The 72089-nt window shown below is 40.2% G+C and overlaps 1 protein-coding gene and 1 pseudogene across 1 annotated transcript; one reads left to right on the forward strand and one right to left on the reverse strand.

Annotated features, from left to right (window-relative positions):
• Positions 1 to 7801: 7801 nt before the first annotated feature.
• On the forward strand, positions 7802 to 9740 carry LOC102174013 (putative germ cell-less protein-like 1-like). Its single transcript, XM_005701458.3, has one exon. It carries the CDS (start codon positions 7844 to 7846, stop codon positions 9338 to 9340), a length of 1497 nt encoding a protein of 498 aa, XP_005701515.2. The 5' UTR covers positions 7802 to 7843; the 3' UTR covers positions 9341 to 9740.
• Positions 9741 to 27350: 17610 nt separating this feature from the next.
• On the reverse strand, positions 27351 to 32992 carry LOC102190594 (annotated as a pseudogene).
• Between the last annotated feature and the right edge of the window lie 39097 nt (positions 32993 to 72089).

Raw genomic sequence — 72089 nt, forward strand, 5'->3', positions numbered from 1 at the left:
TATATTTTACATAATTAGTATATACTATATAAAGTTATATATGTAATATTATGTTTTACTGTTATAAATATATACATGTATGCGTGCATGCTTAGTTGCTTCAGTTGTGTCAGACCCTTTGTGATGCTATGGACTGTAGCCTGCCAGGCTCCTCTGTCCATGGAATTCTCCAGGAAAGAATACTGGAGTGTATTGCCATGCCCTGCTACAGGGGATCTTCCCAATCCAGGAATCAAATCCACATCTCTCATAACTCCTGCAGTGGCAGGTGAGTTCTTTACTAGAACCACCTGAGAAGCCTATATATAGCTATAAAACTATGTTATCAGCCCTGATTTTGTAAATATATACTGTTAGCATTTTCAGTGACTTATTATTGAACACTTTTTGCCCTTCTGTATGCTCTCATTCTTTACTCTCATAAGATTATCTCCTGCCTCCCTCTCTCCAACTCCTATCAATATCAAACTCACTTTTCAAACTCTTAAGTTCTACCTCCTTTTCAAGGTTTCTCTCAGTACCCCAGCTTTCACAAATTATCCCTTTCTCTTAACACTCCTTTACCAGGGCTTCCCTGATAGCTCAGTTGATATAGAATCCACCTGCAATGCTGGAGACTCCAGTTCAATTCCTGAGTCAGGAAGACCTACTGGAGAAGGGATGGGCTACCCACTCCAGTATTCTGGGGCTTCCCTTGTGGCTCAGCTGGTAAAGAATCTGACTGCAATGTGGGAGACCTGCGTTCGATCCCTGGGTTGGGAAGATTCCCCTGGAGAAGGGAAAGGCTACCCGCTCCAGTATTCCAGCCTGGAGAATTCCATGAACTGTATAGCCCATGGGGTCACAAAGAGTCAGATGTGACTGAGCAACTTTCACTTCACTTCTTCAAGCACTATCAAAATTTAAGCCATCATGGGTACAGATTGGAGGGAAAAGACCTGAAACAAGAATCATTACAGAAACAGATGACTCTCCATGAGGAAAACTTGGTAGTAGCCTACAATGCTGCTCTGAACTAAGGCTAATATTAACACTGTGGGAAATATTAACATGGCCCATGTAAGACTGGCCACCTGATGCAAAGAGCTGACTCATTAGAAAAGACCTTGATGCTAGGAAAGATTGAGGGCAGGAGGAGAAGGGGATGACAGAGGATGAGATGGTTGGATGGCATCACCAACTCACTGGACATGAGTTAAAGAAAGCTCTAGAAGATGGTGAAGAACACGGAATCCTGGCATGCTGCAGTCCATGGAGTTGCAAAGAGTCTGACATGACTGAGCAACTGTACAGCAACATGTAAGATTACATGTAGCGAATTTTTCACTCTACTCACAGAATATTTCTATCATCAGAAATTAGAAAGGCAGGCCTACATCAAAGCAAGGCTACTTCAGTTCAGTTCAGTTCAGTTCAGTCGCTCAGTCGTGTCCGGCTCTTTGCGACCCCAAGAATTGCAGCACGCCAGGCCTCCCTGTCCATCACCAACTCCTGGAGTTTACCCAAACTCATGTCCATCGAATCGGTGATGTCACCCAGCCATCTCATTCTCTGTCATCCCCTTCTCCTCCTAACCCCAATCCCTCCCAGCATCAGGGTCTTTTCCAATGAGTCAACTCTTTGCATGAGGTGGCCAAAGTATTGGAGTTTCAGCTTCAGCATCAGTCCTTCCAATGAACACCCAGGACTGATCTCCTTTAGGATGGACTGGTTGGATCTCCTTGCAGTCCAAGGGACTCTCAAGAGTCTTCTCCAACACCACAGTTCAAAAGCATCAATTCTTCCGCACTCAGCTTTCTTCACAGTCCAACTCTCACATCCATACATGACCACAGGAAAAACCATAGCCTTGACTAGACAGACCTTTGTTGGCAAAGTATTGTCTCTGTTTTTTAATATGCTGTCTAGGTTGGTCATAGCTTTCCTTCCAAGGAGTAAGCGTCTTTTAATTTCATGGCTGCAATCACCATCTGCAGTGATTTTGGAGCCCCCCAAAATAAAGTCTGCCACTGTTTCCACTGTTTCCCCATCTATTTCCCATGAAGTGATGGGACTGGATGCCATGATCTTCATTTTCTGAATGTTGAGCTTTAAGCCAACTTTTTCACTCTCCTCTTTTACTTTCATCAAGAGGCTTTTTAGTTCCTCTTCACTTTCTGCCATAAGGGTGGTGTCATCTGCACATCTGAGTTTATTGATATTTCTCCCAGCAATCTTGATTATAGCTTCTGCTTCTTCCAGCCCAGCGTTTTTCATGATGTACTCTGCATACAAGTTAAATAAGCAGGGTGACAATATACAGCCTTGACATATTCCTTTTCCTATTTGGAACCAATCTGTTGTTCCATGTCCAGTTCTAACTGTTGCTTCCTGACCTGCATATACTACTTAGGTGCAGCCAAAATCAGAGGGATAGGAGAGATGGCTGAGAAGAACCAAGAAAGTGAATAATGCAAATTTGTAGACAAAGTTAAGAAATAACTAGCCTCTGAGCACATCTATAAAGAATTCATGAGTTACATAGGCAATTGACATGCAACTGTGGAGAAGCAACGTATCTCAGATGAAAGGAACCCCTTAAAGACAGTTTTGAAGATGTTCAGAGACTAAAATGTCTTTACTAACTTTGAAAATCAAGGATTATTTCATATAAGCTGGCATAACTAGATTTGTAATAAAAAAGATATCAAAATAAATCATTCACTCAATAACTGTTGCAAAGTATATGTTCATTGTTTCAATAAATATTTAATAAACATCTAGCATACCCTCTTCTAGTTGCTGTAGTTTTGACAGTGAATGAAGCAAACAAATATTGTTCTGTAAAAACAATCTTAGATGCCATTTCATTGTTTTTGTCCCTGCATATTACTCCTACTCTTAGAAACTGAGAGGCATTGTCCTGCTTTGTGAAGAGGAAAAGGAGCTTGTGCTGGATTAAGAAAAAGCAAAACCCACACAAACTACAGCTAAGAAGGATGGAGAACACCATGTAACCAACCACTCACTCTTTATAGGCCCCACTGTACCTGTTGCCTGGGCTTAGTTAAGATACTATCCATAATATCAATATCCAAAGACAACCTGTGGTAGAATAGTGTCTATTACTTTTCGTATTATGCATTCAAAATACATGTGTATTTTTTGTTTGTAAAAATCTGGCTTATAATATATGTACTCTTTTGCATAATGCTTCTGTCACTTCAAATCATGACAATTTAGAAATGCATTAAAATTTTAACATTTAGATGTTAAATAAGAGTTAACACAATGAATATTTAGCTAGAAAATATAGAAGAATATTTATCCAATTTCAGATAAGGTAAGACTTTCTAAGCAGCGAGGCCAAAATCAATATTTGGAAAATCTAATTTGGCTTCTTATGAATTAAAATATCTTTACAACAAAAAATCACATAAAATTTTATTATATATAAATATATAATTTTTTTTTGTCTTTTCATTATATTCATGGGGTTCTGAAGGTAAGAATGCTGTAGTTGTTTGCCATTCCCTTCTCCAGTGGACCACATTTTATCAGAACTCTCCATCATGACCTGTCCATCTTGGGTGGCCCTACATGGCATGGCTTGTAGTATCACTGAGTTAGACAACATTGTGATCCATGGGATAAGTTTGTTTAGTTTTCTGTGGTTGTGGTTTTCATTCTGTCTGCCCCCTGATGGACGAGGATAAGAGACTTAAGGAAGCTTCCCGGTGAAGGGAGGGTAAAACTGGGTCTTGCTCTTGTGGGCAGGGCCATGCTCATTAAATCTTTAATCCAATTTTCTCCTGAGGCTGTGTACCCTCTCTGTAGTTTGGCCTGAGTCCAAACTATAATAGAGTTAATGGCACTAATGGTGACCTCCTACAAAAGAACTCATGCCAGGATGCCACAGCTCTCAGGACTGTTGTAGTCATTGGCCCTGACCCCACAGCAGGCCACTGTCGACCCACACCTCCACTGGAGACTCCTGGACACTCACAGGCAAGTCTGGCTCAGTCACTTGCAGAGTCACTGCTCCTTTCTCCTGGTGTGCACAAGGTTTTGTTGTGCCCTTCAAAAGTCTGTTTCCCTAATGGTTCTCAGTCCTTTTGCTGGATTCCCAGGTTGGGAAATCTGTTGTGGGCCCTAGAACTTTTGAAACAGTGAAAGAACTTTTTTGGCATAATTGTTCTCCAGTTTGTGGGTCATCAGCTTTGTGGTTCTATAGTGGGGTAAATGACAACCTCCTCAAAGAAGATTATGCCACACACTGCGCCTCTCAAGTCTGCTGCAACCAGAATCCCTGCCCCCAGGGCAGGTCACTGCTAACCCGTGCCTCCACAGGAGACACTCAGTCAAATGCAGGTCTGGCTCAGTCTCTTGTGGGTGTCATTGCTCCTTTCCCTCAGTCCTGGTGTGCACAAGGTTTTGTTTGCGCCCTCCGAGCATCTCTACTGGGCCTGAGGTTTAATTTTAAAGGCAACTGTGTCCCTCCTACTGTTTTGTTGGGGATTCTCCTCTGCTGTTGGATCCAGGTATCTTTTTTTGGTGGGATTCAACATTTTCTTGTTGATGGTTATTCAGAAGCTAGTTGCCATTTTGGTGTTCTTACAGGAGAAGAAGAACACATGTCCTTCTACTCCACCATCTTACATTGTTAGTGGTAACATCAAATGGTAAAGGCACTTTGGAAAACAGTCTGACAGTTTCTTATAAACTGAACATAAAGCCCAGAAAAGGGGGCAGTGGGAGGAGTTTTACATTTCATGCAAAGATGGGCACAATAAAGGACAGAAATAGCATGAACCTAAAAGAACCAGAAGATGTAAAGAGGTGGCAAGAAATAAACAGAACTATACAAAAAGATCTTAATAACCCAGATAAACATGATGCTGTGATCACTCACCTACAGCCAGACATCTTGGAGTGTGAAGTCAAGTGGGCCATAGGAAGCATCACTGCTAGCAAAGCTAGTGGAGGTGATGGAATTACACCTCAGCTATTTCAAATCCTGAAAGATAATGCTGTTAACATCCTGCCTTCAGTATGCCAGCAAATATGGAAAATTAAGCAGTGACCACAGTACTGGAAAAAAATCAGCTTTCATTCCAATCCTAAAGAAGGGGAATGCCAAAGAATGTTCAAACTACTGCACAATTGCACTCATCTCACACGCTAGCAAAGTAATGCTCAAAATTCTCCAAGCCAGGCTTCAACAGTACATGAACTGAGAACTTCCAGATGTTCAAGCTGAATTTAGAAAAGGCAGAGGGGCCAGGGGTCAAATTGGCAACATCCACTGGATCACAGTAAAAGAAAGAATTCAAAAAAAATCTACTTCTGCTTCATTGACTTCATTGATGCTTCCTAAGGCTTTGACTGTGTGGATCACAACAAACTGTGGAAAATTCTTCAAGAGATGGGAATATCTGACCACATTACAGTACCTACCTTCTGAGAAAATTGTATGCAGATCAAGAAGCAAGAGTTAAAACCAGATATTGAACAATGGACTGGTTCCAAATTGGGAAAGGAGTATGTCAAGGCTGTATATTGTCACCCTGATTATTTAACTTATATCTAGAGTACATCATGCAAAATTCTGGGCTGCATGAAGCATAAGCTGAAATCAAGATTGCTGAGAGAAATATCAATAGTCTCAGACATGCAGATGACACCATCCTTATGGCAGAAAGTGAAGAGGAACTATAGAGCCTCTTGGTGGAGGTGAAAAAGGAGAGTGAAAAAGCTGGCTTAAAACTCAATATTAAAAAAAACTAAAATCATGGCATCCAGTCCATCGCTTCATGACAAATAGACAGGGAAACAATGGAAACAGTGACAGACTTTATTTTCTTGGGCTCCAAAATCACTGCAGATGGTGACTGTAGCCGTGAAATTAAAAGACGCTTGCTCCTTGGAAGGAAAGTTATGACAAACTTAGACAGCATATTAAAAAGCAGAGATATTACTTTGCTGACAAAGTTCTATATAGTAAAAGCTATGATTTTTCCAGTAGTTATGTATGGATGTGAGAATTGGACCATAAAGAAGGCTGAATGCCGAAAAGTTGATGTTTTTGAACTGTGGTGTTGAAGAAGACTCTTGAGAGTCCTTCAGACAGCAAGGAGATCAAATCAGTCAATCCTAAAGGAAATCAATCCTGAATATTCCTTGGAAGGACTAATGCTGAAACTGAAGCTCTAATACTTTGGCCACCTGATGTGAACAGCCAGCTAATTAGAAAAGACCCTGATGCTGGGAAAGATTGAAGGCAGGAGGAGAAGGGGACGGCAGAGGATGTGATGGTTAAATGACATCTCTGATTCAATGGGCATGAGTTTGAGCAAGTTCCAGAGATGGTGAAAGACAGGAAAGCCTGGTGTGCTGTAGGCTACAGGGTCACAAAAAGTTGGACATGACTGAGTGACTGAAAAACAACAAAATATAACCATTTAACAATTTTCATTTTTATATGTATATATGCATATATATGGGCTTCCCAGGTGGCACTAGTAGTAAAGAACCCACCTGCCAATTCAGAAGAGGTAAGAGATGCAGGTTTGATACCTGAATCAGACAGATGCCCTGGAGGAAGTCATGGCAACCCACTCTAGTATTCTTGCCTAGAGAATCCCCATGGACAGAGGAGCCTGGTGTGCTACAGTCCAAAGGGTCATAAAGAGTGGGACATGACTGAAGGTGACTTAGCATGCATGCACACCATACATTTGTGTAGTCTTACATTATAAGAAGCTAATAAGCTTTTGACAATCACTAAGGAGAAAATATATATTAATCTATACAGAAATAAACATTTCCCTGGTAGCTCAAATGATAAAGAATCTGCCTGCAGTGCAGGAGAGCCCTGCGTCAGGAATTTCTCTGGAGAAGGAAATGGCAACCCACTCCAGTTTTCTTGCCTGGAGATTTTCATGGACAGAGGACTCTGGCAGGTTGCAGTCCATGAGGTCACAAAGAGTTGGACATGACCAAGCAACTAATGCTTTCTTTTGGGGCTTCCTTGGTGGCTCAGACAGTAAAGAAACTGCCCACAGTGTGGGAGACCAGGGTTCGATTCCTGGTTCAGGAAGATCCCCTGGGGAAGGAAATGGCTACCCACTCCAGTATTCTTCCCTGAGAATCCCATGGACAGAAGAGCCTGGCAGGCTACAGTCCATAGGCTTTCAAAAAGTTAGATACGGCTTAGTGACTAACACTTTTCATACAGAAATAAGCAAAGAATATGAAAATGTACCTTATCAGAAAATTTTGAAATATCTCTTTCTCTCTACTGATATTTCAAACTTATACATATGTAATTTTGTATATATGTATAATTTTGCACATATATACGCATATACACACGTACATCAAATAAAAGTTTGCCTTCTCTATAATTAAAGAGGAATAATAAGATAAAGGTATACCACTGTTCATCTTTTTAAAATTACTAAAAGTTGAAGGTAGATGATTATATTCAATACTGCTGACAGCTGAGAAAAGAATTCTCCCACTTGCAGTAGAAATGTGAATATGTACACTCTTTAACACTGATCCAAAAGCTTTTGATTCAGTCATTTCCCTTATAGGAAAGTATTTTCAAGGAAAAACCTGAAGGCAGGGGCCCTGAACAATAGGCTAGACTGAATGGAAGACTGGAGGCAGTGGGCGGGGCCACAGGGAGGGAGGGGCTGGAGCAGCGAATGAAGAATGCAGAGCCTCCACTGTGACGTTTGGGAGTGTGCTAAAATGTCCAAGTGAGACTAGGACCTAAGCGGAAGCGGCACGCCACAGCAATGCTGTGGCAGAGAAGTCTCTGCAGCAGTCTCTTTAGGGGCTCTAAAAGCCTTTATCTATGGGGCCCTTGAACAGTCGGATTCTGCGATGCAGGGAATCTGGCACAGGGGAACTGCAGCAGCCAGAAACCCAGGCAGGCCCCAGTTATGTGTCTGGCAGCCGTAAACGGAAACAGAGCACCGGTCCCAGCTTGGGACCAGAGTCTGAGAAGAGCCACAACCAGGAGGAGGATCTACAGCAAGTCGCCTGTACAAGCCAGGGTAAAAAAGTTAAGATCAAATCTGAGTATGCTTACCAAACTTTATTTTTAAATGGGGAAAACAGTGACATTAAAATCCATGCTCTGGGACATGTGTGGTGTTTACACAGAATGTTTTTATGTCAGTCGGACTACTTTGCTACAATGCTTAGAGATTCTTGGAAAGAATGTCACAAAGATATTATTGACTTGGAGATTAATGACCAGAATATAAATGTAGAATCACTGCATTTTGTTTTAGGCTCGCTGTATAGGAATGAATATGTCTTAATTAAGCCCTTTCAAGTTCCAGGAGTTTTGGCAACCGCGTGCCTGCTTCAAGTAGAAGACTTAATTCAGCAGTGTGATAAGACCATGAAGGAAACTATTAATGTGAAAACTGTATGTAGCTTCTATGTGGCAGCAGAGACCTACGGGTTACATTCTGTGAAGACAGGGTGCTTTGAATGGCTTCTCCACAATCTGATGACTCATCCAAGTGTTGAACTTTACAAAGAACTCAGTACAGATCTTATGAATCTTGTCATTTCTTCTTCTAATCTATTAGTAATGCAAAAGGAAATCGATATATATACTACACTTAAACAATGGATGTTCCTCCGCCTTAACCCAGGTTGGAAAGGCAGAATGAAACAGCTTTTAGTTAGTGCAAACAACTGGTTTTCCAGGCACAGGGAACATGGTGGTAGCATTTCCTTTCTTGAAACTAAACAAGGCGTAGTATTTCAACCAGTATTTAAAAATTTGAGGTTTCAGCATATCATTTGTGACCTGGCCGCCACAAGAGTTATTGAACAAGATGCTCTAATACCTTCAGAATGGTTATCTTGTGTTTATAAACAACAATGGTTTACTTTGCTTAGAGCACAACAATACAGGGAAATTGGTCCTAGAGACATCAATGAAACTGAACTTGAAGAATATAGCATGAGATGTGGCAAAAAGATTGTCAGAGATGGAAAATACTCCTGGAAGTGGTCTGGTTACAATTTCGGTGTTCACTTGTATGTCATTTTCACCAGCCATTACATCATTTTCAAACGAAATGCTTTCGGTCAGCCATCTGATGGCTCCATCTGTTTACAACATCAAAGAAATATTGCATTCAGATTAACCTTGGTATATTTTGATTCTAGTGGAAGACTGAGCTTCAGGAAAACAACTGGTTATAAAATCCTTACCTTTGAAAAGGATGAGGAACAAATGGTAATGAAACTGGATAGCATAGCTTTGAGCTTCCCTTTATATATATTCTGCAATTTCCTGTTTACATCATTAGAAAATCCAGGAAATTGATGATATTGTCAATTAGGCTAGTTTAGTGTTTTGAAAATTTCTGATGTCTCATTTCATTTAATGGCCCTACTGTTAAACACAATAAAGGTGGACAATAGCAAAAGAAAATAATCTTTTGAATGCAGAAAGTATCATAAATTACTGTCTTCATTTTATTTCTATGTATCTGTGAAGAAAAAGTTCAATTCCAAGAAAATATCTGTGAAACCAAATAGTCAGTGATGAAACCAAAAAGACATCTTTTGCTTTTCATTTACTATCAACAGGCATGCTCCAAATGGAAATAATAGATTATATTTCCAAGTATCCAAAAAGAAATTAACTTGCTGGATAAATTTTACCCTAACCAATATTGAGACAGAATAAAGAATTCTCTTCCTTGCTGAAATGATTGTGCAAATGTGGCTTTATTTGAAGCACTATATTATAGGAGAAAATAAATCATGAAGTAAAACCTGAGATTAGAGATTCTTTTTTGGTTTCTGTAATATAGAGTTACAAATTATCAGACAATGTCAGGTTTTACAATGTGACATACTATATATGTATCATATGTTAATATAATAATACATACTATATATCATTATATATTAATTATATAATATAAATATGTAGTACTATTCCATATAATTTTTTATAATTTTTTATATTATATTAAATACATACAAATAACATTATATATGTATATATACATATATGCACATATATATTTATAAGTTTGTAAAGACCAAAGAGAAATAATTTTTGAAATGGCTAACAAGGCACTATAGACTAAAATGGATTTCCACAAACATCATTTATTCCTATGAATATGTAGATATCAGTAATCTCAAAGTATCTTCTTCATTCTTTCTGTTTGTTTATATTTGACATACTTCTCATTTTTGCCAGAATTCATTCTTTGCAGGATATTTGAGCTTCCCTGATAGCTCAGTTGGTAAAGAATCTGTCTGCAATGCAGGATACCTGGGTTCGATCCCTGGGTCGGGAAGATGCCCTGGAGAAAGGCAAGGTTACCCATTTCAGGCCAGGATATTTAATGTAACATTTATTTCAAAATAGAAGCCAATAGCATAAAAAATTATTTCATTATAAATATGTTTCTAAACAGTTCCTGAGCTATGAAGAGAAGGCCCAGTCTGTCCAGCTGACTAGTGAAAAATTCAAATATTTATTTAATACTTGAATGTCAAATGTTAATATTTGAATATAGAATATTTATTTAATATTTGAATATTTATCCAAATGTTTTTATATTGCTTTTAATATAACTGCCTTTTTCTATGAATACACATATTGATTATATCTCTTCTTGAGTACCAAGCATGCAATTGAGAGTAATTTTCTTTAATGTGCTTTTACAGCTCTTTTTTAACTTTTATTTACAAGGCCTTCATATTCTCACAAGGCATATAAACCTTGAAGTTAATTATATCATGATTATTAATGACAAATATTTGAAGTTTATTTAGAATGAGAAAGTGAATTGACAGTAATCCGATTAATCAGTATTTGCATAATACTTTCAGGTTACCATTTTCTTGGGTATTTTTCTCATTCCACTGAGGGCAAAGTGAAGTTCTTCATATCCCTAAAAGTTCCTTCTAGCAAACATTTTATATAATTTGTCTTCTCCTCACATTTCTTTTTTTCAATTTTTAATATTTTTTTAAATTGTAATATAAGAGCTTTACAATTTTGTGTTAGTTTCTTCTGTACACCGATGTGAATCAGCTATGTGTGCAAATATGTGCCTTCCCTCCTTGAACCTCACTCCCACCCACTCCATCCTATGCCTCTTGGTCATCAAAGAGCACTGAGCTGAGCTCCCTGTGCTACACAGTAGCTTCCCAATAGCTATCTATTTTACACATGGTAGTGTATATATGTAAATCTTAATCTCCTAGTTTGTCTCACCTTCCCCTTTCCTGCCTTTGTCCACATGTCATTCTCTAGGTCTGCATCTCTATTCCTGCCCTGCAAATAGTTTCATCTGTAACATTTTTCTATATTCTAGAAAAATTACATTTTCTAATGTAGAAGATGGATAAAAAAATAACATTTTCTAGCTAAAAGCATTAAAATATTATATTTGTTTTTCTTTCTCTGACTTAGTTTACTCTTTGTGACAGACTCTAGATTCATCCACATCACTGTAAATGACTCAATTTTGTTCGTTTTATGGCTGAGCAACATTCCATTCCATCTAAGTTGCTTCCATGTCCTGACTATTATAAATAGTGCTGCAATTAACACTGGGGTACATGTGTATTTTTGAATTACAGCTTTCTCAGGCTAATGGAATTGCTGGGTCATATGGTAGTTTTATTGCTAGTTTTATAAGAAACCTCCATACTGTTCTCCATAGTGTTTGTATCAATTTACATCAACAATGAAAGAGGCTTCCCTTTTCTCCATATCCTCTCTAGCACTTATTGTTTGTAGATATTTTGATGATGGCCATTCTGACCTATGTGAAATGATACCTCATTGGAGTTTTAACTTACATTTCTCTAATAATGATAAATGTTGAGCATCTTTTCATGTGTTGGCAATCTGTATGCCTTCTTTAGAGAAGTGTCTGTTGATGGCTTCTGATCAGTTTTGATTAGATTTTTAGTGTTTTTTATATTGAGCTGCATGAGCTGCTTGTATATATTATTAGATTAATCCTTTGTTAGTTTCTTCATTTGCAATTATTTTTCTCCCATTCTGAGGGCTGTTTTTTCACCTTGTTTATAGTTTCCTTTGCTCTAAAAGGCTTTTATATTTTATTAGCTTCAAATTTATTTTTTATTTTAATTACTGTTAGAGGAGGGTCACACAGGATCTTGCTGCCATTTATGTCAAAGAGTGTGCTACTTATGTTTTCTTCTAAAAGTTTTATAATATTTGGCCTTACATTTCAGTCTTTAATCCATTTTGACTTATTTTTGTGTATGGTGTTAGGAAGTGTTCTAATTTAATTCTTTGACATGCATCTGTACACATAGGAACCTGGAATGTTAGCTCCATGAATCAAAGCAAGTTGGAAGTAGTCAAATAGGAGATGGCAAGAGTGAACATCAACATTTTAGGAATCAGCAAAATAAAATGGACAGGAATGGGTGAATTTAACTCACATCACCATTATGTCTACTACTGTGGGCAAGAATCCCTTAGAAGAAATGGAGTAGCCATCCACATCACCATTATATCTACTACTGTTGGCAAGAATCCCTTGGAAGAAATGGAGTAGCCACTATACTCAACAAAAGAGTCCAAAATGCAGTAAATGGATGCAATCTTAAAAACGACAGAATGATCTCTGTCCGTTTCCAAGGCAAACCATTCAATAGCATGGTAATCCAAGTCTATGCCCTGACCAGTAATGCTGAAGAAGCTGAAGTTGAACGGTTCTATGAAGACCTACAAGACCTTTTAGGACTAACACCCCCAACCCCTGAAAAAAAATGTCCTTCTCAACATAGGGGACTGGAATACAAAAGTAGGAAGTCAAGAAACACCTGGAGTTAACAGGCAAATTTGGCCTTGGAGTACAGAATGAAGCAGGGCAAAGGCTAATAGAGTTTTGCCAAGAGAACGCACTGGTCATAGCAAACACCCTCTTCCAACAACACAAGGGAACACTCTACACATGGACATCACCAGATGGCCAACACCAAAATTAGATTGATTATATTCTTTGCAGCCAAAAATGGAGAAGCTCTATACAGTCAGCAAAAACAAGACCGGGAGCTGACTGTGGCTTAGATCATGAACTCCTTATTGCCAAATTCAGACTTAAATCGAAGAAATTGGCTTAAATTGAAATTCAGACTTAAATTGAAGAAAGTAGGGAAAAACACTAGACCATTCAGGTATGACCTAAGTCAAATCCCTTACAATTATACAGTGGAAATAGAGAAATAGATTTCAGGGACTAAATTGAGTGCCAGATGAACTATGGACAGAGGTTCGTGACACTGTACAGGAGACAGGGATCAAGACCATCCTCAAGAAAAAGAAATGCAAAAAATCAAAATGGCTGTCTGAGGAGGCGTTACAAATAGCTGTGAAAAGAAGAGAAGCCAAAAGCAATGAAAAAAGGAAAGATATACCCACTTGAATACTGAGTTCCAAAGAATAGCAAGGAGAGATAAGAAAGCCTTCCCCAGTGATCAGTGCAAAGAAATAGAGGAAAACAATGGAATGGGAAAGACTAGAGATCTCTTCAAGAAAATTAGAGATACTAAGGGAACATTTCATGCAAAGATGGGCTCAATAAAGGACAGAAATGGTATGGACCTAACAGAAGCAGAAGATATTAGGAAGAGGTGGCAACAATACACAGAAGAACTATGTAAAAAAAGATCTTCATGACCCCGATGTTCACAATGGCGTGATCACTCACCTAGAGCCAGACATCCTGGAATGTGAAGTCAAGTGGGCCTTAGGAAGCATCAGTATGAAGGAATTGGAGGTGACAAAATTTCAGGTGAGCTATTTCAAATCCTGAAAGATGATGCTGTGAAAGTGCTGCACTCAATATGCCAGCCAATCTGGAAAACTCAGCAGTGGCTACAGGACTGGAAAAGGTCAGTTTTCATTCCAATCCCAAAAAAAAGGCAATGCCAAAGAAAGTTCAAACTACCACACAATTGCACTCATCTTTACCACAGACTAGTAAAGTAATGCTCAAAATTCTCCAAGCCAGGCTTCAGCAATACGTGAACCGTAAACTTCCAGATGTTCAAGCTGGATTTAGAAAAGGCAGAGGAAACAGAGATCAAATTGCCAACATCCGTTGGATCATGGAAAAAGCAAGAGAGTTCCAGAAAAACATCTCTTTCTGCTTTATTGACTATGGCAAAGCCTTTGACTGTGTGGAGCACCACAAACTGTGGAAAATACTGAAAGAGATGGGAATACCAGACCACCTGACCTGCCTCTTGAGAAACCTGTATGCAGGTCAGAATATAATAATTAGAACTGGACATGGAACAACAGATTTGTTCCAAATAGGAAAAGGAGTACGACAAAGCTGTATATTGTCACCCTGCTTGTTTAACTTATATGCAGAGTAAATCATGAGAAACGCTGTGCTGGATGAAGGACAAGCTGGAATCAAGATTGCCAGAAGAAATATCAATAACCTCAGATATGCAGACAACACCACCCTTATGGCAGAAAGTGAAGAACTAAGAGCCACTTGATGAAAGTGAAAGAGGAGAGTGAAAAAAATTGTCTTAAAGCTCAACATTCAGAAAACTAAGATCATGGCATCCAGACCCATCACTTCATGGCAAATAGATAGGGAAACACTAGAAACTGTGAGAGATTATTTTTGGGGGCTCCCAAATCACTGCAGATGGTGACTGCAGCCATGAAATTAAGACCCTTACTCCTTGGAAGGAAATCTATGACCAACCTAGACAGCATATTAAAAAGCAGAGACATTACTTTGCCTACAAAGGTCCATCTAGTCAAGGTTATGGTTTTTCCAGTAGTCATGTATGGATGTGAGTGTTGGACTACAAAGAAAGCTGATCGCTGAAGAATTGACACTTTCGAACTGTGGTGTTGGAGAAGACTCTTGAGAGTCCCTTGGACTGCAAGGAGATCCAACCAGTCCATCCTAAAGGAGATCAGTCCTGAATGTTCATTGGGGACTGATGCTGAAGCTGAAACTCTAATACTTTGGCCGCCTGATGCAAAGAACTGACCCTTTTGAAAAGACCCTGATGCTGGGAAAGATTGAAGGTGGGAAGAGAAGGGGACGACAGAGGATGAGATGGTTGGATGGCATCTCTGACTCGGTGGACATGAGTTTGATTAAACTCCCAGAGTTGGTGATGGACAGGGAGGCCTGGTGTGCTGCAGTTCATGGAGTCACAAAGAGTTGGACACAACTGAGTGACTGACCTGAACTCTGGAGTTTTCCCAGCACCACTTATTGAAGAAGCTGTCTTTTCTCCACTGTTTATTCTTGCCTCTTTTTTCAAAGATTAGGTGCCCCTAGGAGTATGGGTTTTTCTTTAGGCTTCCTATCCTGTTTCACTCACCTATTTTTCTTTTTTTATGCCTGGCCCAGTCTGTCTTTCTGATTGCTGCTTTGTAGTATAGTCTGAAGTCAGGACGCTTGATTCTTCTGGCTCCGTTTTTCACTCTCAAGAATGCTTTGGCTATTTGGGGTCTTTTGTATTACCATACAAACTGTGGAATTTTTTGTTGTAGTTCTGTGAAAAATGTCATTGGTTGTTTAATAGGGATGGCATTAAATCTCAAGACTGTTTAGGGTAGTATACTTATTTAAATAACATTGATTCATTAAATCCAGGAGCATGATATTATTTCTCCATCTCCATTATCTCTCTGTATCTGTCATCTTTGATTTCTTTCATTAGTGTCTTCTAGTTTCTACATATAGGTCTTTTGTATCCTTTGTTGCTGCTCAGTCATGTCTGACTCTTTGTGACCCCATGGACTGAATCACATCAGGCTGCCCTGTCCTTCATTAACTCCCAGAGTTTGCCCAAATTCATTTCCATTGAGTGAATGATACCATCCAATTATCTCGTCCTCTGCCACCCTCTCCTGCTGCCCTCAGTCTTTCCAAGTATCAGGGTCTTTTCCAATGATTTCACCCTTTGCATCAGTTAGCCAAAGAATTGGAGCTTCAGTATCAATCCTTCCAATAAATGTTCAAGGTTTATTTCCTTTAGGATTGACTTGTTTGATCTCCTTGCTGCCCAAGGGACTCAAGAGTCTTCTCCAGCACCACAGTTTGAAAGCATCAATTCTTGGACACTCAGGCTTCTTTATGGTTCAACTCTCACATCCATATATGACAACAGAAATCCCTAGAAAAACCATAGCTTTGACTATATGGGCCTTTGTTTGGTAAAGTAATGTCTCTGCTTTTTAATACACTGTCTAGATTTGTCATGGTTATTCTTCCATGGAACAAATGTCTAAATTTCATGGATGCAGTCACCCTCCAAAGTGATTTGAGAGCCCAAGAAAATAAAGTCTGTCACTGTTTCCATTGTTTCCCCATCTATTTGCCATGAAGTGATGGGACCAGATGACATGATCATAGTTTTTTTGAATGTTGAATTTTAAGTCAGCTTTTTCACTCTCCTCTTTCACCTTCTTCAAGAGGCTCTTTAGTTCGTCTTCACATTCTGCCATTAAGGTGATGTCATCTGCATATCTGAGGTCACTGATATTTCTCCCAAAAGTCTTAATTCCAGCTTGTGATTCACCCTGCCTAGCATCTTACCTGATGTACTCTAGATATGTGTAATAAGCAAGATGACAAATATACATAGCAAGGTTTAATACTAGATATTTTATTCTTTTGTTGCAATGGTATTGTGTCCTCATTTCTCTTTCTGATTTTTCATTGTTAATGTATTGGAATGCAAGGGATTTCTGTGTATTAATTTTATATCCTGCAACATTACTAAATTCATTAATTGGTTCTAGTAGTTTTCTGGTGCCATGTTTAGGATTTTCTACATATAGTATCATGTCATCTGCAAACAGTGAGAGTTTTACTTCTTTTCCAATATGGATTTCTTTGATTTTTCTTCTCTGATTGTTATGTCTAGGACATACAAAACTATGTTGAACAATAATGACAAGAGTGGACACCCTTCCCTTGTTTCTGATCTTAGAGGAAATGTTTTCAGTTTGTCACTATTGAAAATAATGTTTTCTGTGGGATTGTTAAATATAGCCTTTATTATGTTGAGGTAGGTTCCTTCCATGCCAATTTTCTGGAGAGTTTTTCATAAAATTGGTACTCAATCTTACCTAAACTTCTTTTGCTTTTATTATCATATGGGCTTTAACATTCAATTTGTTAATATAGTGTATAACATTGTTTGATTTGCATATATTAAAGAATCCTTGCATCCCTGGTTAAACCTCACTTAATCATGATGTATAATTTTTTTTAATGTGTTCTTGTATTCTGTTTGCTAGTATTTGGCTGAGGACCATTGCATCTATGTTCATCTGTGCTATTAGCCTCCAATTTTCTTTCTTTGTGATGTGCTTGTCTGGTTTTGGTATCAGGGTGATGGTGGCCTCATAGAATGTGTTTGGGAGTGTTCCTACTTCTTCATGTTTGAAAGTTTTTGAGGAGTATAGGTCTTAGGACTTCTCTAAACATTTTATAGAACTTACCTGTGAATCCATCTGGCCCTGATTTTTTGTCATAGTTTGGATTTTAGTGTCTGTAGTTGATCTGTTCATATTTTTATTTCATTCTAGTCCAGTCTTTAAAAGTTTCACTTTTCTTAGAATTTGCCCATTTCTCCCAGATTGTCCATTTTATTGGTATATCAGTTCAGCTCAGTCACTCAGTCATGTCCGACTCTGCAACCCCATGAATTGCAGCACGCCAGGCCTCCCTGTCTATCACCAACTCCCAGAGTTCACTCAAACTCATGTGCATCGAGTTGGTGATGCCATCCAGCCATCTCATCCTCTGTTGTCCCCTTCTCCTCCTGCTCCCAATCCCTCCCAGCATCAGAGTCTTTTACAATAAGTCAACTCTTCACATGAGATGGCCAAAGTATTGGTATATAGGTGCTCATAATTGTCTCTTATGAGCCTTTGTATTTCTGCATTGTCTGTTGTAACTTCTTTTTCATTTCAAATTTTATTGAGTCTTCTCCCTTTTTTCCTTGATGAGTCCAGCTAATGTTTTGTCAATTTTGTTTATCTTCTCAAAGAATTAGATTTTTTTTCCTTTGTTAAATCTTTACTATTGTTATCTTCATTTCTTTTTCATTTATTTCTACTCTGATCTTTATGATTTATTTCCTTCTATTAAATTTGGGGTTTTGTTTCTTTTCTTTTTCTAGTTGTTTTAGATGTAGAGTTAAGTTGTTTATTTGATATTTTTCTCATTTTTTGAGGTAGCCTTGTATGTCTATAAACTTCCCTCTTAGAACTACTTTTGCTGCATCCCATAGGTTTTGGGGTGTCATGTTTTCCTTGTCATTTGTTTCTAGGTATTTTTCACTTTCCACTTTGATTTCTTCAGCCACCTCTTGGTTATGTAGAAGCGTATTGTTTAAACTGCATGCGTTTGTGGTTTTTACGGTTTTTTCCTGTAACTGATACCTGATCTCATAGCATTGTTGTCAGAAAAGATGCTTGATATGACTTCAATCCTTTTCAATTAACCAAGGCTTGATTTATGACCTAAGATTCAAACCACTCTGTAGTGTTGGTGTTTCATTCCGTCGCCAGCATCTGGCGCCCAGCGCAGGGCATGATGGAACCGAAAGGGTAAGCACCCCGGGGCAAAACGCTGAAAGGGGGACTTTCGGGAAATAAAGAAAAAGAGAAAAGAAAAAAATCCGAAAGGGTGAGCACCCCGGAGCGAAACGCTGAAAGGGGGACTTTCGAGAGAAAGAAAAATTATGGGGAATTCCGCGTCTTTTAAGTCACAATATATGGAGCTGGTTAAGGGGCTCCTGCATTCTATAGGAATTAAAACGTCTACTCACCGCTTGAGTGAGTTGTTCTGTCTTACAGAGCAGCATTGCTATTGGTTTCAATATCAAACAGAAGTACAGCTGAATTTGAAGGAATGGAAAGTGGTGCAGAAGGAGTTAAGAAGGCAGCATCAAAAAGGAAATGTGATTCCTTTAAGGCTGTGGACTCTATGTAGCGCTACAATGCAGGCTTTAAAATTAATGGCTGCTGACAGTGAGGCCGCCTCATGTTATCTTAAGAAGGGGGCTTCACCTCAGCCTCCACCCAAACCCCCAGATGGTAGTAAAGATTCATCCATTGAGACAGATAGAGATGTGAGTTCTGGGGAGGATTCAGATTCCGTAGAGGCAACGACTACTGCCTTTTGGAAGGTTTTATTAAATAGAAAACGAACTTCCAAGGCTGTTAACCCTTCTGCACCACCTTACGCATCCCTATTTCCAGTAGCTGCCGACAAGGCAGAGGTAGGGAGAGAGAGTCAGTGGTTTTGAAAGTACGAAACAAAGTATATTTTGGGAAATGCTTATTAATGACTCTCGTCCTTTAATGTCACTGATTATTGAAGATAAACAATTTGAAAGATTAGTGGACACAGGAGCAGATGTTTCAGTTATTTCTCTCCAGCAGTGGCCTAATGACTGAAAAAAAGAAAAAATTCCTCTTGTTTTAACAGGCTTAAGATCAATAGCAGATGTGTGGGAAAGCGCTCAACCTTTGTCATGCCAATTGTCTAATGGAAAGAAAGTATTTATTTCTTTTTACATTGTTAATATACCTATTAATATCTGGGGAAGGGATCTTTTCTTTTCTTTAGGAACAACGCTCACCATCTCATCGGAAAACTTGTAGCCACTGCTCAGATTCTTCAAGCTCTCCCATTGAAATGGTTAACTGATGTCCCTAAATGGGTTGAGCGGTGGCCGCTTCCAAAAGTGAAGCTCGAGGCTTTAGAACAATTAGTAGAAGAACAGCATCAATCTGGCCATATTGAACCTTCCATGTCCCCTTGGAATTCTCCTGTTTTTGTCATTAAGAAAAAATCTGGTAAATGGAAAATGTTGACTGATTTTAAAAAAGTTAACAAATGTATAGAACCTATGGGAGCTTTGCAATTAGGTCTCCCTTCTCCTGCCTTGATTCCACAAAATTGGTCTTTGATGGTTTTGGATTTGAAGGATTGCTTTTTTACTATTCCTTTGCAAATAAAAGATAGAAATAAATTTGCTTTTACTATTCCCATGTATAATCATGGGCAGTGTCAGGTAACCTTACTATATAGACAGGAAATTTTACTTTAAATATTAATGATCCTAAGGGGCCATTTCAAGTTCATTTTCATATTAATAAATCTTACTCTGCTATAGTATGTGTAAAATTTCCTTATTCTTTACTGTATGGGCAATGGATTTGGAATGAAATTTTGGGAGTTATATCATGTTCTGATTGTAACTTGACTCAATGTATAAATCATTCCTGGTGGAAAAATGTTAAAACAAGATGGTCCATTCCAGTAATTACTCTTTGGTCACTGTGAAAGCACGGACTGAACTCTGGTTGCCTGTTAATCTTACTCGACCTTGGTCGGACTCTTTTGCTGTCACTCATCTTGTGAATGCTGTGCAAACTCTTCTCCATCGATCTCGAAGAATGCTTGGCATTGTCATCGCATCAATTCCCGCCGTGGCTTCAGTAACAGCAATAGCAACTGTAACAGGTCTTGCTTTGCATCAGGGTATACAGACTGCTGATTTTGTCAGGGAGTGTTATAAGGATGCTCATTTATTGTGGCAACAACAGCATGATTTGGACGCTCAATTGGCTACTGATGTATTGAATTTACAACACACTGTTTCCTGGTTAGGAGATCAAGTGACTGTGTTAGCTACAAAGAGTGTGTTAAAATGTGATTGGAACTCATCTCACCTATGTGTAACCCCTGTTCCCTTTAATATGAGTGAGGGTTGGGAAAAGGTGAAAAGGTCTTTAGTGGGACACCAGAATTTAACTGCTGAAATTATGGAATTGAAACAAACTATATTGTCAACTTTTAGTAAGACGCTGCCTGATATTCTTGGTTCTGATATACTGAAGAGTCTTCAAGAAGGATTAGATAACCTTAATCCTTTAGGGCATGTATCTACATTGTCAACAACATCCTTTGTGAATACCTTGTTAATTGTTGCTTTATGTTTTATTGCTTTTATAGTCTACCGGGGCTGCCGAAAAGGGAAACAATTGAAAGAAGCTTTGCGTATTCAAGCACTTATTCAGCATCTGCAAGAAAAGAAAGGGGGAGATGTAAGGAACAAGGTATAAGGAAGGTTGAAAAGTGCTTGCAAATGAGACTCTCAACCAGGGCTGAACATTCTTGCAAACGAGATGTTCTGCCCAGTGTAGGGAACTAGGTATAAGGAAGGTTGAGAAGTGCTTGGAAACGAGACTCTCAACCAGAGCTGAACATTCTTGCAAACGAGATGTTCAGCTAAGAATCCTCTGTTTGTTCCCATGGGGAAAGAACATTTCTTGCACACAAGGATGTTTCTGTGATTCCTCAAAAGGAACAGACCCAGGGACAAAACGGATTCTAAGTTGATAAGGAAGTTCCCCAAAACAAAGTCTTAGCTGCAGTAAATAAGTCGAGGTAAAGGTTATCTCGCCCTGTGCCTGCGCACTGTATAGTCTCTGAATCATAGTGCTTGGCAACTTGCCCTGTAGGTTGTTGTGCAGGGGATATAAAATAAAGCAGCTGTAAGAAGCGAGTGTTAAAATACAAAGATTCAAACCACTCTGCAGTGTTGGTGTTTCATTCCATCTCCAGCAATTTTCTTTTGTGAAAAACCTTTCATGTATTTCATAGGTGCAAGTATAGAATCCAGTATAGAATCTGGAACTTTTCAAAATTCCTATTATAAACTTTCTAGGAAAATTGATATATACTGATGGTGATAATTAACTTTTGACATAAATAGAGCTCAATTCATCCAGAAAACATATAATGAGAACTAGAACACTAATTCTGAGTTAACCATTGCCACCTGAATGAACGCCAGTTGAAGGCTCAGGTAAAAAGAAAGAGAGGTAAGATGTGGCCTAAATTAATTACAAGTTTATGATGCTTTGTTTGTTTGTTTGTTTTTCGTTTTTTTTTTTTTACTGTGCAGTTCAACTTTTATTTTAATAAAATCAGAATATGCACAGCATATGCAGCGCTAGCATCTAAACTAATACAATAAGCAATTACTAAAGCTACAGTGACCTGAAGTTCAATCTTCACATTCAGCAAGTTTAAATCCAAACCTTGTTTAGTAACTAAAAATACTGCTTGCTGATAAAACTTGCTCAAATGCTATCACTGAATGTACAAGTCACTGATTATGCCAATACAACAAAGATAACCACGGGTTTCCTGCCGGGAGCCAGCACAGGAGATCCCACCCACAGCAAAGGTCATGAGGAAAAGGCCTGATGGGCAAAAGCAGATCAGGACTCAAGGGAGTCCCCGACCCCATCCATGACAAGGTCATGCGGAAGAGGCCTGATGGGCAAGGTGGATCAAGACTCAAGGGTTCCCCTAGATCTGCTCGACCATCTACCCCCAAAACCAAAATCTGTCTGTTATACTACACTCTTATGTCATTAACAGGGGCTATCCCCAACCACCTTTCTCTGGAAAATTAACTTAGAGCTCCAGTTAATAGTCTCTTGCATATAAAAGGAGTGTCTCAGCTCAGACCTCTCTGCTGGCACTCTAGCTTGTGTGACAGGTTTATTCACACTCCTGCTACTATGCACATAATTGTTTACAACCTCTCAACCATAAACAGCACAGAGAGTTCAGAGTATTTTGAAAGTCTTAGTTAGCATAGGGTTTTTCTAAAGATAAAAATCATGTTGGTGAAGGGTTTCATTGCTGAGTTAATGATTGCCGCCAGGCCTCCATATCCTTAGGCACCTGGGAGTATGTTAATCAATGTAATTGCAATGTAGAAAAAGAAATATAGTAGTTTTGATGTTAGCAATACTATACTTTTGAGTTAATGAATTTTCTCTTTGTTATAAATCACAGTACTCCTCTTTCTTTGTTATAAATAGTTGTATCCTTGCTATGTAAGAATGTAACTTTATCACTATCTTAAGACTAAGTAGATCTTAAGGGAAAACAAGTTTTCTGATTAACTGACCTTTATCAATAGAAAGAAAGATGGGGCCATAAAATGTTAATCGGTCTCCAGACCAGAGGATATTGTAAACAAACGTAAGACCCTTGTAAGAACAAAGGTATGCAAAGAACACTCTGTCTTTAGATAAGCGTCAGAGCAGCTGACCCTGCGTGACTGTTTCTTACATTTATCTCTATGTACAACTTAAAGTATAAAAGCTTCCCTGAAAAATAAAGAGACAGACCAGGTCCAGGACCAGTTCCACAAAAGCCTGGTTCCCCTGTGTCATTATTTCTTTCAATTCTCTCTCTCTCTCTCTCTCTCTCTCTCTCTCTCTCTCTCATTCTCCTTTTCAGGCTGATCCCTTGGAGCACAGAGGCTCTCTGCATTCACTTTTTTTTTGCCTGGGCTTGTAAGACCTGACCAGGAAGGCGCTCTGCATCTTCACTCCTTCAGGAGACCAAGAGGGCGCCTGTGGCCTACGTAAACGGTGCAAGTCTCTTGTCTTGAGACTTTATTGACTTTCTGTGTAAAGCAAGGAATATAAGCCTCTTTCTCTCCTCTATTCTCTTAACTTCAAATTCTTTCCTATCTCTCCCCAAATCATATATCTCCCTCGCCTCGCCGTCCATGCTTCACATACCCTGGATCCAACAGGGGCTGGACCCTGGTAGTTTCTGGATTGCAATGAGCAAGAAATCCACCAAAAAATAAAAATAAAAAAATACAACGAAACAAAACACACAGTATTTGAATATGGACACTTCATATCAGTGTTTTGAAGTGTTTCATTAATATTTTAAGAAAAGTGTATCAAAACGTTGGAATGATTTAATTTAAAGTCACCAACTTTGTTTTTACTAACATCAGAAAGTTATGGCTACACTGCCAATGCCAGGTCTGCTTAATTTGACTTAAGAGTTTAATATAACTTATCGAGGTAGCAAGAATACACAGAAGAACTGTACAAAAAAGATCTTCATGACCCAGATAATCACGATGGTGTGATCACTCACCCAGATCCAGACATCCTGAAATGTGAAGTCAAGTGGGCCTTAGAAAGCATCACTATGAACAAAGCTAGTGGAGGTGATGGAATTTAAGATGATGCTGTGAAAGTGCTGCACTCAATATGCCAGCAAATTTGGAAAACTCAGCAGTGGCCACAGGACTGGAAAAGGTCAGTTTTCATTCCAATCCCAAAGAAAGGCAATGCCAAAGAATGTTCAAACTACTGCACAATTGTATTCATCTCACATGCTAATAAAGTAATGCTCAAAATTCTCCAAGCCAGGCTTCAGCAATATGTGAACCGTGAACTTCCTGATGTTCAAGCTAGTTTTAGAAAAGGCAGAGGAACCAGATATCAAATTGCCAACATCCGCTGGATCATCAAAAAAGCAAGAGAGTACCAGAAAAATATCTATTTCTGCTTTATTGACTATGCCAAGCCTTTGACTGTGTGGATCACAATAAACTGTGGAAAATTCTAAAAGAGATGGGAATACCAGACCACTGGACCTGCCTCTTGAGAAATCTGTATGCAGGTCAGGAAGCAATGGTTAGAACTGGACATGGAACAACAGACTGGTTTCAAATAGGAAAAGGAGTACGTCAAGGCTATATATTGTCACCCTGCTTATTTAACTTTTATGCAGTGTACATCATGAGAAACGCTGGACTGGAAGAAACACAAGCTGGAATCAAGATTACCGGGAGAAATATCAATAACCTCAGATATGCAGATGACACCACCTTTATGGCAGAAAGTGAAGAGGAACTAAAAAGCCTCTTGATGAAAGTGAAATTGGAGAGTGAAAAGGTTGGCTTAAAGCTCAACACTCAGAAAATGAAGATCATGGCATCCGGTCCCATCACTTCATGGCAAATAGATGGGGAAATAGTGTTAGACTTTATTTTTGGGGGCTTCAAAATCACTGCAGATGTTGACTGCAGCCATGAAATTAAAAGACGCTTGCTCCTTGGAAGGAAAGTTATGACCAACCTAGAAAGCATATTCAAAAGCTGAGACATTGCTTTGCCGACTAAGGTCTGTCTAGTCAAGGCTATGGTTTTTCGTGAGGTCATGTATGGATGTCAGAGTTGGACTGTGAAGAAGGCTGAGTGCCGAAGAATTGATGCTTTAGAACTGTGGTGTTGGAGAAGACTCTTGAGAGCCCCTTGGACTGCAAGGAGATCTAACCAGTCCATTCTGAAGGAGATTAGCCCTGGGATTTCTTTGGAAGGAATGATGCTAAAGCTGAAACTCCAGTACTTTGGCCACCTCATGTGAAGAGTTGACTCATTGGAAAAGACTCTGATGCTGGGAGGGACTGGGGGCAGGAGGAGAAGAGGACGACAGAGGATGAGATGGCTGATCGCATCACTGACTCAATGGACATGCGTCTGAGTGAACTCCGGGAGTTGGTGATGGACAGGGAGGCCTGGCGTGCTGTGATTCATGGGGTCGCAAAAGTCGGACACAACTGAGCGACTGAACTGAACATTAAAAGCTCACACTACCCTGAAATATATAACTCTATGCATACAGTGACATTCAACGTTCAAGTGCCAGTGTTTTTGTACTGTCTTTTGGTGAAGTTTCTTTTTAAACTTTCAAAGAATCACTTTTAGGCTTACAAAAATAAGTATTTGTCAAAATGTTCAATAAATATAACATGATGCTACTGCTACTACTGCTAAGTCACTTCAGTCGTATTCAACTCTATGCGACCCCATAGACAGCAGCCCACAGGCTCCTCTGTCCCTGGGATTCTCCAGGCAAGAATACTGGAGTGGGTTGCAGCAAAAAGTATGTAGAAATCTGTCATGTGCAGATAGTTTTCCTCCCAACTATCATTCCCATGGTCCCAAATAGATTTTAGAATCTAGTCCCATCCCCTTCCTAGACAAGCTGTGTTCAACAATCTCCAAGAGACAAAATAAGATTGGAAGTATAAGGACATGCATACAAGACATATATATATATATATGCCACAATACACTTGAAAATCTATTGCACTTTAGGAAATTTTCGCCATCTTCCTATGCCACTGTAAAAAGATTCAGCATTTTGATCACCGCATTCTGGCCACAAAATTAGCACAGAATTCAAAAGTGGCAGAGGCATTTTAGTGGTGGACAATGCTCATCTTAGGCCAGATTTAGCATAAACAGACTATAAATACAATGGAAACCCATGCAACTAAAACTGACTAAAACTGAACTGTGTAGAAGAATTGACACCTTGTGCAGTTATGTACATATTTCTAACCTATGTGATCTCAAAGACTTCAGTTTGTTACTCTTCTGGAGCTGTGTTTACAAATTCTATAGCAAGCCAGTTTAACATCTCAACACAGCTTGAACAGAGTAATATGAATCAGCATTTAAAAGAAAGTCTGCTGAATTTAATTCTTCCTGTTCATACCCTCTTGACCAAAAAACATCAACACTAGTATGCGTTATTAGACCAAAAATCATCCAGGGCCCTGACAAGGGCTGGTCATTGCTGCAGTCAGCCATTCTACCATTTCAATTTCACTTATGGCAGGCATTTTAAAAGTCTTAAGTAGATGAATTCTCCTGAAACCCTATCTCAAGTTATCAGACCTTTAAACTTTCCCTGTAATATTATGCCCACATTTGGCTAGCTCATAATTAATGATCTGCCTAAACACTGAAAGAGGAATTGCTGTATTTACTTGCATTAAATTTGAAAACAGTGCTTTGAATGTATGCATGTATTCATACATCACCTCATCATGACTGGAATGGCTTGTTTAAAGACTATCGGGTTGTAAATACCTATCCAGGATAGAGTGAAGAAATCAAAACCTTAACTTAATATAGTTCGCCACATTAGAAACTAATTCCATTAATATGCTTCAAAGACATTTGTTGTTTGTTTCCCCTCAATCTGCAAATATCCAAAAGCCCTAATGCAGGCTACTGCATAGGTTCTTTCCTTATAATATTTATGGATGAATTGATGATTCCTGTTGTATCACACCTGTGTGCCAAGGTTTGATTTTAGCCCAAGTTCATTAAATTTATTTTGTCAAAAACAATTGATATCTTGAGCATTACTGAGCCAACAGGACATCAAAATAAAAAGTTGTATAAAGTTAAAGGCACAGTGCATTAACAAACAAATGATCCTCAGTCACAAATTATAAATGCAGTTTGGGATGGGGGTTGGGAGGGGAGTTAATCCAAACTACAGCAATGAAGTCTTCAAACCACCTTATGAATAGGGCTGCTGATTGTTCCTTTTGACTCTCCATGTGACCTTGAGCTCCCTTAAAAAAAATTCATTGGAGAATCTCAGCTGGTAATGTACTGCAATTTCTTGAAGCTATACAAGGTATAGTCTGGCTAAGTTACATGTGGTTTCCATATTAGTTTGTTTGGCAGGGTGACCTACTGCAAAGCAGGTTCAGTTACCCCACTAGTCAACCCCCTGGGAGTTATAATTTCCTCCATATTCATCACTGTTGTAAAGGCCTCCATAGCCACCTCCACCAAACCCTCTGCTGCTTCCATGGCCGCCTCCATCACTGCAGTTGCTGCTGGCTCGGCTGCTGCTGAAGCTGGAACTGCTGTCACCACTACTCTGTCAATAGTCTCTGGCACCAAATCTTCCACTGAATCTACTACTTTTGGATCATCCACGACTGCTACCCTTGTAGTGGTATTCATAAGCCATGTTTTGTAACCAAAATGGCACTTCCTGTTTAGCTTCAACAAGAAGATCCAACAAATCCTTGGTAATATTTATGTTCCTCTCATTAAAGAATGAGGTGGCAAGGCCAAGGTATCCTACACATCCTATACAGCCAATGCAATGTACATATTCTTCAATATCACTTGGCAAGTCAAAATTGATAACGTGTTTCACGTTTGATATGTCCAGTCCTCTTGCTGCTACTGTTGTAGCCATGAGAATCAGGCTTTTTCCTAAGCAGAACTGGTAAAGGACCTCTTCTCTATCTCTCTGAGATTGGTCTGCATGGATACAGGTACAAGCATATCCTTCATGGTATAAGAAATCCTCTAGAGAATCTGCACCCTTTTTGGTCTCCACAAACACTAAGGTCAGTGCATCTTTGCCTGTTGCATTTAGAAGGTCAAGCAGAAATGACTGTTTGTCTGACTCTTCCACCCAAACTACTTTCTGTGTGATGTTTTCAGAGGAAGAGTCAACTCTTCCTATGGCCAAAAATATATATTTATTCAAGAAATCATTACCACACATCTGTATTTCGTTAGGGAAGGTAGCACTAAACATCATAGTGTGGTGAACTCCCTTTGGTGGCATAATAGCTTGTTCAATGATTCTATGTATTCGAGGTTCAAACCCCATATCCAACATCTGATCAACTTCACCTAACACCAAGTATTTGCAGAAGTCTAATCAAATTTTCCCTCTTTCCATCATATCCACTAGACGTCCTAGAGTGGTAACTAACAAATGGCATCCATGTTCTAAGCCTAAAATTTGCTAGCCAATATCAGCACCACCATAAACCACACAAGGACAAACTCTAGATTGGTATGAAAATATCCTGGCTTCCTCATAGATCTGTACAGCCAATTCTCTAGTTGGTGCTAACACCAAAGAGATTGGGTATTGTTTTCAGCACCCATATCTTCCATTTTCCTTCATGGCCCTCAGAGCCTGGTCTGGACCCACAAAATAAATCTGACTCAAGATGGGCAAGAGAAATGCTGCAGTTTTCCCAGACCCTGTTTGGGCACAGACCGTCAAGTCATTCTTCTCTTTGATAATAGAAATAGCATGCTTTTGCACTGGAGTTGGGTGAGTATAACAAGTAAGCTCAATGTTTCCCATAATAATTACTCCCATCTAACATCACTAAAACTTTCACTGTGTGAAGGACCTTTGTTGCCTGTTGCTTCAACTGGAATGTCCTCATACTTTTCAAAGTTAACCCCAGTGTTGCCTCCAGTAAATGCCGGAGTCCAACTCCAGCAGCCAGGAATTCAACTTGAAGAGGCAAATGGTGTCGGTGATGAGACAGCCTCTCATTTTTCTTTTGGACTGCCTGTTTATTCCAAGTTTAAGATTCTCTTTTATACTTATACAAAAACATTAGGTCAGAGGTTTGACATTTTCAGTTCCCCCTCACCCAGATTTATTATCTCCATAAATCATTGTTACTCGTCAGAGTTCCTGCTTCAGCGATTCTCTCAGAATCAGCTTTACCATCTATTATCTACCTCCTCTAATGTGTCTTATAGTTAACTTGTGATTACATTGTAACTCATTATACATTCCTCAGTTTACCACTTATCTTCCTAAATCCTGTTTGCCCCTAACATCCTGAGCTCACTATCTCTCAGAAAGGCTTCTAGCTATAGTGTCTCTAAAAATTCCTAACTTCTATAAGCTATAGTAAAATATGCTAACTTTACAATATTCTTTAAATCTTTAACTTCTAACTATTTTAATTATTTCTAAGCCCTAAATTCAATAAACTCCTTTGTCATAAACATTCTCCTCACAAATAGGCTTCAGATATCAATCCCTCCCATGGCCTCAAGCTGAAGCCTATGTGCTTATCCTGGAACTCTTTTGTAGAAGTCCTTGAACAAATGTCAATGATTAACTGTATGAATTATTTTCTGAGCAATGCTGCAGAAGGCTTTGTGCCTTCTCATGCTCCTCTCAAGAATAATAAGCACCTTAATATTCCTTTTCAGTCAATTCAGCCAAGGAGAGGAAAAGACAAGTCAGAATTACAAAGCCTAACTCCTTCATCCTGGGATCCATGCCTGCGGAATGAGGAGAGGGGGCTGGGGACTGTGCCTCCATTTTGTCAGTAATGCCTAACGCGGCTCCTGACAAGAAAAGTTCTTGTTCCAAGCATTCATTTGGTGGGAGTGGCTTTGACCAATCATCTTCATCGGATTTGTCACACCAGCGACTATTTCCATACTTATATTTGCCAAAGCCACCTCTGCCACCACGACTGCCAAAATTGTCATAGTCACTTCATCCACAGTCACCGAACCTTCCCCTTGACCCACTTCCATGATCACTGAAGAAATTAGACTTCCCTCTTGAATCACTGTGGGAACCAAAACTGCTGTATGCTTCCTTATCTTTACTAGAACTCCACCCTGAACTGTCTTTATCATAGAATCCTTTAGTAGCTTCTCTGGTCCTTAGGTGAGGAGAAATATAGCACCCTTTGCTGGCTATACTTCCTCCATTCTGATTATCTGATGAGTTTGGGTCTAGGCCAGCAAACTGCTGGTCTAGCCCAAGTGCATTTTCACTGCCACACGACTCATCCCTGAAGAGTATGGAGAACTTGGAGTCTTCCGCTGCTGAGCTAATGTGTTGGGTTCAACACGAAGGCCCTCTCACAGGAGAACTGTGGCTCTAATGATGCTTTTGTTTTGACAGAGTATATAAATCAGTGACTTGGAGCTATTTTTGAAAAATATGGAGCATGCCAATCACATTTTTCTTTTTTTTCTAACATAAATTTATTTATTTTAATTGGAGGTCAATTACCTTACAATATTTTATTGGTTTTGCCATACATCAACATGAATCCACCACAGGTATACATGTGTCCCCATCCTGAACCCCTCTCCCTCCTCCCTCCCCGTACCATCCCTCTGGGTCATCCCAGTGCCCAATCACATGTTTTATATTGCTATCATTACCCTTGTGTTCCTCAGTTTACTCATTTGTAAAATGAAGATAAGTTTTAGTGCCTGAGATTTTGGGGTCCTTTGTTAGCACACAGCATAACCTAGCCTATTTTGACACACGTGAACAAAATACATTTATAGAACCTGAGTGGTAGGATGGTGGAATTTATCAGGAGCTCGGTGTTTAACAGAACCCATAAGGAGGAACATGTACTCAAGGATGAATGAAAAAGTGGCAGGAAGTCCAAGAGGCAGATTAAGCTTTGAGGGCCTGAAATCCAAAAAGGAACTAAGAAGGCTAATTTTTACCCTGTTTCAGGAGGATACTGAACACTCCCTCTTCTCCAAGTGTTTTAAGATTAACGAGGAAGGAAAGTAGAACTACTCATCTCCACCAGGGGAAGGTGTGCAGACCGGAAAAGTGAGAACATCTCCAAAGATATTCTGCTGTGGGCTTTTTCATCACAGAAATGACTTCACCTCTGAAATCACTAACTCAAGAATCCTGTTCTTGCCCACAATTCCGTTTCCTTTCAGACCCTGGTTTAAAACCTATTTTCCAATTTCATTGACCACTACCCCCACTTTCTTAATTTTTCATATTCAGCTAAGAGACTCCCAGATCATTATTTTTTATAACATTTATACCAATAATCTAAAGTTTCTGGCCCTCTATCTTTTCATTATTCACTTAGTGACAAACCCAGCTTTTGTCCTTTCTGTGACATGGAACAATAGACTGGTTCCAAATAGAAAAAGGAATACATCAAGGCTGTATATTGTCACACTGCTTATTTAACTTATATGGAGAGTATGTCATGAGAAACGCTGGGCTGGAGGAAGCACAAGCTGGAATCAAGATTGCCGGGAGAAATATCAATAACCTCAGATATGCAGATGACACCTCCCTTATGGCAGAAAGTGAAGAACTAAAGAGCCTCTTGATGAAAGTGAGAGAGGAGAGTGAAAAAGTTGGCTTAAAGCTCAACATTCAGAAAACGAAGATCATGGCATCCGGTCCCATCACTTCATGGCAAATAGATGGGGAAACAGTGGAAATGGTGTCAGACTTTTTTTTTGTGGGCTCCAAAATCACTGCAGATGGTGATTGCAGCCATGAAATTAAAAGACACTTGCTCCTTGGAAGGAAAGTTATGACCAACTTGGACAGCGTATTAGAAAGCAGAGAGATAACTTTGCCAACAAAGGTCCATCTAGTCAAGGCTATGGTTTTCCCAGTAGTCATGTATGGACATGAGAGTTGGACTATAAAGAAAGCTGAGCACAGAAGAATTGATGCTTTTGAACTGTGGTGTTGGAGAAGACTTTTGAGAGTCCCTTGGGCTTCAAGGAAATCCAACCAGTCCACCCTAGAGGAGATCAGTCCTGGGTGTTCATTGGAAGGACTGATGTTGAAGCTGAAACTCCAATACTTTGGCCATCTGATGTGGAGAGCTGACTCATTTGAAAAGACACTGATGCTGGGAAAGATTGGGGGCAGGAGGAGAAGGGGACAACACAGGATGAAATGGTTGGATGGCATCACCGATACAGTGTACATGGGTTTGGGTGGACTCCGGGAGTTGGTGATGGACAGGTAGCCCTGGCGTGTTGCAGTTCATGGGGTCGCAAAGAGTCAGACACAACTGAGCAACTGAACTGAACTGTGTGCCCACAAACAGTATTGCAAGAAGTTCTCCCAAAGGACAGATTAGCATCAAGATAAAGTCAATCATCACCTTAAATGGTCCCCAGTAGCCTATGTTTTTCATGTCCATCCAGTTCCAGCCTCAAGTTAATTGTGTCTATTTCAAACCTTCTCTGGATAGAGGTCTACTCTGTTATTCCTCTTTGCCCTCCACCTGCCTCTCCATTCTAAACAGATGATCTTACCTCCTACTTCATAGAGAAAGTGAAAAGGTTGGACAACCTCACTTTTCAACTATCAGACCCATGTATCCACTTACTTCTGTACCCCTCTTCTCATTTGCAAGATATTATTTTCCAATATTAAATCTATAACTTTTTCTTTATGTTTTCACTTTTCCTTTCTCCCCTTTTTTAATCAAGTAGGTAGCTCTGCACTCACTGGTAGGGAGGGATGTGGCTAGACAGGATGTAAAAGGTCGCTGGTGTCTCCTTCCAAAAGCCTAAACTCTGGTACTGGAGAGTGTGGTAGGTATTTTAAAACAACCACAAAATCTCCCCCTCCTCTTTCCATATCCTTTGGTAGTGCCTTCCCACACTGACTCTAGGATGGCCCTGTGACTTGCATTGGCCAAGGTGACATTAACAAATATGACATGAGCAGAGGCTTGAAAAAATGCTTCCACCGTATGGGATTGCCCTCTTGCTGCCCTTGGGAACTCTGGGATCACTGTGTGAAGAAGCCTGGGCTAGCCACATGATTCAGAGAGTAAGCCATCCCAGCTGAGGCTCCCAGACCAACCAGCGTGCTAATGCCACACAGGTGAGGGAGGATATCTTAGATCAGTGCTTCTCAAACTGTAGTGTACACATAAACCACCAGGTGTTCTTGCCGAAAACCAGAAACTCATTCATTAGGGCTAGAGTGGGACTAGAGCACCTACATTTCCAATAAGTTTCTGGGTGCTGCTGGTCTGAGAAGCGTGCTTTGCAAAGATGTGACAGGGACTTCCCTGGCAATCCAGTGGTTAGTACTCTGTGCTTCCACTGCAAGGGGCCCAGGTTCAACTCCTGGTTGGGGAACTAAGATCCCACATGCCACGAAGGATGGCTGAACATGCTCCAGGCCCATTTCTAAATCAGGAGAACTACCAAGCTGACCCATACTATGTTGTAGTAGTAGTGTTAGTTGCTCAGTTGTGTCCAACTCTTTGTGACTCCATGGACTGTAGCCCACCAGGCTCCTCTGTCCATGGAACTCTCCAGGCAAGAATACTGGAGTGGGTAGCCATTCCCTTCTCCAGGGGATTTTCCCGACCCAGGGATTGAACCCGGGTATCCTGCATTGTAGGAAGATTCTTTACCATCTGAGCCACCAGGGAAGAGCTATGGGCAATAATAATGTGGGTTTTAAGATGCTAAGTTTTAGGGAGCTATTACACAGCAAAAGCTAGCTGATACAGAAGTATGAGAACTTAGATAAAACATCTTGGAAAAGCAGAGGAAAGAGCAATGCTCCATGGGCTCCTCCCCTAGGCTGGGCATGGAGGAAAGGAGAGAGAAAAGTCTACAGCCCCACAGCAGAGAGCATGTGAGTTCTTCCTGGCTATGCATGAAAGAAGAGCAGGACTCAAGGAGGGGTAGCTACATGTTCATTTTTACAGAGATGATCAGAAGCACTGTCTCAAACCTTCCTGGGCCCCAGGCACAGGTGGGAGGCAGCAGAAGGGTCACAGAAACAGTGATGGCAACATCTCAAGGGCAACCATGAGGACCAAAACCCAGTGATCCTAAGACCCCCTAGGAATCATCAAGGTCACTTGTCTGTCACCCCAGCAGGCAATTAACAAAACCATAAAGTTTTTTTCTACAAGGTGATTTTTATCCCATCTAAGGACTGATGGTGAAGCTGAAGCTCCAATACTTTGGCCACCTGATGTGAAGAGCTGACTCATTGGAAAAGACCCTGATGCGGGGAAAGATTGAAGGCAGGAGGAGAAGGGGACAACAGAGGATGAGATGGCTGGATGGCATCACCAACTAAATAGACAAGAGTTTGAGCAAGCTCCGGGAGTTGGTGAAGAACAGGGAAGCCTGGCATGCTACAGTCCATGGGGTTGCAAAGAGTCAGACACCACTGAGCGACTGAACAAAAGTTAGTGAAACTGCCGCCCTCTTTTTCTTCATTTTGCTATAATAGAGGAGGCCCTGGTCCCCCTATCAGTCACCATTTCTCCCTCCTGTTAATTAAATCACACTCTCTCAGCCAGATTTTTCTCACCAGTGTGAGAATTCAGCATAGTTAAATGTCCCTCTTTAAAGTCCCATTGAGTCACAGCCTCATCTAGCACAGCTTTACCTTCAACTCCCTTATGGGAACCAGAAGGTACCCCTCCAGATAGAGGAACTGCAGAAAGGGAGGCTGACCACATTGTAAAAGGCACCCCTGCCTTCAGGCTACAGGCCCAGGCCCACATTATCAGCCAGAATGCAGAGCCTGGCTGGATTCCAGCCTGCTCTTGTGTCCTCCTGTCAGACATCCTGGCCACACCCTGGTCCCGCTGTCACTGGTTTCCCTGCGCGCTCCTCAGAGCCCAACTTCTCAGTGGAGTTGTCTGTAATTGTTCCCTCCCTGCTGTCATCTCCTACTCATTCTCAGCACAGTCCAGTCTGGGTTCCAACCCAGTACTGCTACCTAAACAGCTCTTTCAAAACTTATTAACGGTTTCTGCATTCTTGAATCCAGGAGACATTTTTAATGTCTCACCTAATTGACTTTGCAATAGTGTTTACACTGTTGACAGCTTCTGCCTTCAAACTCTCTCTTCTTTCAGCTTTGATGATATCACCTCCTGCTTGGCTCTCCTCTCGTTTCACTGCTGGACTTTCAGAGCTCAGCACTTGGGAGACTGGGCTTTGTATATCCATGACCCTAATAGTACCTACCCTGCAAGGTTGTTGTAAGAATTAAATCATGTAATACAGCTAGCTAGCTAGCTAGCTATAGATAGAAACCCATTGCATGATGTGGAGTAAGCTTCAAGTATTCTGAGTCACTGCCATTGTCATGAGAAGCTTACCCTCCTCTGGCTAGTTATTCAATGTTTTAGAATGTTTAGAATTCCTTCAGACTCAGTCTTAGGCCATTTTTCTTCTCTATGGTTTGTTCAGTAACCCCTGATTGACTTTTTTGGGCCAGATTTCTCATTGGAGCTCCAGACCTAGAAATCTAGTTGTCAATTTGACAATCCCTCTTGGTTGACTCAAGGTCATCTCAAGTTTAATATGTGAACGGGAAAACTATCTATTCTATTATGCAGTCAAAAACATAGGAGTTGGTCTTGGTACTTTCCTCTTTCTCAGTCCTGCCTCTTGCTTCAGTCCAATCCACCAGCCAAGGCAGACTGGTTTTACCTCCTTATAGCTCATTAAAAACGTTTTTTTTTTGGGGGGGGGCACATTGCATGCCATGTGAGATCTTAGTTCCCCAACCACGGATCATACCTGCACCCATACATTGGAGGCATCGAGTCTTAACCACCGGGCTGCCAGGGAAGTCCCTTCAAGGCCCTTTAATCTGTTTACTTCTCTTCATTGCCACTACCCCGACCTTAGCCCAGGTTTGCACCCTCTGTCCCCTGTAAAAACTGCTTAACTGGTCTCTGTCTCCACTCTGCTTTCTTCTGATTTTGAATCAGTGATTTATTCCAGTCTTGTCACTCCTGACCTTGGAGTCTATCATGGCTTCCAATGGGTCTTTGGGTAAAGACTCAAGTTGTTGAAGCTTATAAATTGTGTGGTTAGGGGTCTTGAATGTCAGAACTTATCATGATGTCAAGCACATACTTGACTTCTGGGAGGAAGCACTTTTATATCTGGTCTTTGAAAGCAAACCACTGACTATATTAGCAGAAACGAAATTCCAAAAATAGTTTTGCTGGAGTCCAGTGAATTGAGATGGAGGCAGAAGATGTGCTCGGGCAAAAGGGGAGGAGAATCTGAAGTAGATGGCAGTAGGAAAGGAAGGGATGGAGAGACAGTGTGAGAACAGAATCTGCAGGCCTGGCTGAGGGAAAATGAGACCAATGGTTGAAATGGGGGAAAGAAAAAAATATTTCTTTTGATTCTCTCTTTTTCATGAGGTTTCAAACATTATAAACAGGGGTGCGAAAATCACATCTTTAATACTTTATTATTTGTATTTATTCATTTATTTTTGGCTTCACTGGGTCATTGTTGCTGCACACGGGCTTTCACTAGTTGCGGCTAGTGGGGGCTACTCTCTGGTTATGATGTGCAGGCTTCTCATTGCAATGGCTTCTTCTCAGACGAGTGGGCTCAGTACTTGTGGTGCACGAGCTTAGTAGCATCATGGCATGTGGGGTCTTCCTGGACCAGGGATTGAACACATATCCTCTGCATTGGTAGGTGTATTCTTAACCACTGCACCACCAGGAAAGTCCAATACTTTAAAAATTCTGGACCTGGAGACCAAACTTCCTAAAAAATGGCTGGACTTTCCCTTGTATTTTTTTCATATCTCAATATTTATTCAAAAATATTTGTGCTGAGCTGAAGAGGAGTGTGAAAAAGTTGGCTTAAAACTCAACATTCAGAAAACTAAGATCATGGCATCCTGTCCCATCATTTCATGGCAAATAGATGGGGAAACTATGGAAATAGTGATAGACTTTATTTTGGGGGGCTCCAAAATCACTGCAGATGGTGACTGCAGCCATGGAATTAAAAGACGCTTGTTTCTTGGAAGAAAAGTTATGACCAACCTAGAAAGCATATTAAAAAGCAGAGAAATTACTTTGCCAACAAAGATCCATCTAGTAAAGTTATGGTTTCTCTAGCAGTCATGTATGGATGTGATAGTTGGACTATAAAGAAAGCTGAGCGCTGAAGAACTGATGCTTTTCTGTGGTACATATACACAATGGAATATTACTCAGCTTTTAAAAAGAATGCATTTGAATCAGTTCTAATGAGGTGGATGAAACTGGAGCCTATGATACATAGTGAAGTAAGTCAGAAAGAAAAACACCAACACAGTATATTAACACGTATATATGGAATTTAGAAAGATAGTAATGATGATCCTATATGTGAGACAGCAAAAGAGACCCAGATGTAAAGAACAGACTTTTGGACTCTGTGGGAGAAGGCGAGGGTAGGATGATTTGAGAGAATAGCATTGAATCATGTATATTATTATATGTGAAATAGATCACTAGTCCAGGTTTGATGCATGAGACAGGGTGCTCGGGGCTGGTGCACTGGGAAGACCCTGAGGGATGGGATGGGGAGGGAGGTGGGAGAGGGGTTCAGGATGGGGAACCCATGTATACTCATGGCTGATTCATGTCAATGTACGGCAAAAACCACCACAATATTGTAAAGTAATTAGTCTCCAATTAAAATGAATAAATTAAAAAAAAAAAAGAACTGACGCTTTTGAAATGTGGTGTTGGAGAAGACTCTAGAGAGTCCCTTGAACTGCAAGGAGATCCAAACAGTCCATCCTAAAGGAAATCAGTCCTGAATATTCATTGGAAGGACTGATGCTGAAGCTGAAACTCTAATACTTTGGCCACCTGATGTGAAGAACTGACTCATTGGAAAATCTCTGATGCTGGGAAAGATTGAAGGCAGGAGGAGAAGAGGATGACAGAGGATGAAATGGTTGGATGGCATCACTGACTCAATGGACATGAGTTTGAATAAGCTCCGGGATGTGGTGATGGACAGGGAAGCCTGGCGTGCTGCAGTCCATGGGGTAGCAGAGTCAGACACGACTGAGCAACTGAACTGAACTGAACTCAGGAGACATGTGGTGAGGAAAACACTCCCTGTCTCTACTCTCATGACCTTTTCAGCCTAGGCGAGGAGACCAGCTTTAATCAAAGAAATCCCTCAGTGTGTAAATGACCCTGAATTGGGAGACCAGCTTTAATCAAAGAAATCCCTCAGTGTGTAAATGATCCTGAATTGGGCCAAATGCTGTGAAGGAGAGGAACACAGTTCTGTGAGAGTATATGACAAAATATGTCTTAGACTGTGTGTGTGTGTGTCTGAGTATAGTAAAGTCTCCCCAGACGCTGAGAGCTGAAGATGGAGAAGGAACAGATTAAGTGAGGTGACAGTGGAGTAGCAGAAGAGAACCTGGCCAGTTCAAGAAACTTAGACAATTTTGCTATTCTCAAAAATTTGTTTTTCCATGTAAATTTTAGGTTCAACTTCCCTAGGCCCAGAATAAAACTTATTGGTACTTTTTTGAGAGTGTGGTAAATTTTAAAAATAACTTTGAGAGAACTGTCTTTATGATATTGACTCGTCCTATCCAAGATGAACAAGTATCTTTCGATTTGTTCAAGAATACTTTTGTGTCTTTCAGGGGTGTTTTAAATTTTCATTGTATAGATTACCATATTCCTTGCTCAATTTATTCTTATGTATTTTATCTCCTTTGTTGCTATTGTAGATGGATTTTTCTCTAAGATTACATCTGCTAACTATTTATTGTGTACATGGAGCAGCTGATTCCTTTATGTTAATTTTATAGCCTGCTGACTCACTGAATTCTTTCATTGTTTGAGTTAGTTTTATTATTGACTCTAGGAGTCTCCAGGTTTACTATCATATCATCTGCAAATAGAAATCATTTTATTTCTGTTTTACAAACTCTTATGCCTCTAACTCACCCCACTCCAGTACTCTTGCCTGGAAAATCCCATAGACGGGGGAGCCTGGTGGGCTGTCGTCTATGGGGTCACATAGAGTTGGACACGACAGAAGTGACAGCAGCAGCAGCATGCCTCTAACTGGGCTTCCACAGTGGCTCAGTGGTAAAGAATCTGCCTGCAGTGCAGGAGTCACAGGAGACACAGGTTCGATCCCTGGGTCAGGAAGATCCCCTGGAGGAGGGCATGATGAACCACTCCAGTATTCTTGCCTGGAGAATCCCATGGACAGAGGAGCCTGGTGGGCTACAGTCCATGGGGTCACAAAGAGTCAGACATGACTGAAGCAACTTAACATGCATGCACACACATACCTCTAATTAATTTCTCTTGTCTAACTCTATTGGCTAAATCCTTCAGTCTAGTGTTAAACTGGAGCTATTAGTCAATACAATAGTGGTTTATCTATTTTACTAATTTGTTCAAGAAAAAAGAGTTTTGGGAGTTCCCTGGTTGGTCCAGTACTTTCACTACAGTGGGCCCAGGTTCAATCCCTGGTTGGGGAACCAAGATCCTGCAAGATGCATGGCAGAGTTAAAAAAAAAAAAAAAGAAACACAAAAATAGGTTTTTGATTTACTAATGAGATGTAAAAAATATAGGTTTTCTTTTAAATCTCATTAATTTCAGCTTTTATCTTTACTCTTTCTTCCCTATGCTTTTACTTTATTGTTCTTTAGTGCTTTGAATTGTGAATTTAACTCATACATTTTCATTTTCTCCATGTTATTAGGTATTGATATTATTCATCTGTTCATATCAGATGATATATGTTGATGTTGTTTAAGGGTGTAGAGATTCCTCTAATCATTTAAAAAAATTATATTCAATAATTTCTGATATATAATGTTTTCATGAAGATTATTTTTAAATTAATTCCATTACTTCATTTTTTAATTTCCATTCATCTCAAGAATTCTTTAATAGAACATTTTAAAATTGCCAGCTAGAATTTCTGGTTAATAAAAGCAGAGAATGTTGTTTATAATCATCCTATATATAATGGAACTTATTATTTCCTTTGTGACTTAATATATGATCAATGTCTATGATGACTTCTTGTTTGTTTGAGAAGGTATATTCCCAATTATCATGGTATAAAGGTTGACATATCCATAATTCTATATCTTATTAATTGATCATTTAAGTTTTCTGTATTCTTCCTTGCTTTCCTTTTGATCTGTCTTGAGTTGAAAATGGTATGTTAAAAGCTTCCTATCATTAGTGAGTTCATATCAATTCTCCTTGCATCTCCTGCAATTTTTGCTTTATAGAGGGGATTACTGTGTTACTTGCTTTAAAGAGTGTGGTGAATATAATAAGGAATCACTCAGATCCCCAGGCTTCCCTGGTGGCTCAGAATTAAAAGAATCCACTTGCAATGCAGGACATGCAGGAGACACAGGTTTGATTTCTGGGTTGGGAAGATCCCCTGAAGGAAGGCATGGCAACCCACTCCAGTATTCTTGCCTGGAAAATCCCATGGACAGAGGAGCCTGGCGGGCTGCAGTCCATGGGGTCACAAAGAGTCAGACAAAACTGAAACAACTGAGCATGCATGCATCCACAGATCTGAATTCAGGCCAGTTTTTACTTCAGCTGCTAACAATACCTTTGGCCAACAGCCCTCAGATAACAGCCCCTTTTGGGACTGCCTAAACATCCACTGGATCATGGAAAAAGCAAGAGAGTTTCAGAAAAACATCTATTTCTGCTTTTTTGACTATGCCAGACATTGACTGTGTGGATCACAATAAACTGTGGAAAATTCTGAAAGAGATGGGAATACCAGACCACCTGACCTGCCTCTTGAGAACCCTATATGCAGGTCAATAAGCAACAGTTAGAACTGGACATGGAATAACAGACTGGTTTCAAATACGAAAAGGAGTACATCAAGGCTGTATATTGTCACCCTGCTTATTTAACTTCTATGTAGAGTACATCATGAGAAACGCTGGGCTGGAAGAAGCACAAGGTAGAAGAAAGATTGCTGGGAGAAATATCAATAACCTCAGATATGCAGATGACACCACCCTTATGGCAGAAAGTGAAGAGGAACTAAAAAGCCTCTTGATGAAAGTGAAAGAGGAGAGTGAAAAAGTTGGCTTAAAGCTCAACATTCAGAAAACGAAGATCATGGCATCCGGTCCCATCACTTCATGAGAAATAGATGGGGAAACAGTGGAAACAGTGTCAGACTTTATTTTGGGGGGGCTTCAAAATCACTGCAGATGGTGATTGCAGCCATGAAATTAAAAGACGCTTACTCCTTGGAAGGAAAGTTATGACCAATCTAGATAGCATATTCAAAAGCAGAGACATTACTATGCCAACAAAGGTCCGTCTAGTCAAGGCTATGGTTTTCCAGTAGTCATGTATGGATGTGAGAGTTGGACTGTGAAGAAAGCTGAGCACTGATGAATTGATGCTTTTGAACTGTGGTGTTGGAGAAGACTCTTGAGAGTCCCTTGGACTGCAAGGAGATCCAATCAGTCCATCCTAAAGGAGATCAGTCCTGGATGTTCATCGGAAGGACTGATGCTAAAGCTGAAACCCCAATACTTTGGCCACCTCATGTGATGAGTTGCCTCATTGGAAAAGACTCTGATGCTGGGAGGGATTTGGCGGCAGGAGGAGAACGGGATAACAGAGGATGAGATGGCTGGATGGCATCACCGACTCGATGGAGTTTGAGTAAACTCCAGGAGTTGGTGATGGACAGGGAGGCCTGACGTGCTGCGATTCATGGGGTCACAAAGAGTTGGACACGACTGAGCGACTGAACTTACCTGAACTGAACTGAAACTGAAGGTATCTTATCTTTTTTTAAATTAATATTTATTTTAATATTTAATAATATATAAGCTAAAATTCATGTAATTCAAATAACAATAAGTATATTTTTAGACTTCTCGGTATGGCTTTCTTTGTCATTAAGTATAGTTAATATAGTATTTTAAATTTTTTTTATTTTATATTGGAGTACAGTTGATTTAAAATGTTGTGTTAGTTTCAAGTGCACATCTAGGTGATTTCAGTTGTACATATAACTGAAGACACCTGTCTTGCCTAAAGTCATGCCTCTTCCAGTGGTGGCCCATATCCAATGACTGATTAATGCAGGATTTTAAGACCCCAGCCCTCTCATCTCAACTGTGGACAGCCCTAAAATGGCTATGCCATCTTCAGAGTCCCCCACAGAACAGGCTGAGGCAGCCACTGTAATTGCTTCAGAGCTCCACCTGTCTCTTGACCCAATCCTGCTTTCTTGCCATCCTTTTCCTTTCACAAGTGTTGATCCTAAGAGCCCTCCTTCATAAAACTCCTCCAGAAAAATATCCATTTCGGAGTCTGCCAGATGACAATCTGCAGTGAAGTCCAAAGGACTACTGATGTATAGAATTATCATAGCATTGGCTCCACATCACTACTTTTATTTATTTTTTAAAGTACATAGCTATTTATTTAGCTGTGTGGGGCGTTCTTCTTTTTTTTTTTTTAATTTTACAATACTGTATTGGTTTTGCCATACATCAACATGAATCTGCCATGGCTTTACATAACTTCCCAATCCTGAACCCCCCTCCCACCTCCCTCCCCATACCATCCCTCTAGGTTATCCCAGTGCAGTAGCCCCAAGCATCCTGTATCTTGCAACAAACCTAGATTGGCAATTCCTTTCTTATATGATATTATACATGTTTCAATGCCATTCTCCCAAATCATCCCACCCTCTCCCACACAGTCAAAAACTCTGTTCTGTACATCTGTGTCTCTTTTGCTGTCTTGCATACAGGGTTATTGTTACCATCTTTCTAAATTCCATATATATGCATTAATATACTGTTTCAGTGTTTTTCTTTCTGGCTTACTTCATTCTGTATACTTGGCTCGAGTTTCATCCACCTCATTAGAACTGATTCAAATGTATTCTTTTTGACGGCAGAGTAATACTCCATTGTGTATAGGTACCACAGCTTTCTTATCCATACATCTGCTGATGGACATCTAGGTTGCTTCCATGTCCTGGCTATTATAAACAGTGCTGCGATGAACATTGGGGTACACGTGTCTCTTTCAATTCTGGTTTCCTTTGTGTGTATGCCCAGCAGTGGGATTGCTGGGTCATGAGGCAGTTCTTCCACTTTTTTTTTTTTAATTAATTTTTTAATTTTTTTTTAATTTTAAAATCTTTAATTCAATCTCCACACTGTTCTCCATAGTGGCTGTACTAGTTTGCATTCCCACCAACAGTGTAGGAGGGTTCCCTTTTCTCCACACCCTCTCCAGCATTTATTGCTTGCTGACTTTTGGATCGCAGCCATTCTGACTGGTGTGAAGTGGTACCTCATTGTGGTTTTGATTTGCATTTCACTAATACTGAGTGATGTTGAGCATCTTTTCATGTGTTTGTTAGCCATCCGTATGTCTTCCTTGGAGAAATGTCTATTTAGTTCTTTGGCCCATTTTTTGATTGGGTCGTTTATTTTTCTGGAATTGAGCTGCATAAGTTGCTTGTATATTTTTGAGATTAGTTTTTTGTCAGTTGCTTCATTTGCTATTATTTTCTTCCATTCCGAAGGCTGTCTTTTCACCTTGCTTATATTTTCCTTTGTTGTGCAGAAGCTTTTAATTTTAATTAGGTCCCATTTATTTTTGCTTTTATTTCCAGAATTCTGGGGGGTGGATCATAGAGGATCCTGCTGTGATTTATGGAAAGTTGTACTTTTCTAAGAATTTGTTCATTTCTTCCACATTGTCCATTTAAGTGGCATATAATTGCTGTTAGTAGTCTCTTATGATCCTTTGTATTTCTGTATTGTCTGTTGTGATCTCTCCATTTTCATTTGTAATTTTTTTGATTTGATTTTTCTCCCTTTGTTTCTTGATGAGTCTGGCTAATGGTTTGTCAATTTTATTTATCCTTTCAAAGAACCAGCTTTTGACTTTGTTGATTTTTGCTATGGTCTCTTTTCTTTTGCATTTTTTTTTTCTGCCCTAATTTTTAAGACTTCTTTCCTTCTACTAACCCTGGGGTTCTCCATTTCTTCCTTTTCTAGTTGCTTTAGGTGTAGAGTTAGGTTGTTTGACTTTTTTCTTCTTTCTTGAGGTATGCCTGTAATGCTATGAACTTTCCCCTTAGCACTGCTTTTATAGTGTCCCACAGGTTTTGGGTTGTTGTGTTTTCATTTTTGTTCATTTCTATGAATAATTTGATTTCTTTTTTTATTTCTTCTGTGATTTGTTGGTTATTCAGAAGCGTGTTGTTCAGCCTCCATATGTTGGAATTTTTAATAGTCTTTCTCCTGTAATTGAGATCTAATCTTACTGCATTATGCTCAGAAAAGATGCTTGGAAGGATTTCATTTTTTTTTTAAATTTATCAAGTCTAGATTTATGGCCCAGGATGTGATCTATCTTGGAGAAGGTTCCATGCGCACGTAAGAAAAAGGTGAAATTCATTGTTTTGGGGTGAAATGTCCTGTAGATATCAATTAGGTCTAACTGGTCTATTGTATTATTTAAAGTTTGTGTTTCTTTGTTAATTTTCTGTTTAGTTGATCTATACATAGATGTGAGTGGGGTATTAAAGTCTCCCACTATTATTGTGTTGTTGTTAATTTCCCCTTTCATACTTGTTAGCATTTGTCTTACATATGGAGGTGCTCCTATGTTGGGTGCATATATATTGATAATTTTTATATCTTCTTCTTGGATTGATCCTTTGATCATTATGTAGTGTCCTTCTTTGTCTCTTTTCACAGACTTTGTTTTAAAGTCTATTTTATCTGATATGAGTATTGCTACTCCTACTTTCTTTTGGTCTCTATTTGCATGGAATATGTTTTTCCAGCCCTTCACTTTCAGTCTGTATGTGTCCCTTGTTTTGAGGTGGGTCTCTTGTGGACAACCTATATAGGGATCTTGTTTTTGTATCCACTCAGCCAGTCTTTGTCTTTTGGTTGGGGCATTCAACCCATTTACGTTTAAGGTAATTAGTGATAAGTATGATCCCGTTACCATTTACTTTATTGTTTTGGGTTTGGGTTTATATGCCCCTTTTGTGTTTCCTGTCTAGAGAATATCCTTTAGCATTTGTTGAAGAGCTGGTTTGGTGGTGGTGAATTCTCTCAGCTTTTGCTTGTCTGTAAAGCTTTTGATTTCTCCTTCATATTTGAATGAGATCCTTGCTGGGTACAGTAATCTGGGCTGTAGGTTATTTTCTTTCATCACTTTAAGTATGTCTTGCCATTCCCTCCTGGCCTGAAGGGTTTCTATTGAAAGATCAGCTGTTATCCTTATGGGAATCCCCTTGTGTGTTATTTGTTGTTTTTCCCTTGCTGCTTTTAATATTTGTTCTTTGTGTTTGATCTTTGTTAATTTAATTAATATGTGTCTTGGGGTGTTTTGCCTTGGGTTTATCCTGTTTGGGACTCTCTGCGTTTCTTGGACTTGGGTGATTATTTCCTTCCCCACTTTAGGGAAGTTTTCAACTATTATCTCCTCAAGTATTTTCTCATGGTCTTTCTTTTGGGCTTCTTCTTCTGGGACTCCTACAATTCGAATGTTGGAGCGTTTCATATTGTCCTGGAAGTTTCTGAGATTGTCCTCATTTCTTTTAATTCGAATTTCTTTTTTCCTCTCTGCCTCATTTATTTCTAACATTGTATCTTCTATTTCACTAATCCTATCTTCTGCCTCCGTTATTCTACTATTTGTTGCCTCTAGAGTGTTTCTGATCTCATTTATTGCATTATTCATTATGTATTGACTCTTTTTTAATTCTTCTAGGCCCTTGTTAAACCTTTCTTGCATCTTCTCAATCCTTGTCTCCAGGCCATTTATCTGTGATTCCATTTTGATTTCAAGATTTTGGATAATTTTCACTATCATTATTCGGAATTCTTTGTCTGGTAGATTCCCTATCTCTTCCTCTTTTGTTTGGTTTGGTGGGCATTTATCCTGTTCCTTTACCCGTTGGGTATTCCTCTGTCTCTTCATCCTGTTTATATTGCTGTGTTTGGGGTGGCCTTTCTGTATTCTGGCAGTTTGTAGAGTTCTCTTTATTGTGGAGTTTCCTCACTCTGGGTGGGTTTGTATCAGTGACTTGTCAAGGTTTCTCAGTTAGTGAAGCTTGTGTCAGTGTTCTGGTGGGTGGAGCTGGATTTCTTCTCTCTGGAGTGCAATGACATATCCAGTAATGAATTATGAGATGTCAATGGTTTGGGAGTAACTTGGAGCTGCCTGTATATTGAAGCTCAGGGCTGTGTTCCTGAGTTGCTGGAGAATTTGCCTGGTATGTCTTGCTCTAGAACTTGCTGGCCCTTGGGTGATGCTTGGTTCAGTGTAGGTTTGGAGGCATTTCATGAGCTCCTATTGATTAATGTTCCCTGGATTCAGGAGTTCTCTGATGTTCTCATGATTTGGACTTAAGCCTCCTGCTTCTGGTTTTCAGTTTTATTTTTACAGTTGTCTCAAGACTTCCCCTTCTATACCACACCGAGGATAAAACATCTAGGTTAAAGATGAAAAGTTTCTCCACATTGAGGGACACACAGAGAGGTTCACAGAGTTATATGGAGAAGAGTAAAGGGAGGGGGGAGTTCGAGCTGACCTGAATGAGATGAGGTGGAATCAAAAGAGGAGAGAGTGAGCTAGCCAGTAATCACTTCCTTATGAGTGCTCCACAGTCTGGACCACTCAGAGATGTTCACGGAATTATAAAGAGGAGGAGAGGGAGGAAGGAGACAAAGGTGGTCAGGAGTATAAAAGAGGGGAATGAAAAGGAGAGAGACAGATCCAGGCAGTAGTCAGTTCCCTAAGAGTTCTCCACCGTCTGGAACACAGAGATTCACAGAGTTGGGTAGAGAAGAAAACGGGGAGGGAAGAGACAGGGACGCTCTAGTGGAGAAAAAGGAGAGTCCAAAGAAGGAGAGAGCAGTCAGGCGAGTAATCTCGCTCTCAAGTATAAATGGGTACTGAAGACTGGGTTTTTGAAGGTACAAAATTGATAACAAATACCAAAAAGCAAAGATTAAAAATCTCGAGTAGAGGTTGGATTTTCAAGAATACAATATTTAAAAATAGAAGAAGAAAAAAGAAAAAAAAAGTCACAAGAATTACTAAAAAAATAATTAAAATAAAATAAAATTAATATATATACAAAGTTTGCTTTAAAAATAGGGTCTTTTTGGGGGGGAGGAAGTAATAGTAGGTTATAAAAATGAAAACTAAAGGAGAAATAGAGGACTTAAAAATTAAAAAGTGTTAAAAAAGAAGAAGAAAAAGAAAAGAAAAAACAAACATCAAAAAAAAAAAAAGAATGATCATAGAAATGGTAAAGATATATCTAGGACTTTCTCTGGTATTGTTGTGGGCAATGTGGGGTCAGTTCATTTTCAGATAGTTCCTTGGTCTGGCTAATATTTCTCAAGATCTATAGGCCCCTTCCTTTGTAGTGGATACTAACGACAGGATTTTAATCTATTGCACCTCTCACTTCCAAGGTAGTTCACTCTGTTTTAGCTTCTTCTATTTGCTGGTCTCTTCAGTGTCTGATTTCTGCCCTGACACAAGGGAGGCAGTGGTGGACAGTTTATTTTTTAGGCTCACTCGTTCAGTCGTGCTGTGTGAAGGGAGGGATGCTGCAAACAAATAACACTGGTGAGTGCTCACAGTGTCCCAGCCATGCTGGGTCTGCCCCCGCTCATGGCGCACACAGCTCAGGCTCTAGGTTGCCCCACTGGGAACCATCTGACGCCGGCCCTGGGCTGCATGCATCTCCCAGGTCTAAGCCGCTCAGGCTCAGGCACTCAGGTAGTCCCCAGAGGCGCAGACTGGTTGGGCCTGCATTTTGTGCCCTTCCCAGGTCTGAGTACCTCAGGTGTTTGATGAGCACGGTTGCTGTTACGTATCGCCTATCCCATCCCTGCTGCTCAGTTTTCTGGGTGTACAGCTGGTGTACTTTCTCAGGTGGATGATGACTGTCCAGAACGCCAAGAAGTCTTAGCAAAGAAGCCTGTTTGCAGTTTCATAGGTAATGTCTCTCTGGGGCTGCGATTGCCCCCTTCCAGCCCTTCCGACTCTGGCTGCCTGTCACCAGAGGGGGATGGTCTGCAGCTGGCTAATTCTGTTCCATCCTTTGTTCTGTGTGCAGTCCTGGCGGACTCTTATGTTCGAGCTTTTCGCGTGGTAGCTATCCCACAGTCTGGTTTGCTAGCCCAAGTTAGCTCACTCTGGTTACACTCGGGGCATTCAGGGCATTCAAGCCTGATCCTTGTGAAGCAATGCAGCCCGCGCCTCCCTGCCAAGTCCCTGCTTGTAGTGGAAGATGCAGGAATCTGTGCTGCTTCTCCACTGGGGGAGTTACCATTGGGCTCGTAATCTGTGGGTTTTATTTATTTATTTTTCCTCTCTGTTATGTTGCCCTCTGTGCTTCCAAGGCTCACCACAGACTCGGCAGTGAGAGTGTTTCCTGGTGTTTGGAAACTTCTCTCTTTTTAAGACTCCCTTCCCAGGACTAAGCTCCCTCCCTACCTCTTTTGTCTCTTTTTTTGTCTTTTATATTTTTTCCTACCTCTTTTCAAAGACAATGAGCTGATTTTGTAGGTGCCTGATGTCCTCTGCCGGCATTCAGAAGTGGTTCTGTGGAATTTACACAGCACTGAGATGTTCTTTTGGTGAATTTGTGTGGGAGAAAGTGGTTTCCGCATCCTATTGCTCCACCATCTTAGGACTGGCCCCTCCACATCACTACTTTTAGATATTAAATGCTCAAGTCAATGCTCAACCATTGGAGCAGTGGTCCCAGGAAAATTACCTTACTATTGCCAAAGACCATAGCAGAGAATGACCATTTGCATTGTGTCTTGCCTCAATCTTAGGAAAACTTTTTCCGTATTAGTCAGTTCAGTTCAGTTTAGTCACTCAGTCGTGTCCGACTCTTTGCGACACCAGGAATCGCAGCACGCCAGGCCTCCCTGTCCATCACCATCTCATGGAGTTCACTCAGACTTACATCCATCGAGTCCGTGATGCCATCCAGCCATCTCATCCTCTGTCGTCCCCTTCTCCTCCTGCCCCCAATCCCTCCCAGCATCAGAGTCTTTTCCAATGAGTCAACTCTTCGCATGAGGTAGCCAAAGTACTGGAGTTTCAGCTGTAGCATCATTCCTTCCAAAGTAATCCCAGGGTTGATCTCCTTCAGAATGGACTGGTTGGATCTCCTTGCAGTCCAAGGGACTCTCAAGAGTCTTCTCCAACACCACAGTTCAAAAGCATCAATTCTTCAGTGCTCAGCCTACTTCACAGTTCAACTCTCACATCCATACATGACCACTGGAAAAACCATAGCCTTGAATAGACAGACCTTTGTTGGCAAACTAATGTCTCTGCTTTTGAATATGCTGTCTAGGTTGGTCATAACCTTTCTTCCAAGGAGTAAGCATCTTTTAATGTCATGGCTGCAGTCACCATCTGCAGTGATTTTGGAGCCCCCAAAAATAAAATCTGACACTGTTTCCCCATCTATTTCCCATGAAGTGATGGGACTGGATGCCATGATCTTCATTTTCTGAATGTTGAGCTTTAAGCCAACTTTTTCACTCTCCAATTTCACTTTCATCAAGAGGCTTTTTAGTTCCTCTTCACTTTCTGCCATAAGGGTGGTGTCATCTGCATATCTGAAGTTATTGATATTTCTCCTGGCAATCTTGATTCCAGCTTGTGTTTCTTCCAGCCCAGCATTTCTCATGATGTACTCTGCATAGAAGTTAAATAAGCAGGGTGACAATATACAGCCTTGACGTACTCCTTTTCCTATTTGGAACCAGTCTGTTGTTCCATGTCCAGTTCTAACTGTTGCTTCCTGACCTGCATACAGATTTCTCAAGAGGCAGGTCAAGTGGTCTGGTATTCCTATCTCTCTCAGAATTTTCCACAGTTTACTGTGATCCACAGTCAAAGGCTTTGGTGTAGTCAATAAAGCAGAAACAGATATTTTTCTGGAACTCTTTTGCTTTTTTGATGATCCAGCAGATGCTGGCAATTTGATCTCTGGTTCTTCTGCCTTTTCTAAAACTAGCTTGAACATCAGGAATTCATGGTTCACGTATTGTTGAAGCTTGACTTGGAGAATTTTCAGCATTACGTTACTAGCATGTGAAATGAGTGCAATTGTGCGGTAGTCTGAGCATTCTTTGGCATTGCCTTTCTTTGGGATTGGAATGAAAACTGACCTTTTCCAGTCCTATGGTCACTGCTGAATTTCCCAAATTTGCTGGCATATTGAGTGCAGCACTTTCACATCATCTTTCAGGATTTGAAATAGCTCCACTGGTATTCCATCACCTCCACTAGCTTTGTTCTTAGTGATGCTTTCTAAGGCCCACTTGACTTCACATCCCAGGATGTCTGGCTCTGGGTGAGTGATCACATCATCGTGATTATCTTGGTCATGAAGATATTTTTTGTACAGTTCTGTGTATTCTTGCCACCTCTTCTTAATATTATCTGCTTCTGTTGGGTCCAGTCATTTCTGTCCTTTATCAAGCCCATCTTTGCATGAAATGTTCCCTTGGTATCTCTAATTTTCTTGAAGAGATCTCTAGTTTTTCCCATTCTGTAGTTTTCCTCCATTTCTTTGCATTGATCAAAGAAGAAGGCTTTCTTATCTCTTCTTGCTATTCTTTGGAACTCTGCATTCAGATGCTTATATCTTTTCTTTTCTCCTTTACTTTTCACTTCTCTTCTTTTCACAGCTATTTGTAAGGCCTCCCCAGACAGCCATTTTGCTTTTTTGCATTTCTTTTCCATGGGAATGGTCTTGATCCCTGTCTCCTCTATAATGTCACGAATCTCCATCCATAGTTCATCAGGCACTTTATCTATCAGATCTAGGCTCTTAAATCTATTTCTCACTTCCACTGTATAATCATAACGGATTTGATTTAGGTCATACCTGAATGGTCTAGCGGTTTTCCCTACTTTCTTCAATTTATGTCTGAATTTGCCAATAAGGAGTTCATGATCTGAGCCACAGTCAGCTCCCGGTCTTGTTTTTGCTGACTGTATAGAGCTTCTCCATCTTTGGCTGCAAAGAATATAATCAATCTGATTTCGGTGTTGACCATCTGGTGATGTCCATGTGTAGTCTTCTCTTGTGTTGTTGGAAGAGGTTGTTTGCTGTGACCAGTGCATTTTCTTGGTAAAGCTCTATTTGGCTTTGCCCTGCTTCATTCTGCATTCCAAGGCCAAATTTGCCTGTTACTCGAGGTGTTTCTTGACTTCCTACTTTTGCATCCCAGTCCCCTATAATGAAGAGGACATCTTTTTGGGGTGTTAGTTCTACAAGGTCTTGTAGGTCTTCATAGAACCATTCAACTTCAGCTTCTTCAGCATTACTGGTTGGGGCATAGACTTGGATTACTGTGATATTGAATGGTTTGCCTTGGAAACGGACAGAGATCATTCTGTCGTTTTTGAGATTGCATCCAAGTACTGTATTTTGGACTCTTTTGTTGACCATGATGGCTACTCCATTTCTTCTGAGGGATTCCTACCCATAGTAGTAGATATAATGGTCATCTGAGTTAAATTCACCCATTCCAGTCCATTTTAGTTCACTGATTCCTAGAATGTCGACGTTCACTCTTGCCATCTCTTGTTTGACCACTTCCAATTTGCCTTGATTCATGGACCTGACATTCTAGGTTCCTATGCAATATTGCTCTTTACAGCATCGGACCTTGTTTCTATCACCAGTCACATCCACTAAGCTGGAAATGGTCAAACAGGAGAGGGCAAGAATGAACATCAACTTTTTAGGAATCACTGAACTAAAATGGACCAGAATGGGCGAGTTTAATTCAGATGACCAATATACCTACTAATGTGGGCAAGAATCCCTTAGAAGAAATGGAGCAGCCCTCATAGTCAACAAAAGACTCTGAAATGCAGTACTTTGGTGCAGTCTCAAAAACGACAAAATGATTTCTGTTCGCTTCCAAGGCAAACTGTTCAATATCACAGTAATCCAAGTCTATGCCCTAACCACTAATGCTGAAGAAGCTGAAGTTGAATGGTTCTATGAAGGTCTGCAAGACCTTCTAGAACTAACACCAAGAAAAGATGTCCTTTACATCATAGGGCATTGGAATGCAAAAGCAAGAAGTCAAGGAGTAACAGGCATGTTTCGCCTTGGAGTACAAAATGAAGCAGGGCAAAGGTTAACAGTTTTACCAGGAGAACACACTGGTCATAGCAAATATCCTCTTTTTTTTTTAATTTTTATTTTTACTTTATTTTGCTTTACAATACTGTATTGGTTTTGCCATACATTGACATGAATCACCCACGGGTGTACATGAGTTCGAATCCTGAACCCCCCTCCCATCTCCCACCCCATATCATCTCTCTGGATCATCCCCGTGCACCAGCCCCAAGCATCCTGTATCCTGTATCGAACATAGACTGGCGATTCGTTTCTTACATGATAGTATACGTTTCAATGCCATTCTCCCAAATCATCCCACCCTCTCCCTCTCCCTCAGAGTCCAAAAGTCTATTCTATACATCTGTGTCTCTTTTGCTGTCTTGCATATGGGTTATCATTGCCATCTTTCTAAATTCCATATATATGTGTTAGTATACTGCATTGGTATTTTTCTTTCTGGCTTACTTCACTCTGTATAATTGGCTCCAGTTTCATCCACCTCATTAGAACTGATTCAAATGTATTCTTTTTAATGGCTGAGTAATACTCCATTGTGTATATGTACCACAGCTTTCTTATCCATTCATCTGCTGATGGACATCTAGGTTGTTTCCATGTCCTGGCTATTATAAACAGTGCTGCGATGAACATTGTGGTACACGTGTCTCTTTCAATTCTGGTTTCCTCGGTGTGTATGCCAAGCAGTGGGATTGCTAAATGCTGGAGAGGGTGTGGAGAAAAGGGAACCCTCTCACACTGTTGGTGGGAATGCAAACTAGTACAGCCACTATGGAGAACAGTGTGGAGATTCCTTAAAAAATTGCAAATAGAACTGCAAATACCCTCTTCTAACAACACAGGAGAGGACTCTACACATGGACATCACCAGATGGTCAATACCCAAATCAGACTGATTATATTCTTTGAAGCCAAAGATGGAGAAGCTCTATACAGTCAGCAAAAACAAGACCGGGAGCTGGCTCTGGCTCAGATCATGAACACTTTACTGCCAAATTCAGACTTAAATTGAAAAAAGTAGGGAAAACCACTAGGCCATTCAGATATGACCTAAATCAAATACCTTATGATTACATAGTGGGAGGGGCAAATAGATTCAAGGGCCTAGATCTGATAGACAGAGAGCCTGAAGAACTATAGATGGAGGTACATAACATTGTATAGGAGGCGGTGATCAAAACCATCCCCAAGAAAAAGAAACGTAGAAAGGCAAAATGGTTGTCTGAGGAGGCCTTAGAAATAGCAGAGAAATGAAGAGAAGTATAAGGTAAAGGAGAAAAGGAAAGATATACCCATTTGAATACTGAGTTCCAAAGAATAGCAAGAAGAGATAAGAAAGCCTTCCTCAGAGAACCGTGCAAAGAAGTAGAGGAAAACAATAGAATGGGAAAGACTAGAGATCTCTTCAAGAAAATCAGAGATAACAAGGGAAATTTTCATGAAAAAATAGGTACAAGAAAGGACAGGAACAGGTATGGACCTAACAGAAGCAGAAGGTATTAAGAAGACGTGGCAAGAATGCACAGAAAAACTGTACCAAAAAAATCTTAATGAACCAGATAACCACAATGGTGTGATAACTCATCTAGAGCCAGACATCTTGGAGTATGAAGTCAAGTGGGCCTTTGGAAGCATCACTATGAACAAAGCTAGTGGAGGTGATGGAATTCCAACTGAGCTATTTCAAATTCTAAAAGATGATGTTATTAAAGTGTTGCACTCAATATGCCAGAAAATTTGGAAAACTCAGCAGTGGCCACAGGACTGCAAAAAGTCAATTTTCATTCCAATCCCAAAGAAAGGCGATGCCAAAGAATGTTCAAACTACCACACAACTGCACTCATTTCACATGCTAGCAAAGTAATGCTCAAAATTCTCCAAGCTAGGCTTCAAAAGTACATGAATTGAGAACTTCCAGATGTTCAAGCTGGATTTAGAAAAAGCAGAGGAACCAGAGATCTAATTGTCAACATCTGTTGGATAACAGAAAAATCAAGAGAATTCCCCCCAAAAATCTACTTCTTCACTGACTACACTGAAGCCTTTGACTCTGTGGATCACAACAAACTGTGGAAAATTCTTAAAGAGACGGGACTACCAAACCACATTACCTACCTCCTTCGAAACCTGTATGCAGGTCAGGAAGCAACAGTTAGAGCTGGACATGGAACAACAGACTGGTTCCAATTTGGGAAAGGAGTACGTCAAGGCTGTATATTGTCACCTTGCTTATTTAACTTATATGCTAAGTATATCATGCAAAATGCTGGGCTGGATGAAGCACAAGTTGGAATCAAGATTGTTGGGAGAAATATCAATAACCTCAAATATGCAGATGATACCACTCTAATTGCAGAAAGTGAAGAGGAACTAAAGAACCTCTGGATGAAGGTGAAAGAGGAGGGTGAAAAAGCTGGCTTAAAACTCAACATTCAGAAAACAAAGATTATGGCATCCGGTCCCATTGCTTCATGGCAAATAGGTGGAGAAACAACGGAAACAGTGACAGACTTTATTTTCTTGGGCTCCAAAATCACTGCAGATGGTGACTGCAGCCATGAAATTAAAAGATGATTGCTCCTTGGAAGAAAAGCTATGACAAAGCTAGACAGTGTATTAAAAAGCAGAGACACTACTTGCTGACAAAGGTCTGTCTATTCAAAGCTGTGGCTTTTCCAGTAGTCATGTATGGATGTGAGAGTTGAATTATAAAGAAAGCTGAGCACTGAAGAATTGATGCTTTTGAACTGTGGTGTTGGAGACGATTCTTGAGAGTCCCTTGGACTGCAAGGAGATCAAACTAATTAATCCTAAAGAAATCAATCCTGAATATTCATTGGAAGGACTGATGCTGAAGCTGAATCTCCAATTCTTTGGCCACCTGATCCAAAGAACTGACTCATTGGAAAAGACTCTGATGCTGGGAAAGATTGAAGGCAGGAGGAAAAGGCAATGACAAATAATGAGGTGGTTGGATGGCGTCACCAACTCAATGGATATGAATTTGAGCAAGCTCCGGGAGTTGGTGAAGGACAGGGAAGCCTGGTGTGCTGCAGTTCATGGGGTCACAAAGAGTCAGACCTGACTAAGTGACAGAACACCACCTGAGACTCCATTACCATGGCCTCTCCCAGAAAATTTACATCCTTCACTCAAATGTTATTTCGAGATTTCTCTCTTCAATTCTAATTAGTCTCTTATTTCCACCTCTGTCTTAGCACCTCCACCTGGAGGCCCCCGAGCATCTGAAATTCATTTTTTCCCAAACCAAATCCTCTACAGCCCTCTATAAATCTGCTATTCAAGAATTACCTGTTTTGAATAATGCTCTTTCCACATCTAGATAGCATATTAAAAAGCAGGGCCATTACTTTGCCAACAAAGTCCGTTTAGTCAAGGCTATGGTTTTTCCAGTGGTCATGTATGGATGTGAGAGTTGGACTGTGAAGAAAGCTGAGCGCCAAAGAATTGATGCTTTTGAACTGTGGTGCTGGAGAAGACTCTTGAGAGTCCCATGGACTTCAAGGAGATCCAACCAGTCCATTCTAAAGATCAGCCCTGGGTGTTCTTTGGAAGGAATGATGCTAAAGCTGAAACTCCAGCACTTTGGCCACCTCATGTGAAGAGTTGACCCATTGGAAAAGACTCTGATGCTGGGAGGGATCGGGGGCAGGTGGAAAAGGGGACGACAGAGGATGAGATGGCTGGATGGCATCACCGACTTGATGGATGTGAGTTTGAGTGATCTCCGTGAGATGGTGATGGACAGGGAGGTCTGGCGTGCTGCAGTTCATGGGGTCGCAAAGAGTCGGACACGACTGAGCGACTGAACTGAACTAACTGATCTTTCCACACCAAAATGGCAGAATTAGAAACATCACCATCATCCTTGTGCATGTCTCTCCTATTTTCTCAATCACAACATCCAGCTATTTGCCTCAGCCCAGAAGTGTACCAAGACCTTCATCATTGACCTATTTCCCTGTAAGGTTCCACCACTCATTAATCCACACTGTTTTTCCTCTCAGACTTTGTGTAATTCATCGTCTGTCAGTTGGTCACTGCTTCCATCCCTCTCTGCCTCAGCACGTTTAAAACACATCTCTCTCAGGCTCACAAGGTCAAGTCCACACTCCTTTACACATCTCATAAGTTTTTTCATAGAGCTGTCATTACTCTTTAACATGCCTTCTGAGGGTTTCACAGTGTGGCTAAAACCAGTATCTACAGTCTCCCTTTCCACCACTTCCTTCCTCTTCCTCTCCCAGTCTCCATTCCAGTTCTGTTGGCCCACCGTGTTTTATGTTGTATATTAGAACCAGACTGTTCTGGGTTTATCAAAAGTGCCAAGCAGTTTGACGCTTCTAAAACTGAGCTCAAGTTGTTCTCTCTGCCTGAAAGTGTCCTTTGCCCACATCTCAGTCTATGATATCACGCTCAGATTTGAAGCTCACATATAAATTTCCTTCAACAGAATTAATGACTCACTTTCTGGGTTCCCATGGCATCTTGTGCACACATGCACTAAAACGACTCTTACCAACTGTTTGAGGTTGTTTCCCTTACTAGACGGACCCTGAGCTCCACAAGAAAACTTGGAATATATGTTTAATTGATGTTTGGCTTGAACTAGTGAATTTACTGTCCCTAGTATAGTTAGTACATTAAGCTGAAACTATTAATTATGTGGGCTTCCCTAGTGGCTCAGTTGTAAAGAATCTGCCCACCAATGCAGGAGAAGTGGCTTTGGTTCCTGGGTTAGGAAGAGCCCCTAGAGAAAGAAATAGCCACCCACTCCAGTATTCTTGCCTGGGCAATCCCCTGGACAGAGGAGCCCGGTGGGCTATATAGTTCAGGGGGTTGGAAAAGAGTCAGACACAACAATAATAAATTATATACACATAAGAATGAATTTTAATTAGATACTATACTGTAGATTAGAAACTAGAGAAACAAACATTAATGTATTGAGTTTAAAGGAAGGGAGAAGTGATTCTAAAGAACTAATTTGTCAAACAGAGAGGAATGAGGGACCTGCATGGAAGAAAGAAACAAAGATAAATCAGAGGTGGACATTATTTAAACACAAATTATCCACGTGAACACTGTCCATGTTATTCTATTTTTGTATATAGACAGGCAGGTGTGCCCTGGTGTTAAATGAGAAAATATCTCATTTAAAATGATTAAAAACACTATGAAACATCAGTACTGAAGAAGTTGAAAATTTGTACTATATGTATTAGTTATGATTTTTTTATTATCCTTAGACTACTTTTACATATGTCACTTCTTGATGAATGCTTTTTGTAAATGAGTTTAAGACACAGGTAAAGAAGAAAGGAAATAGACACAAGTCTACTTTAGTCACTTAGCTTGTTGTTTCTTATGGACAATTTATGTGCAATTCAACTTTGTTGTGCAAAGTGTTATTTATAGTCAACATGATCAACAACTTAGAACTATAGGACTTTTAGTAAGATGATCACACTAGTTCAGCTGATGAAGAATTTCCACATCATACAAGTAAATATTCCTTACCACTATGAATTGTTTGAGGACAGGTTTTCTTCAGTGGGCAATTCAGTTCAAGTACCCTTTAAAATGTTTTAACAAGCAGCTATTTCTCAGGAACACTTGCCTTCTGTTTTTAGCTGTTTGCTGTTCAGTTCAGTTCAGTCACTCAGTCATGTCCAACTATTTGCAACCCTATGGACTGCAGCATGCCAGACTTCCTTGTCTATCATCAACTCCCAGAGCTTGCTCAAACTCACATCCATCGAGTCAGTGATACCATCCAACCATCTCATCCTCTGTCATCCCCTTCTCCTTCTGCCTTCTATCTTTCCCAGCATCAGGGTCTTTTCCAACAAGTCAGTTCTTCGCATCAGGTGACCAAAGTATTGTTTGCTGTTAGCACTTGACATGGAAGTATTCGGTATTAAAATGAGCTACTGTAAAGGTGGGACTTCCAAAATGAGTTAGTGAGAAGCTTAGCAAATCTGTTCCTCAAAAAACAATGCTACGACTGACAAATTGCAAAAAAAAAAAAAAAAAAAAGCCAATCAAACATAAAAAGTCCCACCAACTTCTTCAGGACTGTGGAAATTGAACAGAAGGAAAGAAAGGTGCAGAAAAATCATTTTAGAAATAATGGCTAAAACCATCCCAAACTTGATGAAAAACATTAATCTATACATATGATAATTTCAATGGATTCTCCATAGCATAAACACAAAGAACTCTATACCTAAACATATCATATTCAAACTATTGAAAGTCAAGAGAAAATCCTGAAAGCCACAAAAAATAATGACTTATCACAGACAAGGGAACCACATCATATATAACAGAATCATAGTGACTTCTCATCAGCAATAATGAAGGCCAGAGGGTGGTGACATGATTTATTTAAAGGGGCAGAAGAGGGACTTCCCTAGTGGTCCAGTGGTTAGGACTCTATGCTTCCAAAGCAGGGGGTGCAGGTTCAATCCCTCGTCAGGGAAAGCTAGGATCCCACATGCTATGTGGTGAGACCAAAAAAAATAAATAAATAAAGTGGCAGAAGAAAAAAATATTAGCCAGAATTTTACATCCTGCAAAACCATCTTTCAAAAATAAAGGCAAAGGGTAAAGGATCTGAATAGACATTTCTCCAAAGAAGGTATAGAGCTGTCCCATAAGTACATGAAAAGATGCTCAAGATCATTATCCCTCAGGGAAGTGCAAATAAAAATCACAATGAGATATCAGTTCACTCCAGCTAGGATGGCCATTATCAAACTCAGAAACAAGTGTTGGCAAGGATATGCAAAAATCAGAAGTTACATGTGGCCACTTTGGAAAACATTCTGGTCTTTTCTTAAAATGTTAAACACAAGTAAAGAGAAACCGTAAAACTCTTAGAGGTAAACATAGGCAGAACACTCTGACCTAAATTGCAGCAAGATCCTCTTTGCTCTACCTCCTAGAGTAATGAAAATAAAAACAAAAATAAACAAATGGGACCTAACTGAACTTAAAAAGTTAAACACAGACTTAACATTTGACTCAGCAATCCCTGCTTTAAGCATATATCCAAGAGAAATAAAGACACAACTCAACACAAAAGCTTGTACATGAATATTCGTGTCAGCAATATTCATACTAGCCCAAAGTGGAAACAAATATCTATCAGCTGATGAATGGACAAATATGGTGTATCCATACAATGAAATATTACTCAGTCATAAAAAGGAAAATGGTTGATACCTGCTACAACATGATGAACTTTAAAAATGTAAAGCTAAGTGAAAGAAGCCAAAGATCAAATATTATATTGTTATATTTTATTTTTCTGAAATATCCAGAATTGGCAAATCAATAAAGACACAAAGCAGATTATTTGTTGCCTACAGCTGGGGGAGGGCAGTGGAGTTTTGGGAGAGTGATAGCAAATGGTACAAGATTTCTTTTTGTGTTTATAACAATGCAAAAGGGTACAAGATTTCTTTTTGTGTTTATAACAACATTCTAAAGTTGATTGTGGGTAATAGTTGTATGACTCTGTGGCGTTACTAGACCACTAAATTGTACACTTTAAATGGGTAAACTGTATGATATATAAACTGTTGTTGTTGTTCAGTAGCTAAGTTGTCTCCTACTCTTTGTGACCCCATGAACTGCAGCACACCAGGCTTCCCTGTCTTTCAGTATCTTCCAGAGTTTGCCCAAGTTTATTTCCATTGAGCCAGTGATGCCATCCAACCATCTTATCCTCTGTCATCGCCTATCCTCCTGCCCTCAATCTTTCCCAGCATCAGGGTCTTTTCCAGTGATTCAGCTCTTCACATCAGGTGGCCAAAGTCTTGGTGTTTTAGCTTCAGCATCAGTCCTTCCAATGAATACTCAGGGTTGATTTCCTTTAGAATTGACTGATTTGATCTCCTGGCTGTCCAAGGGGATCTTCTCTAGCACCACAATTCAAAAGCATCAATTCTTTGGTGCTCAGCCTTCTTAATGGTCCATCTCTCACATCTGTACATGACTACTGGAAAAACCATAGCTCTGTCTATATGGACCTTTGTCAGCAAAGTGATATCTATGCTTTTTAATATGCTGTCTAGGTTTGTCATAGCTTTCCTTCCAAGGAGCAAGTGTCTTTTACTTTCATGTCTGCAGTCAACATCCACAGTGATTTTGGAGTCCAAGAAAATAAAATCTGTCACTGTTTCCACTTTTCCCCCACCTATTTACCATGAAGCGATGGGACCAGATGCCATGATCTTAGTTTTTTGAATGTTGAGTTTTAAGCCAGCTTTTTCACTTTCCTCTTTCACCTTCATCAAGAGGCTTTTTAGTTCCTCTTTGCTCTCTGCCATTAGAGTGATATCAACTGCATAAAGTTGCTGATATTTCTCTCAGCAATCTTGATTCCAACTTGTGCTTCATTCAGCCCAGCATTTTGCATAATGTACTCTGCATTTAAGTTAAATAAGCAAAATGACAATATACATCCTTGATGTACTCCTTTCCCAAACTGGAACAAATCCATTGTTCCATGTCTGGTTCTAACTATCGCTTCTTGACCTGCATACAGATTTTGAAGGAGGCTGGCAAGGTGGTCTGGTATACCCATCTCTTTAAGAATTTTCCACAGTTTGTTGTGATCCACACAGTCTAAGGATTTCATGTAGCCAGTAAAGCAGATGTTTTTCTGGAATTCCCTTGCATTCTCCATGACCCAAGGAATATTGGCAATTTGATCTCTGGTTCCTCTGCCTTTTCTAACCCCACCTTGTACATCTGGAAGTTCTCAGTTCATGTACTGCTGAAGCCTAGCTTGAAAGATTTTAAACACAACCTTTCTAGCATATAAAATTAGCACAGTTGTATGGTAGTTTGAACATTCTTTGGCATTGCCTTTCTTTGGGGTTGGAATGAAAACTGACCTTTTCCTGTCCTATGGCTACTGCTGAGTTTTCCAAATTCACTGACATATTGAGTACAGCACTTAAACAGTATCATCTTTTAGGATTTGAAATACCTTAGCTGGAATTCCATCACCTCCACGAGCTTTGTTTGTAGTAATGCTTCCTAAGGCACAATTGACTTCACACTCCAGGATGTCTGGCTCTAAGGTGAGTGACTACACCACAAGAAATCCAAACAGGTAAATAACCAAGTGATTGAATTAGTAATCAAAGACTTTAATAAAAGAAAAGTCCAGAGCCCCAACTGGCCTCAGATAGTTGGTTCCCCACCATCCCCTTGTGGCCTGTCATGTGTTCAATGTAGGGCCCATTGTGGAGTGCCTTCTGTCCTCAGAAACAGAATGCATCCAGAAAGGTGGCTGCCTCTTCACCCATCATGCAACTGGTCTGTTCTTGGTGAACCTGGTGTGGAACCTGGTGCTAAATCATTAGCTAAACCTGCTTCTGAGTCAGAGTTTCAAATGTAACAGAGAAGATCCTTCACTGTTACCTATCAAAAGGCAGCCCTTGACATGAGTTTGTAAAAGTAATTAATAAAAAGAATAAAATATTTTTATAGTATAGTTAAGCACACACACACACACACAAAGGAAAACCTATGATCAGATGGCTTATCTGGCGAATTCTACCACACATACAAATAACACCAATTCTTCTCCAAATGTTTAAAAAATAGAAGATGAGGTAACACTTCATATGTCACTCTATACCAACTGCACACAAAGGAACTCCAAGAAAGGAAAATTAAAGACCATTATCTTTTATGAATATAGATGAAAAATTCTCCACAAAATACTAGTAATAAAATCCAGTGTCATATTAAAAGGGTTACACACCATGACTAATCAGAATTTAGGGCCATTCAACACATGAAATTCAGACAATGTAATATGACATAATAACAAAATAAAGGGGAAAACACATGATAATTCCAATGGATGCAGAAATAGCATTTAACATAACACCCTTTTATGATAAAAAAAAATTAGTAAATTAGGAATAGAAGGGTGGTCCTAAGATGGCAGAGGAATAGGACAGGGAGACCACTTTCTCATCCACAAATTCATCGAAAGAACATTTTAATGCTGAGCAGATTCCACAAAACAACTTCTGAACACTGGCAGAGGACATCAGGCACCCAAAAAATCAGCTCATTGTCTTTGAAAGGAGGTAGGACAAAATATAAAAGATAAAAAGAGAAACAAAAAGAGTTAGGGACAGAGATTCATCCCGGAAAGGGAGTCTTAAAAGAGGAGAAGTTTCCAAACATCAGGAAACCCTCTCACTGCCAGGTCTGTGGGGAGTTCTGGAATCTCAGAGGACAACATAACCAGGAGGAAAAATAAATAAATAAATAAAACCCACAGATTACGTGCCTAACAGCAACTCCCAGCAGAGAAGTAACCCAGACGCTCGCATCCACCACCAGCAAGCGGGGGCTGAACAGGGAGGAGCAGGCTGCATTGCTTAGGGTAAAGACCGGGCCTGAATGCCCTGAGGGCAATCTGAGGGAGCTAAGGTGATATAGCAACCTAAACTGTGGGAAAGCCAGAGAGAGAGAGGAAGGGAAAAAAAGAGAGAGAAAGAGAACTATCCTGTGAAAAGCTCTAACCTAAGGCACTGCGGGCCCGTTCACAGAACAAAGGACTGAGCAAATACCAGAGGAGAGCTAGCAGGCTGAGGACCAGTCCATCCCCAGATGGAGGCAGGGGATAGGCAGGCACCAGCCAGAACCAGAAAGAGGTAAACTCGGCCCCAGAGATGGCATCCCCTACCAAACTGCAAACAGGCTTCCAGTTTCTAACCAAGATTCCTGGGATTCTGGAAGGCTGGCATCTGCCAGGAGGGTCGCAGCCAGAGATCAGCTCCCCAGAAGAGACACAGAGCACACTAGAGATGGGCACCCACTGCCACTCAGGAATCTGAGCGGCTGGGACCAGGGAGGTGATAAGACACACTCACCTGCCACCTGAGGAGAGACACTCGCCAAGCACCTAGTCGCCTGAGCTGCTCAGACTGGAGAAGGGCACAAAATGCAGGCCCAACCAAGTCTGCACCTTTGTGGAGTACCCGAGAACCTGAACCTGAGTGGCTTAGACCTGGGAAGCGCAGGGCCCGCTCCCTGCAGAGCAACCTGGAGACTGTGCAGTGTAGACAGGGAAAATATACACGCCCTGACAGGGGGCAAACCCAGTGTGGCCGAGACACTGCGAGCATTCCGCACACACGCCAGTGATATGTGTTTGCAATGTTCCTCCCTCCCCACAGCACGACTGAACAAGTGAACCTAAACAAGAGACTACCTTCGCCACCTTCTGTCAGAGCAGAAATTAGACACTGAAGAGACCAGCAAACAGAAGAAGCCAAATAAACAGAGGGAACCACTTAGGAAGTGACAGGTGCAACAGATTAAAATCCCTGTAGTGAACACTGACTACATTGGAAGGGTCCTATAGATCTTGAGAAGTATAAGCTGGAACAAGGAATTATCTGAAACTAAATTGATCCCACACTGCCTGCAACAGCTCCAGAGAAATTCCTAGACATCTTTTTACTATTATCATTTTTTTTAATTTTTTAAAAGTGTCTTCTATTTTTTTAAGCCCTCTATTACTCCTTTAATTTTCATTTTTATAACCTACTATTGCTTCCCTGGTGGCTCAGAGGTTAAAGTGCCTGCCTCCAATGTGGGAGACCCGGGTTCGATCCCTGGGTTGGGAAGATCCCCTGGAGAAGGCAATGGTAACCCACTCCAGTATTTTTACCTGGAAAATCCCATGGGCGGAGAAGCCTGATAGGCTACAGTCCATGGGGTCACAAAGAGTCTGACACGACTGAGCGACTTCACTTACTATTACCTTGCATGTATGGATGTGAGAGTTGGACTGTGAAGAAAGCTGACCACTGAAGAACTGATGCTTTTGAACTGTGGTGTTGGTTGAACTGCAAGGAGATCCAACCAGTCCATTCTAAAGGAGATCAGTCCTGGGTGTTCTTTGGAAGGAATGATGCTAAAGCTGAAACTCCAGTACTTTGGCCACCTCATGCAAAGAGTTGACTCATTGGAAAAGACTCTGATGCTGGGAGGGATTGGGAGCAGGAGGAGAAGGGGATGACAGAGGATGAGATGACTGGATGGCATCACCGACTCAATGGATGTGAGTTTGGGAGAACTCTGGGAGTTGGTGATGGACAGGGAGGCCTAGCGTGCTGCGGTTCATGGGGTCGCAAAGAGTCGGACACAACTGAGCAAGTGAACTGAAATGAACTGATTACCTGGCCAAAAAAAAAAAAAAAAAAAAAAAGGACCCTATTTTTAAAGCAAGCTTCATATATATTTCTTATATTTTTGTGATTTTTTTTGTTAATATTATATTTTTGAGAGTCTAACCTCTACTCTAGATTTTTAATCTTTGCTTTATGGTATTTGTTACATATTTTGTACATTTAAGAATCCAATCTTCAGTACTCATTTTTACTTAGGAGTGTGATTCCTGGCTTGATTACTCTCTCCCCCTTTTGACTCTCCTTTTTCTCCCCCAGATCACCTCTATCTCCTCCCACCCCCCTTCTCTTCTCTACTTAACTCTGTGAATCTCTGTGTGTGTTCCAGGCTGTGGAGAACACTAAGGGAACAGAGTACTGCCAAGATCTATCTCTCTCCTTTTGATTCCCCTCTTCTCCTCCTGGTCACTTCTATCTCATTCCTCCCTCTTCTCTTCTCTATGTAACTCTGTGAACCTCTCTGAGGGTTCCAGACTGTGGAGAGCACACAGGTAATGGCTTACTGGTTAGATTGCTCTCTCCCCTTTTGATTCTCCCTTGTCTCCTCCTGGTCACCTCTGTCTCCCTCCTCTCTCTTCTCTTCTCCTTGTAACTTTGTGAACCTCTCTGGGTGTCCCTCACTGTGGAGAATCTATTCACCATTAACCTAGAAGTTTTATCATCAGTGCTATATGGATGGAGACGTCTTGAGGCTATTGTAAGAATAAGACTGAAAACCAGAGGCAGAAGGCTTAAGGCCAAAATCTGAGAACACCAGAGAACTCTTGACTCCAAGGAACATTAATTGATAAGAGATCATCCAAAAGCCTCCATACCTACACTGAAACCTAGCACCACCCAAGGGCCAACAAGTTCCAGAGCAAGACATACCACACAAATTCTCCAGCAACACAGGAACATAGCCCGGAGCTTCAATATACAGGCTGCCCAAAGTCACACCAAACCCATAGACATCTCAAAACTCACTACTGTACACTTCATTGCACTCCAGAGAGAAGAAATCCAGCTCCACCCACCAGAACACCGACACAAGCTCCCCTAACCAGGAAACCTTGACAAGCCACAGACAACACAATCACAACAGACAACACCAGAAATACAAAGGATCATAAGAGACTACTAACAGCAACTATATGCCAATAAAATGGACAATGTAGAAGAAATGGACAAATTCTTAGAAAAGTATAACTTTCCAAAACTGAACCAGGAAGAAATAGAAAACCTTAACAGACCCATCACAAGCACAGATATCGAAACTGTAACCAGAATCTTCCAGCAAACAAAAGCCCAGGACCAGACGGCTTCACAGCTGAATTCTACCAAAAATTTAGAGAAGAGCTAACACCTATCCTACTCAAACTCTTTCAAAAAAATTGCAGAGGAAGGTGAACTTCCAAACTCATTCTATGAGGCCACTATCACCCTAATACTAAAACCAGACAAAGATGCCACACAAAAAAAGAAAACTGCTGGCCAATATCACTGATGAACATAGATGTAAAAATCCTTAACAAAATTCTAGCAATCAGAACCCAACAACATATTAAAAAGATCATACATCATGACCAAGTGGGCTTTATCCCAGGAATGCAAGGATTCTTAATATCTGCAAATCAATCAATGTGACACACCACATTAACAAATTGAAAGATAAAAACCATATGATTATCTCAATAGATGCAGAGAAAGCCTTTGACAAAATTCAACATCCATTTATGATAAAAAAGTAAAGTCCAGAAAGCAGAAATAGAAGGAACATATGTCAACATAATAAAAGCTATATATGACAAACACACAGCAAACATTATCCTCAATGGTGAAAAACTGAAAGCATTTCCCCTAAAAGTCAGGAACAAGACATGGGTGCCCACTCTCACCACTACTATTCAACATAGTTTTCGAAGTTTTAGCCACAGCAATCAGAGCAGAAAAGAAATAAAAGAAATCCAGATTGGAAAAGAAGCAGTAAAACCCTCAATGTTTGCAGATGACATGATCCTCTACATAGAAAACCCTAAAGACTCCACCAGAAAATTACTAGAGCTAATCAATGAATATAGTAAAGTTGCAGGATATAAAATTAACACCAAAGAAATCCCTTGAATTCCTATACACTAACAATGAGAAAACAGAAAGAGAAATTAAGGAAACAATTCCATTCACCACTGCAACAAAAAGAATAAAATACTTAGGAATATATCTACCTAAAGAAACAAAAGACCTGTATATAGAAAACTATAAAACACTGATGAAAGAAATCAAAGATAACACAAATAGATGGAGAAATATACCATGTTCGTGGATTGCAAGAATCAATATAATGAAAATGAGTATACTACCCAAAGCAATCTATAGATTCAATGCAATCCCTATCAAGCTGCTGCTGCTAAGTCACTTCAGTCATGTCTGACTCTGTGCAACCCCATAGACGCACCAGGCTCCGCCATCCCTGGGATTCTCCAGGCAAGAACACTAGAGTGGGTTGCCATGTCCTCCTCCAGTGCATGAAAGTGAAAAGTGAAAATGAAGTTGCTCAGTTGTGTCCAACTCTTTGTGACCCCATGGACTGCAGCTCACCAGACTCCTCCGTCCATGGTATTTCCCAGGCAAGAGTGCTGGAGTGGGGTGCCATTGCCTTCTCCTGGCCTTCACAGGGGCAAACCCAAATCCTCCAGGGAAGGCTCAGGAACAAATCCTCATGGATGACCCACATGCAGAGGTGGAAATAAAACCACAATTGAAACCCAGGGTCAGTATGGCTAAGGACAAAGACCAAAAACCTTCCCACTAGCTAAACAACATGTAGATTATCCACAGGATCAACTAGCCAGACTCTGTGTCTATGGAATATATAAAAAGGACATGGAGAGCTCCCACAAAAGAAAACACACTAATTCTGAGAGCTGTGGATATTGAAGGCAAGAACACACAGGAGTAAGAACAGATTAGAATCTGACCCGCCCCACAACAGGTCCAGAGATCAGCACAATGTTGGAGGGCATCCTAGGGAGGTGAGGTGGACTGTGACCCCTAGCAAGGGAAAGGACTCTGAGAGTAGTGACTCATGAAAAAATATTTATTATTCTTATTTTTTTATTTATTCTGTAGATTCTTTTGGATTTTTTTTTCTTTTCCTTCCCCCTGCCCCCGTTGTAGCTGTCAATTTCATTGGCACTATGAAATCTAATTAAGCTTATGAGTTTTTTTTTCTTTATTATTGTTGTTATAAAGCCCTATCTCTACATTGGGCTTTTGCAGTTCTATGGAATTCTCCTCTTTTCTTCCTTTTATATGTCTTCTTCCATTTTTTTCTCTTTTTTTTTATATTTTTAATTTTATTAAACATATTATTATTTTTTCTGCATTTATTCCTTTGTTTGCCTTTCCTACTGTTCTTTTCCCCTTGCAATTAATCTTTAATGCATATAAACCTTCTTCATCTACCTCTGTTTAACTTTGCATATGTATTCTTTTCTTTTTTTCCTTTCCTCTCAACATATTTGTTAGTTTTATTTTCATTGCTTTATTCCCCAATTGGCACCTCACTTTAGTTTTGTTTTCCAGTTTATGCTTTAGTTAGCTTTGTTCTGTTACATATTTTTGGTTTCCTTTGTTAGCTGGGTCAATCTATTGTACTTTATTTTTGTTGGACTGTTTTGATTTTGCTTATGTGTGTATACATACATGTGTATATTCAGTCACACTTTCTATTGTCATAAAACTCTGCCTCTACATTGGGCTTTTGCAGTTCTGTGGAATTTTCCTCTTTTTTTCTTTTTTTTCTCTCTTCTTCCACTTTTATCTGTTTATAATTTTAATTTTTCTAAATCTATTATAATTTTTCTACATTTATTCCTTTCTTTGCCTTTCCTACTGTTCTTTTCCCCTTGCAGTTTATCTTTAATGTATATAAATATTCTTCACCTACCTCTATTTATCTTTGCAAATCTACTGTTTCCTTCTTTCTTTTCTTTCCGCTCAATATATTTGTTAGTTTTCTTTTCAATGCTTTTTCCTCACTTGGCACCTTGTTTTAGTTTTTCCATTTTGTGCTTAAGTTAGTTTTTTTCTTACCCGGTAAATATAATTTTTGATTTCTTTCGCCAGATCAATCTATTGCACTTTATTTTTGTTGGACTGTTTTCACTTTGCTAATAAGTGTATATATGTATATATGTATATGTATATATATATAAAAATAAAATAATTATTTTAATTATTATTTGCCTGATTTTGTAACTATCATTGGTCTGGGGTTCATTTCTGGTTTATCGTTTCTGGATATTTCTTTTACTCTCCCTTAATGCTATAACAAATCACTTGCGGAATATTCCTCCCTGACCAGTGATCAAAACCTGAGCCTTTAGAATGGGAGCACTAACTACAAGACTCTAGGCTACCAGAGAACTAACCCCAGTTCATTCAGTTCAGTTCAGTTCAGTGGCTCAGTAGTGTCTGACTCTTTGCCATCCCGTGAATTGCAGCACGCCAGGCCTCCCTGTCCATCACCAACTCCCGGATTTCAAACAAACTTACGTGCATCGAGTCGGTGACACCATCCAGCCATCTCATCCTCTGTCGTCCTCTTCTCCTCCTGCCCCCAATCCTTCCCAGCATCAGGGTCTTTTCCAATGAGTCAACTCTTCGCAGGAGGTGTCCAAAGTACTGGAGTTTCAGCCTCAACATCAGTCCCTTCAATGAACACCCACGATTGATCTCCTTTAGGATGGACTGGTTGGATCTCCTTGCAGTCCAAGGGACACTCAGGAGTCTTCTCCAACACCACAGTTCAAAAGCATCAATTCTTTGGCACTCAGCTTTCTTCACAGTCCAACTCTCACATCCATACATGACTACTGGAAAAACTATAGATTGACTAGACAGATCTTTGTTGGCAAAGTAATATCTCTGCCTTTTAATACACTATCTAGGCTGGTCATACCTTATCTTCCAAGGAGTAAGCATCTTTTCATTTCATGGCTGCAATCACCATCTGCAGTGATTTTAGAGTTCAGAAAAATAAAGTCTGCCACTGTTTCCACTGTTTCCCCATCTATTTCCCATGAAGTGATGGGACCAGATGCCATGATCTTCGTTTTCTGAATGTGAGCTTTAAGCCAAACTTTTTCACTCTCCTCTTTCACTTTCATCAAGAGGCTTTTTAGTTCCTCTTCACTTTCTGCCACAAGGGTGTTGTCATCTGCAGATCTGAAGTTACTGATATTTCTCCTGGCAATCTTGATTCCAGCTTGTGCTTCTTCCAGCCCCAAATTTCTCATGATGTACTCTGCACAGAAGTTAAATAAGCAGGGTGACAATATACAGCCTTGACGTACTCCTTTTCCTATTTGGAACCAGTCTGTTGTTCCATATCCAGTTCTAACTATTGCTTCCTGACCTGCATACAGATTCTTCAAGGGGCAGGTCAAGTGGTCTGGTATTCCCATCTCTTTCAGTATTTTCCACAGTTTATTGTGATCCACACAGTCAAAGGCTTTGGCATAGTCAATAAAGCAAAAACAGATGCTTTTCTGGAACCCTCTTGTTTTTTCAATGATCCAGCAGATGTTGGAAATTTGATCTCTGGTTCCTCTGCCTTTTCTAAAACCAGCTTGAACATCTGCAATTTCATGGTTTGCATATTGCTGAAGCCTTGCTTGGAGAATTTTGAGCATTACTTTCCTAGTATGTGAAATGAGTGCAATTGTGTGGTAGTTTGAGCATTCTTTGGCATTGCCTTTCTTTGGGATTGGAATGAAAACTGACCTTTTTCAGTGCTGTGGCCACTGCTGAGTTTTCCAAATTTGCTGGCATATTGAGTGCAGCACTTTCACAGCATCATCTTTCAGGATTTGAAATAGCTCAACTGGAATTCCATCACCTCCATTGGTTTTGTTCATAGTGATGCTTTCTAAGGCCCACCTGACTTCACAACTAACCCCAGGGAGTTTCAAAATAGTGAGAACTCACACAAAGAAAACCACTTGGATACAAGACCCATCACCCAACCACCAGTCTCACCCTGCGCAGGACACCAAATCTAAACAACACACAAAACAAAAATACAAACCCATACAAATCCAATCATCAGCAGACAGGATTACTACCTCCCTCTGCCTTGTCCATCACAGGAAAAACAAACAAATAAAAACTCAGTACATATACCACGCTAAAGGATGCTTACACAAACCACTAGACCAAACTTAGGAGGGCAAAAATCAAAAGGAAGAAGGAATTCAACCTTGAAGCCTGGAAAAGGAGACCTTATACACAATAAGTTTTCCAAAAATAACGAAAAGGCAGAGAAATAGAACACAAATGAAGGAACAAACTAGAAACACAGGAGTCCAAATAAGTGAAGAGGAAATAGACAAACTATCTGAAAAAGAATTCAGAATAATGATAGAAAAGACGATCAAAAACTTCGAAAACAAAATGGAGAAAATGCAAAAATGAATTAACAAAGAGCTAGAAGAATTAAAGAATAAACATACAGACAAACAACACAATTACTGAAATTAAAAATACTCTAGAAGGAATCAATAGCAGAATATCAAAAGCAGAAGAACGAATCAATGAGCTGGAAGATAAAATGGTGGAAATAACCTACGAAAGAGAAGAATAAAGTAAAAGAATGAAAAGAATTGAGGACAGTCTTAGAGACCTCTGGGACAATATCAAACACACCAACATTCGAATTATATCTGTCACAGAAGAAAGAGAAAAAGAAAAGGTTATGAGAAAATTTTGAAGAGATTATAGTTGAAAATTTCCCAACAGGGGAAAGGAAATAATCAAGTCCAAGAGACACAAAGAGTCCTATACAGGATGAACACATGGAGAAATATGTCAAGACACATACTAATAAAACTAACAAAGACTAAACACAAAGAAAGAATATTAAAAGCAGCAAGGGAGAAGCAACAAGTAACATACAAGGGAAACCCCATACACTTAACAGCTTATCTTTCAGCAGAAACTCTGCAGGCCAGAAGGAATGGCAGAATATTTTAAAGTATTGAAAGGGAAAAATATACAACAAATATTACAGTACCTGGCAAGGTAATCATTTAAAATTGATGGAAGGGGGCGGTCCTAAGATGGCAGAGGAATAGGATGGGGAGACCACTTTCTCTCTCACAAATTCATGAAAAGAACATTTCGACACTGAGTAAATGCCACAAAACAACTTCTGAATGCTGGCAGAGGACATTAGGCACCCAGAAAAGCAGAACATTGTCTTCAAAAACAGGTAGGAAAAAATATAAAAGACGAAAAAGGAGACAAAGGAGGTAGGGAGGGAGCTCAGTCCCGGGAAGGGAATCTTAAGAAGAGAGGTTTCCAAAACACCATGAAACACTCTTGCTGCCAAGTCTGTGGCGAATCTTGGAAGCACAGAGGGCAACATAACAGGAAGGAAAAATAAATAAATAACTAAAACCAACAGATTACGAGCCCAACAGTAACTCCCCCAGCGGAGAAGCAGCACAGATGCCTGCATCCGCCACTAGCAAGTGG

This window comes from Capra hircus, unplaced genomic scaffold (assembly GCF_001704415.2).
Source record: "Capra hircus breed San Clemente unplaced genomic scaffold, ASM170441v1, whole genome shotgun sequence".
NCBI lineage: Eukaryota > Metazoa > Chordata > Mammalia > Artiodactyla > Bovidae > Capra > Capra hircus.

What these genes read in the sequence shown, in the direction of transcription:
- LOC102174013 (XM_005701458.3), top strand. Translation starts at nt 7,844, where the DNA reads ATGGGGCCCTTGAACAGTCGGATTCTGCGATGCAGGGAATCTGGCACA.